The sequence below is a fragment of the Mus musculus genome, chromosome 11 (assembly GCF_000001635.26).
Source record: "Mus musculus strain C57BL/6J chromosome 11, GRCm38.p6 C57BL/6J".
NCBI lineage: Eukaryota > Metazoa > Chordata > Mammalia > Rodentia > Muridae > Mus > Mus musculus.
The window spans coordinates 114,404,197-114,476,285 of NC_000077.6; the positions used below are offsets into that span (position 1 = coordinate 114,404,197).

The window sequence follows — 72,089 nt, forward strand, 5'->3', positions numbered from 1 at the left end:
TCCAGAACTCTCTAGAATGTTCCAGAAATCTACAGGCTTGTATAGTAACACAGCAGTGCTATACCAGTGCTATGGTTGGAGCATGGCTGTCTGACTAGATAAACTTGGCACTCTGTTTTATGGAGTCTGGGACCTCAGAAAAGGCTGATCTTCTTGTTGGTCTTCCCTAGAGGGTTCCCAGATAAACACGAAGTTCAAGGACTTCTAGAGGTACCTATAATCTAGGACATCCCAGCCTCCAGATTCCATGAGTCCAGACAAGTCTCTTTTCACTATGCATTCACCAGTCTTATCTATTCTCTAATAGCCACAGGAGATGGTCCAGGGCACATTGCCTGTGCCCTCCTCCACCCTTCTGAGAGTGGTGTGGTCCAGGAGAGCTACAGATCCACATTCCAGCATTTCCTGCCATCTGTTGAGGCTCCTGTGTGCTGTCTGAGCAGCAGAGGGGCCGGCCCATCTGTCTCTATCTGGCGCTGTGCAGGGTCACCTTACATGTGGAGCGATGATGAAGCCGGCTGGTGATGCCTCCTGATGGAAGCAAATTTGACTCCTATAATGGCCTGAGAAAAGGTCATGGCCTGAGACTCTGTATTACTCTGTCACAGAAATTAAAGAAAGAGTTTGGCACAATAAAAGGCTGTCTGTTTGGTGGCCTGCTCACCCTGGCCAGCTTCTTCCTGCTCTCTTTGCTGATAATGCGGATAAGGATCTTCTCAGAGTGGCAGGCAGGATAAATTGGCTCTCCAGCCTCACGGGCAAGCCTTGGAAGGCAGGTGTCCCTCCAACCTCCACACGGAACAGCTTGGGATGAAAATAGCTACAGGGCACGGAGGTCTTGGGGAAGAGTGTCTGTCCACCAACTTTCTCCCTGTACTTTCTCCAGAGTCACCCCACTCTAACCCCAAGGGACAAAAATAGAAAATATCTCCGGGGCTAACAGTATGCTAAGTGATTCCCAGAGTAGGGAAGAGATGTGTGGTGATCAGATGCGCAGGTGCAAGTTCTGTGGGTTGTTTTCTAATTCACCCCCTCTCCCCAGCTCTGCAGTTACTATCCTCCTTCCCATCCCACCCAACTTGAGATTTCTTATTTGTCTCTTACCCCTCCTCCTCATCCCCTCCTCTTCCCCTCTTCTCCCTCCTCTTCCTCCTCCTCTTTCTTTTCCTCCTCCCCTCCTCCTCCTTTTCCCCTCCTCTTCCACCTCCTCTTCTTCTTCCTCCTCCTCTTCTCCTTTTCTTTCTCTTCCTCCTTCTCTTCATCTCCTTCTTTATCATCCCCTTCATCATTCTCTTCCTCCTCCTCCTCCTCATCATCATCATCAAGGGAAACTGACCCTCCCTCTCCCAGCAGCTGTCAAATACCAACGGCTCCTCAGCTAGTGCAGATTCTGTATCTACCCCCCCCACCCCCTCCCCCAGCCCCACCCTATGATGGTAAATTTTTTTGGTCTGGCTTCAGCTTGTACAGGTCCTGTGCATGCTGCCACAGTCTCTGTGAGTCCACGTGTGCATCTGTACTGTTGTGTCCTCCATGTTACCAGCCACCTCTGGCTCTTAAAATCTTTCCACTTCTTCCATAAAGATACCCGAGTCTTGGGGGAAGGGGTAAGATATGAATGTCTCCTTTAGCTCTGAGCACTCCACAGTTCTCTGCACACCGGCCCATTTGGGGGAAGGGGGGGTGCCATCCAGTGCAAAAAGTTACTCTACTGGCAGCTGAGAGATGCTCTGATCTATGGGTACGGCGATAAGCCATTGGGAGTCACTTTGATAATTTGCGCATGTACTTGAAAGTTGCTTCTATATGTTTTGTTTTTGTATTTATTTTCTCAGGGAAAACAGGGAGGAGGAGGAGGAGGAGGAGGAGGAGGAGGAGGAGGAGGAGGAGGAGGAAGAGGAGGAGAACACAAAATTAAGCCCATTCCCAAGGGGTGAGGTCATCCTGTGTTGAAAAACCTTACTCTCATCTTAGTGCAGGCTGACATGCAGGCAGGACAGAAAGCATGCTGCTGAAGTACAGACGGAGGTGGGACCGAGCTACAGAAAGATTTGAGCCAAGGCAGCCAAAGACTTGAAAGACTGGGATGATCTCCCAGCGTCACTTAAGCCCATACTGGATGGAGTTCACTGGGTTACAGGCAGAATATCTCTTGGCAGCATCTCAAGTCTCTCCTGTCATTCTTTACTTAGGATGCAGGGTTGGTTTTTACCCTGAAAGAGTTTGCAGGGCACTCTTGGTCTCTGTGCATATATTTGAATTTCATAAAGAAGCCTGCAGCGTGAAGAAGGCATTGCTACACTGCTACATCACACTGTGCCCTTCCTCTGCCCCGTTGAGGGACTCCTGGGGTGACCTGGTGGGGGTTACTGTCTTGTGGGAAGGAAATAAAAATCTTTCCATCCCCAGTGGTGGCTGTTGAGTAAAGCAGAGAGAATGAATGATGTAGGAAAAGAGTCCAGCTAAGGCAATATCCTGGGGATGGAAGGCCATACTTCTTATCCAGTCCACGCCAATGGGAACACACTCAAGACCAGGGAAGCATGGACCAGAAAGCAGCTGCCTCCTGGATTCTGCAGCCCAGCTCCCAGCTGCACTCCCACCCTTGACTGCTCCCAGCATCAAGGATAGAGATGGGCTCTGCTGAAAACAGGTGGGTCACCTTGAGGAAGTAACCATTCTAAACTGTCAGAGGCCGCCTGTAAAAAACTGTCATAGCCTTCACATCCCCAGTACCTGTGAATCTTAGCTCTGAGTGGCAGCTAAGCCCAGGGCTGTGCCATTTTCAGACGAGTCTTGGCAAGATGCCTCCGGATATTACAGTCCTTGCAGGAGTATACAAATGGCCAAGGAGGCAAGAAGAAAGCCAGCATGAGTGGCTTTGGGTCTTCATTCAGGCAAGATGCTTCTCTGATTGTTTCCAAGGCTGTGAGCCAATGTATGTAGAATTTCCCCCCACTTTTTTTAATTGTAAGAAATGACTTAGGTGCACAAGTCAACAGAGAGCATGATAACCCCCCCACTGTGTACTTGTCATGTGACCCCCCACAGTTACATCATTCTTCCTCCCGGTGGACACCCTTGCACTTCATTTCTTTGTAGCTTTAGACAAAGTGTATTGGGCACTGGGGTCCACAAATCTTCATGCTCCCGTTTTGACAGATAAATAGGTTCATATCAACCAAGCCTTTATTACAATATAGCGTATCTCCACTGTCTGCAGTGTCGCTTCCCAGAAAAGCACCTCCTTACAATAGGTAACCCTTACTCTTTGTATGTGAGTTATATTTAGTGTGTGTTATATATTATATATGAGTTATATATGTGTGTATATATTATATGAGTTATACATGTATATATATTATATTTGAGTTATATATGTGTATGTGTTATGTGTTATATATTCTGTTAAAAATGAGTCTGTTATACATGACAGGCTCATTTCTACTCATTGTCTAATAAACAGAACCACACAGCACACACCCTTTCACCACAGGATTCCTTCTGCTCACCTTGGAGTAATCCAATGAGGTCATCCGTCATTACACATGCCTCCAGTCCCCTCGTCATTCCTCAGTAGTTTTCCACGGTGTGGCTACGCTTTGCTTTGTGTGATGGCTGATACTGCCGACTTGACAGGGTGTAGAATATCCTAGAAGACACAGCTCTGATTGTGCCTGTGAGGGAATTCCCAGAGAGGATGGACTGGGGAAGGAAGAGGATCCTTCTGAGTGGGCAGCACCATCCGATGGACACTGCAGATATAAAGAGCTCCAACTTAAAACACTGCACGCCTGCCGGCCTTTGCCTCTTTTTGGGACACCTTGTCTGTTGCTACTGGTGCTAGCCTCTACTTATACCAGATGTAGCTTCTTTGTACTTCCAACTTTAAGTCAATGGTGCTGCCTTCCCGGGAACCCCTCCGACCTCCAGGCCTTTGGTACCAGGTTGGGATACCTGGCGCATCTGTCCTTGTAGGATAGACCCTATTGGGTTCTCAACCTCTCCAGCATGGGGCTGGCCACTGGTAGACTACCCAGTTCCTATAAATCTTTTATTTAATTATGCATATGACTATGAATAGGTATATGCAAGTGAGTGGAGATGCCTATGGAAGCCAGAAGCATCAGATTCTCTGCAGCTGGAGCCACACGTGGTTAGGAGCTTGCTGACCCAGATGTTGGGAACTGAGCGTAGGTCCTCTGCAAGAGCAGCATGAGCTCTTAGCCTCTGAGCCTTCTCTCCAGCCCTCTAATTAGAATATACACGCATTCTGTCTGTCATTTTCCTCTAGATAATTCTACCTAATGCACTTCTGTGTCTACCCTTCTGTTTATGGACATGTGTTTTCTTTACAGTTCAGGCGAGTATGACCAGAACAGCAGTGAATAATCGTACACAAAATTTTGTTTTTATTACTCTTTAAAACCACCTAGTGATGTGCTCACTGAAACAAATGATAAGCATACAAATAACTTTCGGAGACATGGTGACAATGTTTTTAGAAATTGGGCTAGGGCAGATGCTCTGTGGATAAGGTATCTGACACACAAACATGAAGACAAGAGTGTAAATGTCACTTTTATTTCCTCCGATGAAGTGATGAGATGAGAGCCAGGCTGTGCACACACATGGCTTGGGCTGAGCCCAGAGCATTTCCTTCTCTGCTCTAACTATCCCTAGGCCTAGGCCTGGAAGCTTCCAGCCTCCCTACAATCTAATCTTCCAAGCTGACTGATTCAATCCCGCTTCTCTCGGCTTCTGACTGAATTGCTCTGCCTGGCCTCATACTAACGGCAGCAATCTGTTCTAATCTTCTGGCTCCTTCTCATTCTCTGGCTCATTCTGTCTTCACCTGTGTCTAGCTTGTTCTCTCTGTAACCTGTCTCTGTAAAAATTGCCCAGGTAAAATCGCTACACACACACACACACACACACACACACACACACACACACACACCCCACCATCTTTTTTCCTCTCTCCCTGTTCTTAAGTAGCCGCTCTTCCTCTGCTGTTCTCACATGTGTTGTATGCTTTCTATCTCTAACTCATTTTATCAAATCTTTCTCTGATTCTTTACTTTGTCTGCCCCTCAGTTAGACATCATTTTCAAACATGACTGCTTCCTTCTACAAACTAACCTTATCTCCATGGTTAGGAACTAAAGGTGTGGGCTAAGGGTGTGTCTGTATTCCAGCTAGATCATACTATAATTCAGGGCATGTCTACAGAGATGGATCATATCTTTGGATGTGGTCCCTTGCCAGAGCAGCCATATTGCTGGATTAAAATTCCTCTATGGCGAAGTTCAAATCTCCAGTAGTCACATAAAAGCTGGATAGATATGCCAGCTGCCTATAAAGTCAGAAAGCAAAGATAGTAGATCCCAGGGCAGGCTGGCTAGCTAAACTAGGCAGAATTGGTCAGTTCTGAGTTCAGCCAGAGATTCTGCCTCAACAACTAAAGTAACAAGCCATCAAAGAAGACACCTAACATCAGCTTCAGGCCTCCACATACTTATGTGCACATACACCCACAGACAAGCGATCATGCAAACTCACACATATACATGTGAATAAAAAGAATAAAAAAATTTAGAAATTGACTGTAACATTTTATGCTCACAGGAGTAATGCATGCTTCTTTGGTTTGCTCCATATCTTTGCCAACATGTGGCATTACCAGTTTTTCCATCTTAGCCCTTCTAGTGGCTATGGCTGTGTGGTATTGCATTATGAATTCTAATTTACTGTGATGGCTTATATATGCTCAGCCCAGGGAGTGCCACTATTAGAAAGTGTGGCCTTGTTGGGGTAGGTGTGTCACTGTTTGTGGGCTTTAATACCCTAGCTCTAGCTGCTTGGAAGCTAGTATTCTGCTAGCAGCCTTCAGATGAAGATGTAGAACTCTCAGCTCCTCCTGAACTATGCCTGCTTGGGTGCTGCCATGCTCCTGTCTTGATGATAGTAGTCTGAACCTCTGAACCTGTAAGTCAGCCCCAATTAAATGTTGTCCTTATAAGAGTTGCCTTGGTCATGGTGTCTGTTCACAACAGTAAAACCCTAACTAAGACAGAAGTTAGTACCAGGGTCTGGGGTATTGCTGTGGTAGGCTTGACCATGCTTTTGTTTGAAAGAACGTGGATTTTGGGACTTTGGATTTGAAAAGCCATGGAATGTTTAAGTGGGGCTTAATGAGCCATCCTAGTAGGAATATGGAAGACTTTGCTGCTGTGATTTGAACTATGCTGACCTGGCCCCAGATGTTTCAGAGGAGAGGAATTTCAGTATGTGGTGTAGAGACTGTTTTTGTGGTATTTTGGTAAAGAGTATGACTGCTTTTTGCCCTTGTCTGAAGAGTCTACCTGAGGCTAAGGTAAAGAGATTTATAATAATTGCATTGACAAAGGAGGTCTCAAAAAGCCCAGCAGAGACTTTGTTTTTGGTTAAGTCTCATGAAGAGCATTTGAACAAGCATAGCAAGCTTAGGAAGGAAAAATATAAAGTATGTGGTTCAAGGATTAAAGGGGCACCAGGAAGTGAAATGGAGCCAAATCTTGTGTTCTAGGAGATAACAGAAAAAGGGAGTGGGACTTTGGGGCAAGATCCCACCCAGCTAAATTTAGATCCAGGCATGGTGGTACATGGCTTTCATCCCAGGAGACAGGCATTCAGATCTCTGAGTTCAAGGTCAATCTACAAATCAAGATCCAGGAGAGCCAAGCTTAGGCAGTGAATGAGTTGGAAAACTAGCTAGTGATAATGTAATAGAACAAGGGGTGGGGCATGTTCCAGCTCCTGCAAGCAGCAGAACTCAGCAGCTTCTGCCATGTGGCTCTGGCTTTAGAGTGAAAAATACAAGGGACTACTTGGACAATTGACACTGGTTAGCAGAATGGTTTGTATATGTTCAGGCCAGGGAGTGGCACTATTAGAAGGTGTGGTCTTGATGACTCCATCAAGGTGTGTCACTCTTTGGTGGGCTTTGATACCCTAGCTCTAGCTGCCTGGAAGCTAGTATTCTGCTAGCAGCTTCAGATGAAGATGTAGAATTCTCAGCTCCTCCTGTATCATGCCTGCCTGGGTACTGCCATGTTCCTGTCTTGATGATAATGGACTGAACTTCTGAACCTGTAAGTCAGCCCCAATTAAATGTTATCCTTATAAGAGTTGCCTTGGTCATGGTGTCTGTTCACAGCAGTAAAACCCTAACTAAGACATTTACATTTATCCAATAACTATAAAGTGTGGATTTGCATGTATATACTGGCCATTCACAAAATCTCTCTTTGTATGATGTGTCTTAGAATCTGTTTTCTCCCTACATTCTCAGTCTCATTATCATGTCGTAGACAACCACTGCACATTCCAAACGCAAGTCCCCCATCAGACAGGCATTCTGCTCCAATTTCCTCCCAGTTCGTGGTTTGCTACTTCATTCTCCTAATCATATTGTTGGATGTGTTTTTAATTTTGAAGTCTAATTTATAATTGTTTTATTTTACAGTTATTACTTTTTTGGTTCCTGTCTAGGAAAATCCTCACTCTCCTTAAATTGCAAAGCCTCTTTCTTTTATTTCCCTAAAAGCTTTTTAACGTTAGTTTTTAGTGCCTGAGTCCACCGTGTATCCCATATTAATTTCCACGTGCTGTGTGGGGCAGGCAGCGCAGCTCCTGCTCCATTCCCATGTGGACATCGCTGGTTCCAACATCATTTGTTAAGATTTTTCCTTTTCTTGTTCAAATGTTTTGGTGATATTGTCAAAACCTGATATGGTAGAAATGTGGATCTATTTTGGGCCTCACTGTTCTGTCTCAGAGAACAATTAGTCCGCTATGATGGTGACGCCTCACTGCTTCAGTGACGTTACTGGATGGCAAGTCCTAAGATGAGGTACAGTGACATCATGGCAAGTCCTAAGGTTAGGTACAGTGACATCACAGTGAGTCCTGGGGTTAGGCACAGTGACATCATGGCAAGTCCTGAGGTTAGGCACAGTGACCTCACAGTGAGTCCTGAGGTTAGGCACAGTGACATCATGGCAAGTCCTGAGGTTAGGCACAGTGACCTCACAGTGAGTCCTGAGGTTAGGCACAGTGACATCATGGCGAGTCCTGAGGTTAGGCACAGTGACATCACAGTGAGTCCTAAGGTTAGGCACAGTGACATCATGGCGAGTCCTGAGGTTAGGTACAGTGACATCACAGTGAGTCCTGAGGTTAGGCACAGTGACATCACAGTGAGTCCTAAGGTTAGGCACAGTGACATCACGGCGAGTCCTAAGGTTAGGCACAGTGACATCATGGCGAGTCCTGAGGTTAGGTACAGTGACATCACAGTGAGTCCTGAGGTTAGGCACAGTGACATCATGTCGAGTCCTAAGGTTAGGCACAGTGACATCATGGCGAGTCCTGAGGTTAGGTACAGTGACATCACAGTGAGTCCTAAGGTTAGGCACAGTGACATCACGGCGAGTCCTAAGGTTAGGCACAGTGACATCATGGCGAGTCCTGAGGTTAGGTACAGTGACATCACAGTGAGTCCTGAGGTTAGGCACAGTGACATCATGGCGAGTCCTAAGGTTAGGCACAGTGACATCATGGCGAGTCCTGAGGTTAGGCACAGTGACATCATGGCGAGTCCTAAGGTTAGGAAGCTCATCTTTTCAGATTCTCCCTGGATTGGTTGGTCACTGTAACCACAAGCACTTTGGTTTTCCACACTTAATTGTTTTTGCTTTTTAAGACACAGAGCCTAGGCTTGTCTTCACCTGCCAGTCCTACTGCCTCAACTTCCTGAGAGAGATTATAAAAGTGTAGGTAGTCACCTATAAGCCAAAAAGCAGACTCTCACTAGAACCCAGTCATGTCTGGCTCCATACAGATCTGAGAAGCATATTTCCCAAATTTTTTAAAAAAATCATCTTTAAAATTATTTTAAATGTTTTTATTATATTTATTTGAGTGTCTGTGTGTGTGTGTGTGTGTGTGTGTGTGTGTGTGTGTGTGTGTGTGCATGCACAGACACACATGTGCACAGCACATAAATCATGGTACATGTGTAGAGTCAATTATTTTCCTCACCATGTGGGGTTCCGGGAATTAAACTGAGAACATCAGGCTTCGCAACTGATACCTCTATCCACTGAGCCACCTCAGTGGCCCCAATTTCTTCTTTTCTTTTCTCTTCTTTTCTTTTCTTTTCTTTCCTTTTCTTTTCTTTTCTTTTCTTTTCTTTTCTCTTCTTTCTTTCTTTCTTTTTTTAAGTCTAAGAGAATTTTGATTAGGACTGAATTGAAACTATGGTGAAAGGGTCATTTATATCTTTGTAATTTTGGAGTCATGCAATCCTTGAACATGATTTAGCTCCTCACTTACTTATTTATGAAATAATAATTACCAGAATCATAAAATACACAGCAAAGAATATTACCGAATCTGCATTTCTCTCAAAGTGCATTCAAAGGTTTATTTACAGGAGCTGTTGTAGCTTATGAAATGCCCTCTGTAGGTCCTTGGGTTTGAACTCTTGGTCCCAGAGCAGCTGTTTTAGAAGGTTGTGCAGAGCCTCACGGGAGGCCATGGGCCTTGCCCAGTGGGGCGGGAGCTAGTCCAGCCCCACTTCCTTCACTCTCTCTGCTTCTGAACTGGGGATGCATGTGACCACAGCCACATCATGCTGCTGTCACATGCTTCCCCCCTCCCCCACTGTGATGGACTGTATCCAAAGGATCTGCAAGTCAAAATAAACCCTTCCTCCTTTAAGATGCTTTTTGTGAGCTCTCTTGTCATAGTAAAAACAAACAAACAAAAATAACACAACAGAACCCCTCACTAATAAAAGGCCTTACTGATATTTAGTTCCTAATATGGATGTGCCATAAGCCATCAGAGCTTAAACCCTAAACCCAGATGTCATGTGACTGAACTTGGACACAGGGCTTTGAAGAGGGAATGAAGGTTAAGAAAGATCCTAATCTAACAAGAGGTATGGCTACAGAAGAGGGACTCTCTCCCCACCACACCTACACATGAGCACAAAGCACAAAAGAAGGAAAAGTCTAGAGAAGGAGAATTGAAAAGGCAGCCCACCCACAAGCCAGGGAACAAGCCCTCACTAGAACACAACCATTCCAGCACCCTGACCTTAGACTTCCAGATTCCAGATCAATGAAAAATAAACCTGTTTCTTGACCTACACAATCTATTGTATTTTGTTATAACATCACAAGAAGATCAATATTTTGTAGTTACTTGCTTTTAAATATTCTTAAATATCTTTCAGTTATCTGATGTATGTGTCTGTGTCTGGGTATGTGCATCTAAGTGCAATTTCTCAGAGTCCAAAAGACAGAGCTGGAGTTATAGGCAGCTGTGAGGGACCCAGTGTGGCTACTGGGATCCAAATGCACTCTGCAAGAACAGCAAACACTCTTACGAGCTAAGGCATCTCTCCAGCCTCTCCATTTATTTTTTGAGGAATAGTTTAACTGGGTATAGAATTCTGGGTGGCAGACACTGACTTTTCTTTTCAATACTTCATGAAACTTTGTTTCAATGTCTTCCAGCCCCCTTCTTCCCAGATGGGAACTCTGAATACTGATGAAGTTTCTCTCTATTTTTTGGACCTTTGCCTCTTTGATTGTGATGGAACCACATGTGGATCTCTCTATGTCTATCCCTCTCTTCTCCATCTAGAACCCTCCAAGATGTTCTCTGCCTTGGCTTGATTTTATCCTGCTGACTTAGGAGGCTGTGTTCAATTTTCATTATCTTTTCTCTATTCCTCTTGGTGTATAATTTATATTGAGCTATCTTCAAATTAACTGTCTTTTCTTCTTCTGGCTCCAATCTATCAGCAAGCAATTCAAGGAATTGCTTTCATTTCTTCATTTGGGTTATGTACAGTTCCAATGTCAAACCACACCACCTAATACAATAATCATGTTCTATGAATTTTAACTCACTCAGATGAGATAAAATTAACTTGTGGTTCATTTCTAGTGCTCAACAACCATGTGCTACCAGTGACTATAGTGCTGGAAACACAGTGCAGAGAGAGAATATTCTCATTCATAATCAGGTGGCAAGGGTCCTTTTGTTCTATTTAGATAGAAACTGTGGGTTAGCAAGGAGAAGACCGTCAAGTGCTGATGTTGGCAAAACTTTTACATTCCTGGTATTTAACCACAGTGGGCAACAGTAGGCAGTCAGGATCAGGAATGGGTGACGGCCTCTAGTGTTAAAGTTCTTGTTGTAGGCTTGGGATAACAAGACCGTTAACTATCACTAAACAAGTGTTCCCGCTCTTGTGTAGGTGCAGGAAGTCAAGATTCCTTTGTCCTTGGCATCAGTTGGTATTGCATCTTCCAAGCCCACCCACACATCAGGATTCCCCAGCACCTGACATCAAACTATTATGAAATCCTCCAAGCCTGGGAAGCCCAAGATCCTTGCCCCTAAAAGCTTGGCAGCACACAGGGATCTTGAAGCAACCCAGGCCTGCACATTCTCTTCTTGGGCTCTCTAGAGCCTTCTATCTTCCTCCAGCCTCAGCTCTTCATCTTCTCTATTTCTGCCACCATCCTTGGTCCAACCCCAGTCACTCTCCAACAATGGTTTCTCTGGTGCTTCTTTACTTGTCAATCATCCAGGCCTTGCCACCTAGGCTACTCAGCTATCACCTAGGCTATGGTTACACTGTGTTTGCCATCACTGTCACTCTGCTGGTGCCACTGCACCATTCTTCATTATCAGATCAGTCACACAACTAAAAGTAGGCAGGAAAAGACCATCCCAGAGTTCTCACTGGCCTTCATGTCACAAACTGGGAGAGGCACCATGGGATTGGGGGATGGTTAGGAGGAGTTGGTATCCATCTTAAGTGAGCCAAATGATGTGTTTACATAGCCAGAAATGGTTAGTCTGCACCAATGACAGAAAACATTGTATGCAAATGAGGGTTTGGATTTGCACCAATCACAGCACTGTGTCTTCAGTATCAGCCACAGCAGTCCTCCTAAGCCACTGAAAGAAACGCCTTCCACTCAGGTCTAAGAGGAAATGACTGCAGGGTCACGCAGAGTTCACTGTGGCTTGCATTACCGAAGTGTCCGATGCACACTGCAGGAAGTGATCGTGACTGAGGCTTCACCTAAAGGAGTAAGAGTAATTAGCTGCAATTGTTCTCTGATTCTCTTGAGTATCTGTGGAGCATTTGGAAGGACAGTCCTGGCATAAGGATAGTTCAGCTGGCTGGCTGCCTGACAAGTCCTTCAGCTCAAGGAAGAAGCCCAGGCAGGAAGAGAGCCTAGTAGCTGCCAATTAAGGAGTCAGATCGCCCCAGTCCCCCAGCATCTTTGCTTATCTGTCTGAAAATGAGCAGAAAGCTTGCTTTCACTAAAAAGCGTAACTCATTAACACCAATAATGAGTTTAGCAGTGTCTTCCATAGCTAATACCTGCTCAGTGCTTCAGAGAAAGGAAGTGGCTTAGTTACTTCCCTGTTGCTGTGAAAACCATAAGCAAGGCAACTTAAAAGAGACCGGATTTTTAATTGGGCTCACCGTTTCGGAGGATTAGAGTCCACGAGGGCAGAGCAAAGGTACGGCAGCAGGAGCACAGAGACTCACATCAGCATCCACAAACAGAAGACATGAGTCTCTTGAAAACTCAGAACCCACCTCCACGGACAGACTTTCTCCAGCAAGGTCACACCCTAATCTTCCCCCAAACAGCCACCTTTCTGGAGACACGTGTATGAGTCTAAGTCAAACCCCCACAGGAAAGTCCCTCATCTGTCTCACCATTCCTGTAAAAGGGGTTGTTTTTGTGTGGGTATGGTATAGATGTGCACATGTGTGTATAATGCATGTGCATATATGTGTAGGAGCATCCATACATGTGAGTATGGCTATGCCCCTGCCAGTGTGCACGTCAAGGTCAGAGGACAACCTCACGTGCCAATCCTCACTTTCCACCTTCTCTGAGACAGCTTGTGCTCAACTTTTCATATCCCAGGCTGGCTGGCCGGTGAGCCTCACCCTTGTTGGTCTCTCTCTCTCTCTCTCTCTCTCTCTCTCTCTCTCTCTCTCTCTCTCTCTGTGTGTGTGTGTGTGTGTGTGTGTGTGTGTGTGTGTGTGTATGTGTGTGTATGTGTGCTGCCTGTGGATCCATTCCCTCCCCAACACCATGTCTGCCAGAAGGCCACCATGCTCCCTACCATGATAATAATGGACTAAACCTCTGAACTGTTAGCCAGCTCCAACGAGATGTCTTGCTTTATAAAAGTTGCCATGGTCATGGTGTCTCTCCATAGCAATAGAAACCCTAACTAAGACAGACACCTAAGATTACAGATGCGTGCTACCTCACCCAACCTTTCATGAGGTTCTGGGATTCAAGCTCAGATCTTCACGCTTGTGTAGAGAGTGCTCTTATCCACTGACCCGTCTTCCTAGCCCCATGCTCCCCTCCTTAAAAGTCTCTGCTTCTTTAACAGGATTCCCTACTTTGCTTACATTTCCTGTTTGCATACAATTTCCCACCCCCCAAAAAATGTACAACACTCTTATAAGGATGCTGAGTCCCTTAATTATCAGTTACAACACCCAGATCACTGGAGTTGGTTTCTATTGATTCACATACACACACACACACACACACACACACACACACACACACACACACCATCTCTTGACTATAAGCAACCATTTCTGCTTTTTCAGCTGCCTGGTGGTTTTTGACTGGATACCAGACATTTTGATGATAGATTGCGGAGACTCTGAAGCCTGCTTTGTTCTTTCATCTGTTTCTCCCATCAGATAATTAAATCGACTGTCTCATCTCCGAAAATCCGGCTCCCCTTTCAATCGCAGCAGCCAAAGCCTTCACTCACTTCCTTCATCTTCTAGATGTTGCTCCATTCTCCTGGGACATGCTGGGTTATTTTTCTCCCCTGAACACACATATCTAAGATGTGCCAGGAACTTATGAGAATCTCATATAGATTTCTGGACTTCCATTTCCAATTCTATCCTGCCCTGGATAAGAATCATAACTTTTCACTGTGTCCATAGCGAATCTACCCACCCATGATTCACTAAGGAGCCTCTAGGCTACCAGATGCACCGTCTCAGTACTGCCATGTATGTGTCCACGTTTAACACCTGATCAGTGATGCTGTCCTTTGGGATACATTAGGAGGCATAAAGAGGTACCTCCCTCAACTAAAACAATGGAAGTTCCTGACTCAAGAAAGACATCACACACTGAGGTTTCTGGGCTGAACAAACGTACGATACTAACAAAGGAAGAAAAAGAAACGAATGCTAGTTTGAATGCTGTATGCCGAGACTTAAAAAGTTATGACCACAGCTTGGGACAGGACTTGGTTAAAATAGAGAAGGTACAGAACTGGGATGTGCGATACAGATGCACGTCATGATGTTTGACTGACGACGGTGCACATAAACAGTGACAGTCCCATGACATGGTAATAGAGCTGAACAAGTTCTACTTAGTGATGTCACAGCCATGGTTACATAGCAGAAAGAGACTTTATTCCCATGGGTGAAGTGATGTTGCTATAAATAAACACTATGCTTCCGATAAAAGCTATACTGTGGGGTCTGGCTCAGTCATTAAGAACACTTGTTCTTGCAGAGAAGCCAGTTTCAATTCCCAGCACCCATATGGTGGCTCAGAACAATCTGCAACTCCAGTTCCAGGAGGATCCAAATCCCTCTTCTGGCTTCTGGAGGCACCACAGACAAGAGTGGACACGTATGCAAGCGAGCACTCGTAAAATCAAAATAAATACACTTTTCAAATATATTTATATTTGTGTATACACATATGTGTATAGTGTGTGTGTGTGTGTGTGTGTGTGTGTGTGTTTAGCTACTTGTTGTATATAGCCATAACAAATAATTCTGTTACTAATTTTTGTGCTCATTGTATTTCCAATGGGTATACCATGAGAGTGCAGTACCCAAGGAGGCCAGAAGAGGGCATCAGATTCACTGGCGATGAAGTTACAGGACACTGAATCACCTGGCAAGGGTATTGAGAACCGGACTCTGATCCTCCCGAAGAGCAGGATCCGATGAGCTCTCCCACCCATGCGTTAGTCATCATCATCCTAACGTACACCCCTACTTCTGCCTTTTAAGGATCCTGTAAAGGGGCGTGGTAGGCTACATCATTCAGAGCCTTCCATGTTTTATGTCTGTGACTTCTCAGTTACGACGAGGCCACTTCTAGTGGCAGATCAAGATAATGGAGGTGCTGGGAAGGCACAATGCAATCATCTCGCAGTGTGTTTTCCTGAAATCATCTGTGACACAAAATTGTATGGGGTTAGCCATGGTTTATGTAGGGTGCAGTAGTAGCTGCTATTTCAGCTTCTACTTGGGGTCTTGGGATGCATCTTCATGGACCAATGGGGAGTGAATATATGCAATTCACCCACTGTGATGGTTAGTATTGATCGTCAATTTATCAAGATCTAAAATCACCTCAGAGACAAGTGGCCACACTTAATGAGGGGTTATCTAAATTAGATTAGCCTCCGGCTGTGCCTGTGAAAAATCACCTTGACTAGGTTCATTGAGGTGGCAAACCCCACTCCTAATGGTTGGTGGCACTATTCCCTAGGCTGGGGTCCTTGACAGCACAGAATGGGGAAAGTAACCTGAGCACAAGCAATCATTCTTTTTTCTGGTTGCAGATGCAATATTATCACCAACTCAAGTTTAAGCTGCCATGATTTCCCCGCCCACGGTGGACTGGCTGAACCCTTGAACTGTGGACCGAAACAAACCCTTCTTGAAGTTGCTTTTGTGCAAGTATTTTGTCATAGCAATTAGGAATAGCTGAGATGCATAATTTATACGCAGGAATGTCAACATGGGATACCTGGCCTCAAAGGGAGAAGCTCTCATCTCTGCTGCCTAGAGACGACACAGAGGTGGTGAGCGGCATGGCTTCCTTTGAGGAGACATGAATAAAACACCTACTAACCCCAGACAGAACACCAACAGCAGACCAAAGCAACAGTTCTACTCGGGTCCAACTCAGCAAACTGATGATTTTCTTGGTGTCATGGACAGAAAGAAGCATTGAATAGGGGGTTAAGTCAACTGCATCATTGAAAAGCCTGTCCCAGTAATTCAGACAAGCTGTATCCCTGGAGCTCCCGGATAGAGGCAGCACATCTGCCTGGAGAATCTCCTTGGCAGCTGTTACCACTTGCATATCCTCTTTGTGAGTCCTGTAAGATCCAGGAACTTCCTGATACCTGTGAGCCACTTACTTCCTGAGCCTTGTACATTTCCTTTTTATCTTTCTGGGTCTTCAGGAGCCTGCCCTTAGGATGGGCTGTTTCAATCCAGGAAACATTGCTGCATGACAGGGTCTCATACCTGTAGCTATGGGTCCCCAGTCACAAGAGCCTCAGAGCTTCAGTTGTCAGTGACTCAAAGGAACACAGAATGTATTCAGCGAAACCAGAACAGTCCCTCCTGGGCTCATGTTTTTTTTTCAATCCTTCTAAAAACCCGAAATTCTTAGAACCAAGCACAAACAGAAAGAAAAATAACAAATAAAAATTAGAAAAATGATCTTGGATATTTTTTTTCTCCAAGAGAAGAAATTGCAGAGCAGAAACATCTAATCAAACACCCACCCCAAAGAATTGGCCTTGAGCCGCGTACTCACACCTCCAGGTCCCACACCTACGGACGCCAACAACACAGCGGTGATTTGACATAAGTTGTACGTGTAGGTACCAAGAAGGCACGTGGCACAAACTCAAAGCCCAATCCTGTCACTTTTCACCTGCGTGGGCTTAGAAAAATAAAGCCGGAACCTCTGAAATCCACAGTTTAGTCAGCTATGAAGTTAAGATAATAGCAGCTATCTTAGAAAGCCGTAGAGAAAGCTAAATGTTAAATGCAGGACAGCCCATCAGGACACAGCCAAAGACTGCCAAAAGTTCCTCTCCTGCCTCTTCCTGTCCGTCTCCTTACAGCTCAGCAGAGGTCCCTCCAACCAGCCTCATGGAGTTTCAGTCGAGGGAATGAGAAATGACTACTTCCCCAAACCTACCTGAAGCTAACTGTGGGTAATGATTCTCCAGACACCTGCCCCTGGCCCAGGGTGCTGGCTGGTGTTTTGTCAGCTTGACACAAGCTAAGGCATCTAGGGAAGAAGAGACCTCAGTGGAGAAAATGCCTCCGTCTGGTTGACCTGTGGGCACATCTGTAGGGCATTTTCTTTATTGATGATGGCTATTGTGGGAGGGTCTAACCCATTCTGAGAGGTGCTGACCCTGGCAGGTGGACTTGGGTGGTAAAAGAGAGCAAGTTGAAAGAGCTGAGGGGAGGAAGCCGGTGAGCAACATCCCTTTGTCGCCTCTGTTTCAGTTCCTGCCCTGACTCTTCTCCACGGTAAACTACAACTGCAAGCTGAAATACACCCTTTCCTCCCTGTATTGGCTAGTTTTGTGTCAACTTGACACAGCTGGAGTTATCACAGAGAAAGGAGCTTCAGTTGAGGAAATGCCTCCATGAGATACAACTGTCAGGCATTTTCTCAATTAGTGATCAAGGGGAAAGGCCCCTTGTGGGTGGGACCATCTCTGGGCTGGTAATCTTGGTTCTATAAGAGAGCAGGCTGAGCAAGCCAGGTGAAGCAAGCCAGTAAGGAACATCCCTCCATGGCATCTGCATCAGCTCCTGCTTCCTGACCTGCTTGAGTTCCAGTCCTGACTTCCTTCAGTGATGAACAGCAGTGTGGAAATGTAAGCTGAATAAACCCTTTCCTCCCCAACTTGCTTCGTGGTCATGATGTTTTGTCCAGGAATAGAAACCCTGACTAAGACACTCCCCAAGCTGCTTTTGGACCGGGTGCGTATCACAGCAAGGGAGTGCAGACTAGAACCCCCTGGGGGGGGATCCTGAACACATCATGGTCTAGTCCAAATTCAGAGGGCTCCTTCAGCTCCCCACAGTTTCATGGGAAATTCCCTACCTAGAATGGCCAGCACGAGACCACACCTTCATAAAGTCCTCCAACTTGAGGGACTGTCTAAGGACCGAGTCCCTTTAAAGCGTTTGGTGGCGAGATGAAAGAGGACGGTCATTCTTGTGACGCTTTCGCCATTATCTCCTGTGATGGTTAGCAACAATTATCAGCCTGACAGGACTTGAATTACCACGGACACAATGGTCTGGCCATGTCCAAGGAGGCTTTCTAGATTGGGTTAAGTGAGGTGGGAAGAGCTACCCTAACTAACTGAGGACTGAGGGTGACCACCTTCCATTGGCCAGAGTCCTGGACTGAAATGAAAAGGTGAAAGCGAGTTGAGTACCAGCATGCATTGCTCTCCACTTCCTGACGACAGGTGCCTCAACATCCGGTCGCCACCGTACCTTTGTGAGAAACAAATTGTTACCGTTCCTCTTCAACATGAGCGGCTGCTAATCTTGCGACTCTGGAAGTTACAAGTGTTCTGCTGCGAGGCTGAGCCCAAGGTCAGAAAGAGGGGCCAGTTCTAAGCCCCAAATTGTTCATTGGTTGAGGCTTTGGAAGCCAGGCTAATGAGATGAGGAGCTTGGGGGTGGATGCAATTCCTGGCCTATAGGAAAAAGGGGCGGGGATTTCTCAACTCTGGAGGGATTTTAAATCCCTTGTCTTGAGCCAAACCATTACTTTGGCCATTTTTACCTTTTTTTTTTTTTTTTAAAATCTGTGCTGAATCCTTTCCTATAGAACTTTATATTCAAAACGGCCTTTCCCCCTACTCGAATTTGTTATTAGCTTATTTCCAGCACTCCCTGGCCATGACAGACTGCTCTCCCTCTAACACAAGGCAAAGTAACCTTTTCTTCCTTAAGTCGCTTTGCCGGGGATGCAAAGGCTGTGGTTTTTGTTCCAGCAGTAACTAATAACTAAGCCTATTACATCGAAGCTGCTGCCACGTGCCCCTTTCTAAGATGAAACTCATTCACACCTCACTGCACTGCTACCCCCCAAACACCCCGAACTGCAAAGAACCATCCGGCTTTCCCAAAGCTTCCCAGTCCTTTCAAGTGTATCTCTTCCATAAAAGGCCAGCATCGCTGAGCTACTTTAGCGCCTACTGAAAAAGGTCTTCCGTGGCGTCGGACCCACCAGTGAGGCGGCGCCTCTCAGAATGTCAAGCAGTTATTGACGCCTCGGTTTGTGTTAGCCTTGGCTGTGTTCTGTTTCTCATCCGCTGTGTGCTTCCCCTGGAGCGGAACCACAGTTCTGCTCAAAAGGAGAGGCAGCCCGGAGGCTCCAATTACTCACCGTCCAAGAACGTGTCATCACAGGAAGGAACAAAGTGCCAAAGAGCCTCAGCTGTGTCTTCATAGGAACGGGGCTGCGATGCACCCAATAGGTTCCCGCCTGGCCCTACAGACTGTCCCTGTCATCGGAGTCTGCCGGAGGATTCATTTCTGAGCCTTCCCCTTCATTCCTTCCGCTGTGCTTTGAATGAAATGCCACTCGGCTCAGGCTCACGAGTTCGAACACTCAGTCCTCAGCTCCCGGCAAAGTTTGGGAAGGTTATGGAACCTGTGGAAGGGAAGATAAAGCTACAGCAAGTGAGTCGCTGGGTAAGTGAGTCGCTGAGTGGGTGGACATTGACGCTTATGGACTGACTCTGCCTTCCGTGTCTTTGCTGCTTGTGGTCCACGGAGATGTGAATGAACAGCCTCACACTCCCTCCATTGTGCCTTCACCACCACAATGGATGGGGCCATCAAAATGTGAGCCAAAATGAACTCGTCAGTCCTTTGAATTGCTGCTTGGTTACAGCAACGATGAACATGAGTTCACATTCAAGGTCAGTGGTTAGAACTAGTTCTAATATTTACCCGTGCATGTGGGCATGCAGAAAGGACTGTGTTGTCCTAAAAACTTCCCTGACTTTGATACACAAGGCCGAGACATCTCTGTGGTGACATACATCTCTAACACATTATTCTTTTTTTTTTAAAGATTTATTTATTTATTTATTTATTCATGTGAGTACACTATCACTGTCTTCAGACACACCAGAAGAGGGCATCAGATCCTGTTACAGATGGTTGTGGCCATCATGTGGTTGCTGGGAATTGAACTCAGGACCTTTGGAAGAGCAGTCAGTGTTCTTAACCACTGAGCCATCTCTCCCGCTCAATGTATTATTCTTTCTGTGCATCCTTGAGCATCTTCCTTCAGGAAGACAGCAGAGAACTGACTTTGATCCTGCCTTGGGGAGCTTAGGTTCTAGTGGGGTGAGACAGATAATAAATATATGGGTAAATCTAACATTTATCCTGGAGCATGCTGGGAGAATAGAGACTGATAGAGCCATGGCATTATTTACTGCAAAGTGCTTGGGGAATCCCTTTCCAGTACAATGATGGTTGAACAAAGATCCAAAAAGTTACAGAGACACCCAGGGAAAGTGTTAGGTATAAATGTCTGAGAAGGAAGCATCCATGGTGATGGAGAGGGTGAGACAGGAACAGAGTAACCAGACATCCACAATCAAGAGCCAAGAGAAACAAATGCACCCATGCTGTGTGCTGTGTGGCTATCTTAACTCATGTATACATCTCAGGGCCCAGCCTAGGGAATGGTGCTGCCCACCGTGGGCTGGGTCTCCCTATATCAATTAATAATCAAAAACATACCCCCCACAGACATATCCACAGGTCTACCTGCTCTAGATAATATCTCACTAAGACTCTCTTCGTGGGTGACAGTTCAAAATAACCAGCTCACCAGTGTCCAGTCTCATTGCCCTTAAATCCAGCCCTACTAAAATAAGCACCTTAATGTGACCAGATCTTTCCTACACGGCACCTTCCCAATCCCCCTGGTCCAAGGGGCCAAGCTGTCACTTCTAAGGGTGACCACAGATCTGGCCACATCTATGATTCAGTTGTCTCTCCTATTAAGCAATTAGCTCTGGCATCTGTGCCACAAGGATTAGACACGTTCACTCCTGGGATGGCTTCCCACAGTAGCCAGGGAGTATGAAGGGCTAATAAAGGTTATCAAGAAATTGCGAGATCACACAAAAGCCCTTCCCTTTGCCAGTTTGGGGACATGAGAACACCATGCCTAGGTACCAGAGAACCCAGGGGTCGCTGTCAGGAGGATTAGAATTGAGGAGGAAGAGGAGGAGGAGGCCCACCCCTCAAGGATGCCTTTGTTGAACGCCTGCTTCTTCTTGGTTTCCCTTCCTGCCCACTCATTTTTTACATTCGGAGATGGCCACTGAGGTCATCTCTAGATGAGTTCATGTCTCCGTCGCCGCACACTCCAAGTCCCGGACCTGAGAGCCCTCACTCATCTGAGCAGAGCCGCACAGCAGCCTGGCGGGTTTTATCACCGTAATAACTCTCTGGAATAGCAGCCGTTACACCAAAGCTACTAGTGCAGGGCTGCTGCTGTGCCATCCATGGCTCTAGGGCAATAAATTTCCAAGGCATTTATTTAGTGCCTACTGTGTGTGCGCGCCAATGCTTACTGAATGGCCCACATCACAACCACTACCACCATTATTTCTGCCTCTAGCTACCTCCGCCATGCCACCCTATCCCCCAACGCAGTCCCCCACCGCAGTGAAAGCTGTGTCCTTTCCAAACTCACCTCACAGTGGGAGAGGGAAGAAGCCCCTCTGGCTCTAGCCCAGCTTTTCTGCCTTCCCATAGTCTTCAGAGTATCTGAATGTGAGCCCTAGAGGGGAGGGGACACACACACACACACACACACACACACACACACTAACCTCCTGCACCGTAAGCCGACTTTCCTCCAGTTATCTGTTCCATGCTTCAAGTCCTGCAGCCACCTTGGGTGCATCATGCTTTTGACTTTCCATTGGCTTGGGACACAGCTCACCGTTCTCATCACTGCCTACCTGACTTTTCAGTATCCTCTGAGTACTTTCTTCTCCCCAGTGTACACTCTCTCTCTCTCTCTCTCTCTCTCTCTCTCTCTCTCTCTCTCTCTCTCCCTGTGAGTGTGTGCTCATGAGTGCATGCCTGTGTAGTATAGTGTAGTGTATACATATAAGTAGGCGAGTACACATATCTGTGCACACAGAGCTCAAAAGGGGATATCAAGTGTCATGTTCTGTCACTCTCTGTTTCCACTCGATTCCCTTAAGACAAGATCTCTCTCTCTGAACCTGGAGCTAGGAGAGTGGCCAATAAGCTCCAGAGGTTGCTGTCTCTGCCCTCCATAGTGCTGGGGTTACAGCTATGTGCATACCTAGCCCCAGATTTTTTTTTTTAACATAGGTACTGCGAATTCAAACTTGGGTCCTTGTACTTACACAGTCAGGATTCCTATCCACTGAGCCATGCCCCAGCTCGACACTTCTCTTCAGTCCTCCATTCATTCATTAATCTTGCCACGCTCCTCAAACCACCAATCCTCCTAACAACAAATACCTCCACACCCAGAACTCCAGCCTTCCATCGGTAGCAGCCCCGAGCCCTCTGTTTGGTGGCCTGGACACCCCATATTCTCGGCTACAGGTTCCCTCGTCACTTTCATCGACTTCAACCTCGAATCTTGGGACTCACAAAAGGAGAAGAAACCCGGAGCCTCACCTCTGTGACGGATGAATGTCACACTTTGCTCTGGGCTGGCATGAGGGCACAGCCCACACGGTCTGGATAGTCAGAGAGGACCATAAGCTACCCTGACTGCTTTCACATTGGCTTTGGTCGGTTTGCTTACTTTCTTCGCTCTCACCAAGGCTCTCACCAAGATGAGCTCTGGCGCACACAATAGTCAGGACAGCTCGTGCCCTAGTTCGCGCATGCGCGGCTGCGCACGTGGATGCCAGCAACCTCCCCACGTTTTCTTGATTTGTTTCCCCCACCCCACCCCCCACCCCCGTGGTATCGAGCTTCACAAAGAACACCTAAGTCAGCCAAGCCTTTGTTGTTATTCTTAGTTCCAAAGTGGTGAAGGGCCAAACAATCCAGTTTGTTCTGTCTCTCCAGTCCCAGAGACTTATTTTCAAACAAGAGCAACAAAAAAAATTTTGTCGTGAGGTGAAAGAACTCAAGAAAGACCAACCTCTCTCCTTTCTGTTTGTAGCTGAGTGCAGAGCTAAGGAGAAGCTTGGGTGCCCTCTCCTCTGTGCTGCCTCACTTGGCCTTGGAAGACTGAGCATCGCCGCCCTCTTACCTGCCTCAGGGGGCAGCGGAGAGCCTGGGCTCAACTGCGGGGGCACTATAGCACCAGGATGCCCTTGCTGGTTTCTGGGTAGGAAGGGTCCTTCCTCCTGAACTCCTCAAGAGGGACAACACTGGGCTGTGGAAATCACAAAAATGAGCTAAAAGTCACCATTTTCTTGTTCGCGCTACATGTCTGGAATCTAACTGCAGGCATCTAACTTCAGGCTCCGAGCCGGCAGCTCTGGAATCTATGGAGGTGCTGCTATCATGGAGATGGATGTCTTCGATCACGCTGGCCTACCTGCTCCTGGGGCTGGGGAGTGCCCACCCTGTGACCACGGATGGCAAAGAGTGCACTGGAGACCATCCTGCAGCAGTCAAGGTGGACCCTGACTACATCTGTCTCTGTCCTGAGGATTGTGGCTTCTAGGTTGACTCGCACTGGTAGTAAAAATGTCCTAAACAGTGCCCCAGGTAATGTAAGAGTGGAGGGGAATGAAAAGTGGAGTCACAAGATTAGTTAGAATAAGAAGAGAAATTTAGGAAAATGAAGAGGGGAGGGAGAGAGGGGAGAAGGGAGAGGAGGAGGGAAGGGAAGAAGGAAGGAGAGGAAGGAGGGGGAGGAGGGAGGGAGGGGAGGATGGAAAGGAGGACAGAGAAGAGAGAGGGGAGGAGGAAAGGGAAGAAGAAGGAAGGGGAGGAAGGAAGGGGAGGAGGGAAGGGAGGATGGAAGAAAAGGAGGAGGGAGGAGAGAAGGGAAAGAAAGGAGGGAGGGGAGGAGGGTGGGAGAGAAGGAGGGAGGGAGAGAAGAAAGGGGTAAGAAGAAAGAGGAAGGAGGAAAGAGACAGGAAAGGTGTCAAGATGCCAGTGATCCCATGGATATACTCCCCAGAGGTGGAATTGTGAGGTTATTCACATCTCATCCCCGCAGCTGCACAGAGCATGCCTTCCGTCATCTACCCACAGCCCACATCATCTACCTTAGCCCACCTGGGATCTTAGGTCCCAGCTGGGGTCACTTTGCCTGGTGTGGGATGCATGACCCTCATTTGCCTCTGTTTTCTGAGACTTTTCTAACCCAGGAAACCAGACTCGCTCCACTCTGCACCCTTCGCCTTTCCTCTATGCTCTCCCTCCCCCCATCCCCCACTCCCAGAAGGGGTTGCTCCTGCTGCAGCTGAGGGCACCCTGTGCATATAGCCTTGGCTTTGACCATTCCCACTCATGCCCCCAGCTACTAGCTGCAAATACCTAGCACTCAGCCAGAGAACTCTCTATAAACAAGAGTTTCTCCCTAGAGGTGTCCTGATCAAACCGCACAGCTCCTTACTCCTCGGATGGAAGAACCTAGAACCATGCACACACATCTCTGGCCCCCACCAGCTTCAAAAAGATGGAGGAGTAGAGACAGCTTGTGGACAGGCACAGAATGGGCTGGCTCTGCTTGCAGCCTCATCGGCCCCACCCCTTACCTGTGATTCCTGAAATCACCTCCCAGAAAAATCAGCTTCCATTGCAACCCAGCATGCAACACCCTGACTGCTACCACTACCTCCTGCCACTAGAGTTCCTTTCTGTTGATATGCTCCAGAATCTTTCAGTACCCACTGAAGCTCGCTTACTGATTGAGGCAGGATATAAAAGAGTGGGGAATACTGTCCTACATCCCTTTGGCCCGTGGAATGCCCTGAGTCTGTGGGAAAAGCCCAACTCATTGCCTCCCCACCCCCATACACACACACACAATGGAAAGTCTCCTGTCAGGTCCACTTTGTTCCTTTCTTCTTGGCTGTTCTGTTCAGGACTTGTGTGTGTGTGGAGCCATGGGGCATAGCATGAAAGACGAGCATTTATTCACACATGGTCCAACCCTGGCATCCAGACCCTGCTGAATCTCCTTTGCAAAACCTCTGCTGAGAGAGAGTTCAGCCACCTAGGAGGGGACTCCACCCCCACTCCAAAACCAGCTCTCCCAACCACATGCCCCTGTCCACCAGGCGCAGTCACAAAAGCTCAGGTCGCTAGCTTGTCAGGAACCAGGCCTGGCCCAGGAGCCCATGGAAGAATTGTACAGCTGGATGACTCCTTAAAGGTCAAGTCTGAAAAGGCACATTCTTAGAGAAAAGTCAGAGAATACTTGGGGCCATGACAATTCCAGAGAAAGGGCCTGGTGTTCTTGGAGCCCCAGAAGTGCAGGGGGAGGGGCAACGCTGTCTCCTCCCGGCTCCAGACAGACAGGCTGCCTGGGACACATGGGAAGGCACAGAAGAGTGGCCTGAGAGGTGGGACATTTGGTTTTCCTATCCCAGCTCTGCCCTGAGACAGTCTTGCAAATTGGGCTCTGGCTCATCATCTCCCTGAGCCTCAGTTTCCCCACCTGCAAGACAGTAGGGTCACCAGAGGATCTCCAGGGCCCCTTCCTGCTTAAGAGGGTTTTGGATTTATTGTTTTTTCTTTTCTTTCTTTCTTTCTTTTTTTTTTTTTAACATAGGGTCTCACTCTAGGTCCCAGGCAGCCTACAACTTGCAATCCTGCCTCAGCCTCCCACATATACATACACATACATATACACATATATATACATATAGATGAATATGTATGTGTGTATATATATACACACATATACACACACATATATACACATACACATATATATACACATATGCATATATATATGCATATATATATATATAGTATATGTGTATATGATAGGACATTCTAATCACCCAGCATGTTTGTGTGTGTGTGTGTGCATAATAAGATATTCTTATCATCCAGCATAGGTGTGTATGAGTGTGTGTATGTGAGTTTGTGTGTGTGAGAGATAGTGTATATGTAAGTGCATGTGTGATTGTGTGTGTATGTATGTGAGTGTGAGTGTGTGTGTGTGTGTGTGTGTGTGTGTGTGTGTGTGTGATGCAGTGGACATCAGAGAACAAGTAGGGAGTTGGTTCTCTCCCTCCACCATGTAGGTCCCAGGAATCAAACTCAGGTTGTCAGGCTTGGTGGCAGATACCATAATCATAACCATAACTAAGTCATGTCACCAGCCTCTCAACAGCGTTTTAATTTTAAAAACCCACCCCTTTGTGAAGAAAACTAAGGTAAAGTGTTCCCCTCCCTCTCCCTCCTCTCCCCACCCCTCACTGATTAAGCCAGACTGTCTGAATCCCCAGCAAGGCTCTGAGATCCTCCTGCCTGTGTCTCAGCAGCACCGGAATGGTAGGCGCATGCTGGCTTTTTCTATGGGTGCTGGGGATCTAAACTCTGGTCCTCACACTAGGACAGGAAGCTCTTGACCAACTGAGCTGTCTCTGATGTCTCGCAGGAAGCATTTGCTGTGAACCCAGACACAGCTTCCAGAGTCTCCAGGCTTTTTTACTGGTAACCTAGGAAAGTGAACTCAGAAGAGTTTCCCAGCCCGGAGATTCAAAGTCTTCAAGGGAGGGAGAGGGAAGAGCATTTTCTACCACTGGGACGCAGAAGTTAAAACCCAGGTGGCTAAGGAAAAGAGGTCATGGAATGAGAGCTGGCCATGGTGAAACTTTCACATAAACGAATAGATTAAAAACCACAGGTTACTTTGTCAGAGCCCAGAATCAAGCCCACGGATATTGATGCTGAAATGGATGGAGGTATTCATCCGGGAAGACCAGGGAAGCAGGAAGCTGCAAAACCACTAAGACCTGCTCAGAGCCACGTTGCACAGGACACCTCCGGAATGTGGCTCTTCCTAACGGAGCCTTCAGCTCAGCTTTCCAGTACCCCGGGTGGATGGTTAATACCATCTCAGGTAAGGAGCTCAGGGACACACTGTGGGTTGTAAGTAGTTTCTATCTGAGGATCTCCTGCCTTGGAAGATAGGTGGTAAGGACCATCAGTACTCACCAGTTCTCCCCTACCAGGTTCCAGCAGGTGAAACTCTCTACAGTGGAGATGCTGACACTCCACTACGTATGTACAGGGGCAGAATTCAGGGAAAGGTCTGATGGTCATTCTAACTCACTTGTTTTATATCATAGCATCAAAACTGGGAATCGGGGCTGAGGAGATGGCCAGTTGATATAGTGCTTGTCTTGCAAGCATGAGGACCTGAGTTCGATTCCCAGAACCCACTTAAAAGGCTGCCGTTGTAATCCCGGTGTTTGGGAAGCAGTAACAGGAGAACCCCTGGGGTTTGCTGGCCAGCCAGCCTGGTCTAATTGACAAACTCCAGGCCAGAGTGAGATCAAGTCTCAAAGTAGGACAGATGGCTTCTGACAAATGGTCTGAGATTGTCCTCTGGCCTCCTCACACACACACACACACACACACACACACGTGCACACGTGCAAAGTCAGGGCATCCATTTAGGTTGGGGTCTATAGGGAACTCCCGAGCAGCTCTCTTGATACCCCTAAGTGAGGAAGAAAGGAGAGTAGCTGGAAAGGGTATCTTTTCCTTTAGTGGTGTAGTGACTGTTGAGTTGCCCATGATCCAATAAACTCCACCTGTGCTGATGCAGGCCACTCTAACCCTAATTAAACTTGTGACTGTGATGCACCATACACAGACACTCACGTATATGTCAACACCAAAATGACATGAAACAGTAAAGGAACTTTGTAAGAAAATAGGGTTCAGTGGAGGGGAGGAAGAGGGGGATGGAACTAGGAGGAGGATGAAAGGAGGTAATAGGGAAGTGAGAGGTGATGGTGGGAGGGGCAAAAATGACCCAGCTACATTTATGCACATGTGTGAAATTGAACAGCTGACAATGAGCTGGCCAACGATAATGAATACACCTACAGTTCATCTACAATACAACCCTTACACTAGGGCTCACAGAACACTGGAAGAAAGGGCAGAAGGACTATAAGGGCGAGGGGATCAGACATGTACTGTGTGGCAGTGCTTGGTATATGTGACAGGAGAGCTCCACGCATGAAATCTTAATGATACAGTCATTTAACAAGCTGCAAAATGACACCACCAGGTGGCATGTCTACACAGGTGAGTGAAATCTTCCAAGGCCCTGCCCCTAGGCGAAGAGCTATGGGTGTCTAGAGAAGAAGAGTCAGTCCTCTATAGGGATGAGTGTCTTGGTTAGGGTTTTACTGCTGTGAACAGACACCATGACCAAGGCAACTCTTATAAGGACAACATTTAATTGGGGCTGGCTTCCAGGCTCAGAGGTTCAGTCCATTATCATCAAGGTGGGAGCATGGCAGCACCCAGGTAGGCATGGTGCAGGCAGAGCTGAGAGTTCACCATCTTTATCTGAAGGCTGCTAGCAGAGTCCTGACTTCCAGGCAGCTAGTTTGAGGGTCGAAAAGCCCACGCCTACAGTGACACACCTACTCCAACAAGACACACCTTCTAACAGTGCTACTCCCTGGGCCGAGCATATACAAACCACCACAGTGACTTACCCAAGATGGCAGCTTCTTTCTTCCCCTCACAGAAAGAAGTGAAAGGCTAAAACAAGCCCACGGAGACCAGTACTCAGATGCTATCTGTCGTTTTGCTTTGACTAGCCCAGCCTGAACTCCCATTGCGAAGTCCCAACTTGGTCTAAGAAGAATGCTGGACTACCTGCCATTTCCTTCCAAGCAGCAAGGAGGAAGACATTGGGGAGGGTATCTAAGAAGCACAGTATGCCTCCTAGCAGTGCCTGTTGTCCTGGGAGCTACCTGCCCAGCCATTCTCTGGACATGGCCTTCCACATCCCATGAGTGGACATGGTTATAGATTGCTGCTTAAAAAGCCAGAAAGAAAGGTGTCTTAGCAGGTTTCGTTGCCTCCAGAGTACAGTAAAGATTCTCCTCAGAAGGAAGATTAGCGGGGGCTTCTAGGACAGAAGGACTTTCCAGCCTACCCCTCCCCTTCAGGTCCTCTCTGTGCTTCGGCTCCCCCCTCAAACCTCCATTCCCTATGTTTGTGAAATGAATAACCTTGGGTCAGGCCGGGCATCCTCCCTCTGAGAGAAGATATGATAGAGATTATTAAAATGAAAAGAAAAGGAGAGAAAGAATTATCTTTAACTCCTAGGAAGGAAAACAAGCTGGTGTTGCGGGCAGGAGAGGAGGGGACACTGCCCAGCAATGTCAGGGCTCCAGGGGAGCAGGCTAATTGTGGGCTCCCTGCCATGGAGCCTTTTGAAACAGAAGAATTCTTTTGAAATGTGGTTAATTACCCCCTACCTGGGTTTAAGAAGACACTTTTTGCATTTGAGGCTTTTTCCAAATGAGCCTGGCCTGGATTCCTGCTTCTTCCCCGGGTGACTAATGGAGCTGGAGGTAAGGGCTGGCAGGGGGCAGGAGGCAGAGGAAGAGCAGTTGACTTCAGGGTGGCTCCCTTCAGCCTCCTGGGATACAGAATGCCAGCATGCAGGGACAGGGCGACAAGCCACGTGGTCTGAGGAACTAAGGGGGACTGTCACTTACAATGAAAGGCTCTTTCTTCCTTCTTCCAGCAGAGGTTGCAGAGGATGGCTAAGAGCTTGTGGCTGGGGTGGAGGAGAGCGGAGGCTAAGAGGCCGGAGAAGAGGAAAGGGCCAGGCTCTGGTCTATAGAGGCAGAGCCAGCCACCACAGCCAGCACTCCACAGAGAACTGACCTGACTGCAGGCTGCTCTCAGCCCTGCTTCTCTGCAAAGCCCAGGATCAAGACAGACCTGGTCAACGTGACGACAGAAGACAGGAATGCACCTTAGTATGGAGGAGATGCAGGGAAGGCTGAGGAGACGCTTGCCACAGAATCTTGAGGAACTTGAGTTTGATCCCCAGAACCCAGGCGAAAGAGAGAAAGAAAGAAAAAAAGAAAGAAAGAAAGAAAGAAAGAAAGAGAGAGAGAGAGGGAGAGAGGGGGGAGGGAGGGAGGGAGAAAGAGAGAGAGGGAGAGAGAGAGGGAGGAAGGGAGGGAGAGAGAGAGGGAGGAAGGGAGGGAGAGAGAGAGAGAAAGGAAGGAAGGAAGAAAGAAAGAAAGAGAGAGAGAGAGGGAGGGAGGGAGGGAGAGAGGGAGAGAGGGAGAGAGGGAGAGAGGGAGAGGGAGAGGGAGAGAGAGAGAGAGAGAGAGAGAGAGAGAGAAAGAAAGAAAGAAAGACTTAATGATGCATACTTGTAATGCTGGAGAGAGGAGGATGCCCGGGGCTCGCTGACCAGCCAGACTAACGGAACTGTATTTGGGGCCAAGTGAGAGGCCTTGTCTCAAAAACAGGTGGATGGTATCCTGAGAAACAGCACCAGAGGTTGTCCTGTGGCATCCACAGGCATGCGTGCGAATGCCCACGCACAGGCACACAGGCGCACACGCACACACCATTTTTCCTAGGCTCACATTTCCATTGAGCACAGTGAGATGGAGAGAATGTGAATTCCACGGCACATGGTAAAGAACTTCTTGCCTAGAGTAGCCTCTCCGAGGAGGAGAGAAGGGAAGAGGTTTTGCAGGATGGGTAGGCGCTCACTGGGTGGACCCGGAAGGAAACGCACCAGTCACGGGCAACAGCATGTGTGTAAAGAGCAGAGGTGTGACAGTCACGGGCAACAGAGGTTGAGGCGCAGAGGTGTGAAGTAGTGAGGAATGTTGAGGGAAGAGTAGGCTGGTTGGGCCTTGATGAATATGGGTGTGCATTAAGGACGGTAACCTGGACTAATGAGAGAGAAACGCCTCGTCCTGACTCCTGGGAAACTTCTGAATCATCCCAGGAACTGGAGCGGTCACCAGAGGTTCTGTGGAGTCACTGATGGTGTTAGCAGGGAAGCACACAACTGCAAGCACATCTGAGAGTGTGCATTCTGCTTGTGGACAGGGAAGGAGACCAGGGACAAAGCTTTGCACAGGCAAGCAGAGTTCCGAGAAGGTGATAGGCTCGGGAGTCACAGTGATTGTCCAGGAGCACAGGATGGAAGGGCTAAGCAGAAGAGTGCTGCCAGGACTTGGGGATGGAGACACTGAGGGGGTGTCCTGACATGGTGGGAGGGCTGCTGGTGGTGATATCAGCTGGGTAGAAGGAAGAAGGCTGGCAGAGAAGTGACACGTTTGTATTTTGACATTTCAGTTTCGAAATGACCGGGGGATTTATCTAGGAAGGCACTCGGGTACATTTGTGCTGGTGCTGACCCGAGCTGGTGTGGGTCACCTGGTACAAGGGATTCTGTGGTATCGTTGGATATTTACATCACAGCCTGTTGTGTTTCTCGGGCCTCTAGGAATCGAGCCATAGTAGCTTAAGCAAGCCATTTGACAGGCTGGACTCTGGACTCTTCATTTGGAGAGGGATCCCTAGATCCATGGGGTATGCTCAACATGAAATATAAACTTCTTCACTGAACTGCTCACACAGGAAGCTGGCATGGCGGTGAGAAGCTGAAAGTATCCCAGAAGCAGAGAGTATAGGGAACAGGTCCCTATCTGAGTGGCCTCCAGCCCATGTTTTGCTACAGTAATTAAAGAAAGTACAGAACCATAAATGACACAAAGAACCTGTCTTTGGCTACTTTGTGAGTTCTTTCTTCTTCCACCCTTCTACACCCCCCTTCCTACCCTTCCAGCCCCTAACAGTAGATAAGAGGGAAAAAACGATAGAGGGCAAAGGGGGTGATGTTATCATTGGACTGCTTCCTGCTGATTAGGGACATCAAATTTCTTGGGATGTTTGATCCTTGCTGTCAGGATGTTTCATTTCTTCTTCCTTCTCTGTGCACAACTACTTAGCAAACCACAAATGACAGCAACCAACTAAAAACCCAACAACAACCCCATCTTTTGGGGACCTAGCTTTCATATACCTCTCAAGAGTCCCCAGAATTACAAATGTCACACAATTGCAGAAACTATCTGTGGCTGGCAAAATTGCGCCCCTGCTAGAGCAGGAGGCAAATCATAGTCAGCTGCTGCGGACAATCTGAAACAGCTCCATATCCCACACCCAGGATTAAAACAAAAACATGTTCTTATAATATTTCTGTGTGTGTGTGTGTGTGTGTGTGTGTGTGTGTGTGTGTGTGTGTGTGTGTTTTAAAGAAACCGAAGCTACAAAATTGTCACTACAGTAGAGAAAGACCAAGATGGAGTGGTGGCAAGTGCATCAGTGCTAAGGACTCAAGGACAACAGAGATGACTAGAAACAGGGCGAGGAGGAGATGGGACTTAAACTTGGGGCCCAGAAACGATAGATCAATGGCCAAATAACTCATAGGCAGAATGAAGCAATGGATGAATGGCTCAAGAGCAGGATGGACCAGTGGATGAATGGCTTCAGCACAGGCTAAAACAAAGGACAAATGATCCAAGAACAGGCTAGACCAGTGGGTGAATGATCTAAGGATAGACTAGACCAATGAACAAATGATCCAAGGATAGGCAGGACCAATGAACAAATGACACAGTGAATAACAGGCTAGGCCAATTACTGAATTGCTCAAAGACAGACTGGGCCAATGGATGAGTTACTTGCGGATATGTTAGACCACAGGATGAATGATCCAAGGACAAGCTAGACCAATAGATGGATGGCACAAGGCTAGACTAGGCCAAAGACTGAATGATCTAAGGAAAAGCTAGATCAATATATAAATTATCCAAGGATAGGCTGGACCAGTACACAAGCGAGTCAAGGTCAGGCTAGACCAATGAATGATGTATCCAAGAACAGGCTAGAGCTAGGTGGTTCTCAAGCTGTGGGTCAAGACCTCATTAGGGGTCACCTAAGACCATGGGAAAACACAAATATTTACATTACTATTCAGAACAGTAGAGAAATTACAGTTATAAAGTAGCAACAAAAAATAGTTTTTTGCTTGAGGATTATCACAATCTGAGAAGCTGTATTAAAGGGTCACAGCATTAGGAAGGTTGAAGACCACTGAGTTATAGCAATGGATAAGAAATTGAATCCTCCAGAATAGCCCTGTCATATCCTTGGGCCACAGGGACCAGCTGCCTGCTCCTTCTGCTAACAGACCTCCATTACCATCTGAAATTCCCCTCTGGTGATATCTCTGACGCTGTGCAGGTGGCCCTGGCAGGACAGGTCACTCCTTCCTCTCAGGTGGTCAGTCAAGACTGAATTAATCTCATCACATCCATTGCCTGACACCCCTAGAAATGGCAAAGCTATTTATTCCCCCTCTCCAGCTGGAATCCCAAGTCCAAATGCTAAGCCCACTTCAAGGGACACTGCCAAAGTCAAGAGGTTCCTGTGTGGCCCAGGTGTACAGCCCAGGGAACAGACTGTGCTTGCAAAAGAGGTAATGGCCAACTATCAGTCTGGAGTGACCCATTTGGGAAGGGGATGGATGATATCTAAGCCAGGACAGGGGAGGGAGTTCGGGCTGCTTGAAGCCTTCCAGAATGAGCGTATATCTGCGTGAAAGGCTCTACTGGGGAAGAAAAGAGGCTACAGGGACAAAGGATGCTGTGATGGGAAAGGGAAGGCCCCTTCTCAATTGGCAGCCTCCCCTGCCATGGCAGAGACCGTGGACCAATTATTCCATCAAGTTAGATATTAGAGAATCCAACTTCATTAGGGCTTCGAGGCGCATGAAACGTTAATCATGGAAACCTTGATATTCTGCAGGAGAGACTCACTCGGGGAAGAAAAAAAACACACTTTCATTTTCCTTTGAGGTTAATAGAAGGCTAATTTGAAAGCACTCGGTTAATGAGAAAGCTAAAAATATACCTGCTGGAGGATCACATGTCTCAGCCCAGGCCCGGTGGCTGCAGCCTCCCCCGAGCACACACAGCATATGAAGTCTGGAAGGAGCAGCCCCATGCACATAGAGGACCAATGCCTGTGGCCCTGGTGTGTCAGGGACTATCTTTTCCTCAGCTACTACTTAGGTGGAGAGAAGAAGAAAGGAGGTTCAGGCTTGACCTAGAGAGGCCACTGTGTGCTCACCATGAAGAACCCAGGACTGGAGGAGGAGGACTGGGATGCTGGACCATGTTCTCCCTCCTCCCTCCATGACTCATATACAAGAACTCAGAGAAATGTTGGCTAATCTATGCAACCAGCCACTGTGAAACCAGGGACAACTCTGACAACTCACTGTCCCACCCACCCACCGGGGGACAGAGATGGGGATTGGCTAGAATGTGATGGTTAATCTTGACAGTCAACCTGACAGGATTTAGGTCCTTGAAGGGACAAGCCTCTAGGCATGTCTGTAAGGCAGTTTCTAGATGAGTTGAGATGGGAGAATCTGCCATGGATTCGGGTGGCACTGCTCCATGGGCAGGAATCTTGGACTGAATGAAAAGGAAAGAGTGGGCTGAACTAGCATCATCTCTCTCTGCTTCCTGGCTGAGGGAGGGTTACAACCAGCTGAGTCAAGCCTCTGCCACCATGGCTTTCCAGCCATGATGAGCCTTGATGTACCTTCCTGTCCTAAGTTTTTTGTTGTTGTTGTTGACCATTGTGTTGTAGCAACAAGAAAGCAGCCAATAACTTGGGGAGACAGCCAGGGCCAGGATGGAGATTATGGCTTACAAGTCATGATAAGAACATCTCACCTCTTCCAGGGATGCACAGAGGACACTCAGAGGGGGAAAACCTGGAGTCACCGCAGGTGATGCTAGGCTGCTAGAGGAGGAGGGGAGGAGAGGAAGAGATGGAGCAGAGAACAAAGGACATACAAGTTGTTTGTGGTAAGGGCGACTGGGGGCGGGGGGAGTTAAATGACCCTAAGAGCACACACTTCGGCCCTCTGGCGCCCTGTTTATCCTGTGTCTTTCATGAAGTAAGGAAAGGCATCTGGGGGAGGAGCTAGAACAGATGGTTTGCTGGGAATGGTGGCCCCCAAGTATCACTCAGCTGCCTCAAGCCCATCAAGGGAGGCTTCTGAGGCCTCTAGGTTTGCCCTTCCCTTGGGGGCCACATGCCCACTGATCCCTGGAACCCTACCCTCCTGGGGAATAGGTCATGATACAGAACATAACTCTGTAATGTGCAGCTAATGTTCTGTGCCCAGTTGTACAGTGGCATCCCCACGGGCAGCAGAGGACAGATCCTATCCCCTGCCCCTCCCAGAAATGAGATAAGAACCCTGGGGCACCTGGAAAGGGCCCATGCTTTCTGGGAACCAGACAGGGAAGCAGGCAGTCAGACTAGGCATCCTGGGCCAGCAGCCAACAAACACTCCGGGATTGGATCCCATTCTGCCTCTCTCCTAGTGGCTTGCATGTTCAACCTCCAGACCGCATCTTGTTCACCCTTCAAAAGATCCTACCGGGGTCTTAGTTAGGGCTCCCATTGCTGTGAAAAGACACCATGACCAAGGCAACTCTTATGAAGGCAAACATTTAACTGGGGCTGGCTTACAGGTTCAGAGGTTTAGTCCACGATCATCAAGGTGGGAAGCATAGCAGCATCCAGGCAGACATGGTGCTGGAGAAGGAGCTGAGAGTTCTCCATCTTGATCCGAAGTTAGCCAGGAGTGGAGACTGTCTTCCAGGCAGCCAGAAGGAGGGTCTCAAAGCTCACCTCCACAGTGACACACTTCCTCCAACAAGACCACACCTACTCCAACAAGGCCATACTTCCTAATAGTGACACTCCCCGGGCCAAGTGTATTCAAACCACCACAAGGGGTTTAAGGATTTCTTCAAAGAGTGAAGAAAAGTTGTCTCTCTGAGATGCCACACTTCCTAGATGGGAACGAACACTCTCCTGACTCATTCCAGGCTTTCTACCTCTCTGCCAAGACGATGAGCAAAGTCAGTCCAGCTCTGGGAACTCCTGTGTCCTCCTCTGGGAGAAACGAAGGCAGTTCCTGTTTCCCAGGGAGGTATGGGATTCCCACACAGGCAGAAGGCCCATTACCGTGCTTCAGCATGGCTGTGCTCCACTGGGGCTCAGCAAGAGGATGTGACTCCCTCTGGGTATGCTCACAGAGATTGTTCCAAGGGACTGGCTCACAACACTTGGAGGGAAGAGCTGGCAGACTGGAGATGAGGAAAATGCAGCTCCAATGCAAAGGCCCTGGATGGGGAAATTGTTCCTTGCTCTGGGGAGGCCAGTCTTAGCCCCAGCTTTCTTCTGATTGCACAAGGCTCACCTCTTTGTTAAGTCAAAAGCAGGGGATGGTGCAGACCTCCCACCCCACCCTAAGACCTGAATAGCCCAGGCTAAAACTGATTGGCAGGGGACATGAATGCTCCGAGTTTTACAGAGGCAGAAGGTTTTCTGAGATTTATCTCCTTTAAGAGGAGGAGAAGAGGAAGAAAGTAAAGAAGAGAAAAGGGGGGAAGGGAAGGGAGGAGGGGAGGAGAGAAGAGGGGAGAGGGGAGGGGAGGGGAGGGGAGGGGAGGGGAGAGACATCTAGAGCTGGAGAGATGGCTCAGAGGTTAAAAACAGCAGCTGCTCTTGCAAAGAACCTGGCTTTGCTTCCTAGCACCCATATGGCAGCTCAGAACCATTTACTGCACAGTTACGAGAGGACCAGAGTTTAAATTCTGCAGAACAAGCCAGGCATCTCACAGACACCTGAAACACCAGCTCCAAGGGATGCAACAACCTCTCTGGTCTCCACTTGTGTACACACACACACACACACACACACACACACACACACACACACAAATAAATAAATCTTTTTAAATCCTCCACATAAACATCCAGAATAATATGTGACCAAAACTCTAGACACTGGTCCAACCAAGATGGCAGATAATATTAACCACCAGAGTGTCAGATACTACCCCACATCCTACCATGATCACCCATGAGTCTTTGCCATGGGAGGAGGGGGGTGCCTATAGTTAGTGTGTGAGTGTGCATGGTGAGAATACAGGAGAGCAGATGACATATAATTAGATGTCAAGGAACTAATGGTCCAAGATGTCCATAGTGGGGAGAGCCAACCTGGGACCAGAGGTGCCACTTTGTACACTCATCAGAAACCAGAGTAGAGAAAGAGAAGCCGCTGGATTCAAATCATGACCGTAGGAGATGACTTAGAAAGAGCAGTATTTTTCCTGAGAGTCGGGAGACTGACTGGCCACAGAGCCATACGCAGCTGCTGGAGAAAGAAATACGTTGTTGGCTGTGGGGTACCCAGTCAGGTTCAGTCAGCCAGCCTGAGCTGCCCTTCCCCTCCCAACCTTACCGACACGACTCAGGGAGCACGTCCGATGTGGAGGAGAAACTTAATTAGGATTGGAAAAATGTGAATTCCAAGGCTTATTAAATTCATGATATTTTTACTTACCATGTACCCAGAAATATATTTAGCAAAGCAATTTACACCATCGCTGGCTGATGGATTGTGGTTTTTCTAAGCTGGGTTTTAAGATGTAAATGGGCTCTAATCTGAGCTGGACTGGAAGGCAGGAAATTTCCCCTATACAGACTGGTCCTTCTCTCCTCCCACCCTCAGCCTCTCTGGAGATCCTCTGTGGGCTCCCACCTCTGCTGAGGCTCTTTGGGAATACCTGGTGGAAAGAGGGGTGGGGCAGGAAGCCCAGAGGCGACATAACTTATGCTGACCACCATCTATCAAGGGCTTGCCTCTACTGAGCTGAAACAGAGCCTCCATCTCCTCAAAGAAGGCTCCCATCAGGACTGAGCTAAGGATTCTCCGGCGCTCTGCCCATCAGTACTGATGCCTTCTTGAGTTCTTTCTGTCCTGCTCTGGGCCTCAGTACCCTCTTCTGTATAACAGAGATAATGGCTCCTACCCGCAAGATGCTAACTGCAAGAACTAAGTTTAAAGTTAGATTACCAGTGAGGCAATGAAAAAGCAAATTAGCTGCCCAGGCTCCAATAGCTAATGTCGGGATTCCATAGCGGGAAGGGACACTAATATTCTTAACATCAGGCGGGGTAGACCTGGCCTCTTCAGAGGCTTCTTCTGCTTCTATGGCCTTCTTTGTTTAAGCATGGTGGAGAGGCAGTCCATGGGCTTTTGTTAGACTCTCTCACGTCATAGACCCTGAGAGAGCCCAGGCGAGTACCAAACAGCAGAGACTCCATCAGGTCCTAGCATCCTCCAGGCAGGCCAGCAGCACTCCCCAGCCCATCTCCTGCCTTCTGGCTTCTGTTTGTGTCTGGCTCCCCACTGGGGTGCCCCTGTCTGAAACAAAGGCTCACTGGAGAGAGGCAAGCTGCCTGGCTGGAAATTTTATTTACTGAAATAACTTGCCTGTAAGCTAGATTTCAAATGCAAAGCTGAACACAGGCCCTGCCCAGAGGAAACTACCCAAATTCCAACCTCCTGAGCAGAGCTAGGTTGGTGTGTTCTGGAGCCTCCAGCATGGGAATTGCTACTACCCAGGAAAGAACAGACACGATGGAACATGGCAGAACCAACAGGCCAGCTTCCTCCATCATTGAACCTCCACCTACCCCTAGCACAACCTCATAGCCAGGTCACCCACAGCTCATGCTTTGGGACCTGACAGCAGCATCCAAGTGGGAGCAAGGAAACAGCTCCCTAAGAAAGGCTACCTACTGTCCTGGAATGTCCTTAGAGACCCCATCCGTAGCTGCACAAGGCCTAAGAAGGAACCCACAAGCATTATATAGACCTAGAATTAAGGACCTGGAAGCGATGTCTATCTCATCTCCCAGTGACAAAGGGACGATTTCACCAAAGTTCTCTCTAGTGAACCAGTGAGTTTATTGTGCTCCCTCACAAGGCATAGGTAAGGGGTTCAGGGCACAGGGACGTGGGTGCTCCTCACAGGCATGTGAGTGCTCCTCCTTCCCAATATGCCACACCTAGAAAACCTTTATGCCCAGGAGCAATGAGAATGCACTCTAGTTGCATAGATGGAGCCCCCGCCCTAATTATACACACACACACACACACACACACACACACACACACACACATATCCAAGGCCACGAGCAGTTAGAGCAGAGCTGGATACAACCAATGGAAGGGAGAGGCTAGATACTCGGGTAAAGAGTTTGAGACCCTCCTCAACCTTCCATGAAGGGTCATCAACAGTGCCCAGGCCCATCTGGGGTGATCCCTTTGCAAAAGGGGTGCAGCTGAACCTGCCAAGTGGTTGCTTACATCAGAGGACAGTCACTCACAACACCTAGCCACAGACTGGAGGACCAAACTCAGTAGTTCCCTAGTGAGAGCCACCTACGGGGAGGACTAGGGAAGAGGTTTTCCTCACACAGCCTACATCTGACTCCCTGAGCTGCCCTGCTTGGGCACCGTGGAGAGATTATGAAACACTGTCACAGCTTTGGTTTCCCCAGGTGGCCCAATGCCAGCCACGACTCGGGTGGAGCTTGAGTAATACTTCAACCTTAAGCTTCCTCCTTGCTCTGGCCTCCTCCTCTATTGCTGCTCACAGGGCCTCTCACTGAACCTAAGGTTCTTCACTTCAAGTTCCTCACTGGCAAGTGGCCAGCAGCCCCCCAGCATCCGCCTGTTTGTACCCCTAGTGTGGGGGATACAGACACACTCAGTCACACCTGGCATATCACAAGGGTGCTGGGGATTTGAACTCAGGTCCTCAGGGTTACATAGCAAGCACTCATACCCACAGAATCAGCCCCCTCTCCCCCAGGTCCTAACACAACCTTCTAAATCTTCGTTAGCACAGCTAAAGTTGCCCGGTCTTTCTTGCCTCACCTATTTGTGTTTGCTTTAAGAGTTGAAGTCTGACCACCCGCACCCCTTACCCAGGAGAGTACCCAGCTCGGGAGGGAAAGAAAGATAAACACACACATCACAGAGTTAACAACTTAGAGTACTCAGGACACCGGGGGATTAATTACATCTGAAGGCATCTGAAGGCTGAAGGACATAAATCCATCACCAATGACAAGCTCCTAATTTTGAATAAGCGAGGTCACCTCCTGTGTCCTCCCAGGAAGCCCACCTGGCCCAGGACTGTGACATTCTACAGTGTGGGCTGTCAGAATCCCACAGTAGCCTGTGTCTCTTCCACATCAGACCCTTCGCCCTCTGCCATATGGATCCCTTAATCAGCTCGTCAACATGCTTTAGCACACCCCAGGAGTCGACAGACCGGCAGGCTAACGCAGGACAGAACACGCCAAGGTCAAGGGCTGGAGGCCAGAGGAGGGAGCCTTGGAAGCAAGTCTTGCATTCAAAAGAAGGGGGACCTATCAGGGCCAACTTATCCCCCACCCGTGTCCCTTTGTATGGAGACTTTTTTGTAACGCCTGGGGGGAGTGGGTGCTACCAGCATGTGAGGGAGGGCAAAGCTGTCACTCAGCATCCCACAGTCACAAAGTGATGCCATCACGAGAAGGACCAGGCCACAGGGCTGGCAGCTTAAATCTCGATTATTTGGTTACAGTAGCACACATAGACCCTCCCAGACACACCATGCCTATTCTTGAGGATCCTACAGAACCAGGATCAAAAGAATCCAGTGGGCGGAACTTGGGAGGGGCAGGGACTTGGGGCATGGGTGGAGTGGTGTCAATTTGGTATAGAATAATACTTCACGCATGATCTATGGAGAGTGGCTTTAAAACACACACACATCATCCCCTCCCCCAACACATACACACACACACACACACACACACACACACATACACGTGCACATTTTTCTTGTGATTTCAAGAATTAATGAGGAAGCTCTTCACAGGCTAGCTCACCTCTCCTCTTCCCCTCTGCTAGGCTGAAGCTAAAGAGCAATAGAAGGACTGTCATTTTTTTGTTGTTGTTCTGTTTCTGTGAGCAGAAGCTGGGCTTTCTGCTGACAATTAGACAGCTCTGGCTTTCAGAAGCCAACAGATCTGGACATAACACACACACACACTCACACACACACACTCACACACACTCTCACATACACACTCACTCTCACTCACACACACTCATACACACACACTCACACACTCTCACACACACATAGGTACTCATACACACTCATACACACAAATGCACACACACACATGCACACAATCACACACACACCCCTACACACACTAAGAAAATCTGGGTCCTAGGCTTTCCTTACCTATTCCCAGGCAAGCTTTCAGAGCCTTTCTTTTCATTTTAAAAAGTAGGAGTTCAGGTAAGAGAAAATCGACCTCAAAAGCAAGGATATTTCTCAGGATGCCCAGATTGCTCCTGTGCCACACTGGGAAGTAGACAGAGGCAATTTAGAGTCATGTTCAACAGGAGTCATCTCAGTGGTAAATCTCAGAGGACCTGAGTCTTTGCCACAGCTGTGAAGTTCTGCAGACCTGCTCCAAAGATGCATGAATGTGCATAGCTGTGTTACAATAAAACTTTATTTGTGGGGCTGGAGAGATGGCTCAGTAGTTAAGGGCACTGACTGCTCTTCCAAAGGTCCTGAGTTCAATTTCCAGCAACCATATGGTAACTCACAACCATCTGTAACGAGATCTGGCGCTCTCTTCTGGAGGACGTCTGCTCCCTGAGCCAAAAAGTTTAGATGAAGGAATAATATTCTGGCTTCCTGGGAGCTTTCTGAGGTGGCTTGCCCTCCCAGAGTCTGAACACCAATGGAGTGGGTAACCAGAGGTCAAAGGACCCATCCAGTGCCCCTGCCACAGGGCTCCTACAGCTAGAGGATAGTAACATCAAAGAAGTTTTGTGTAAGCAACATTTCTGCCTGCACCCTCTCTCCTGCAGAGAGCTGGAGAAGCCAGGTATCACAGAGATCCCCGCTAAGCAGGAGGCTGAGCGCTCGGTGAGTGGCTTTGGATTCATGCTTTGTAAATTTAACTCAGAGGCAAAGAGGGTTTACCTTTCATACTGTGGCAGAGGCAAATGAGGAGCCCCAGGAACTAAGACAAAAGGAATTCTAAGAGAATGACAGAGCCGCCTAAGGTCTGGGAAAGTGTAAATATCTAAGCAATATGCACAGACAGCTGGCGGGGCGCAGTTATCAGCTCCCCTGCCTGTTTGAATATGCAGGCTCCAGAAACCCAAGAAATCGGCAGAGGCCCTGGGGCTTAGAGAAGACTTGGCTGGACCTAAAAAGAAGTCAGCCTGTGGGGATGACAACTTTGGAATAACCTGGAAACACACGGGCACGGGCTCACAGACACACTTTCATTCATTCATCAAATATTTATGTCCTGCTTATTATGTTCCAAGTACAAGGCTAGACACTGAGAGAATGGAGTTGCAAGGAGCCCCAGGAGAGAAGAAAGCTGGCAGATACAGGATCGAAAGCTATCCTGGGAGTGAGAGTCGTCAGGGCAGGGGTGAAATTAGAATGGGAGTGCCAGACACAATAACTGTACACTTTTGCAGAAGCCTGGCTCTCTGGTGCCTGCCTGGGTCCTGAGTAAACCTGTCTGGCACCTACTGAGTCGAGAAAGATACTCAGTTGCCCCACCTCCAATCAAGCCCCGCCCCGCCCCGCCCCCCCCCCCCCGCCCCCGAAAGAGGCTGTCCTGGAAACACTCAAAACTTCACCCAGAGCTTCTACCTCCTTTCTGATTGGAAGTGTCCTCCGGTCCTACCCTGGAGGACCACTGCTGAGGGGAGGTAGCGGCCACTGGGCAGGACTGGAGTGGGGTTGAGTGCGGAGGGGGCAGGGAGTAGAGCGGGAAAGCAGATCACAGTTACAGCCGCTTTACTCTCTCTGCCCAGGCAGCGCCTAGTCCCTGGCACATGACGGTTTCATGTTTCCGAAGAGGAAGAGAACAAACGCAGAAGATAATTGTAGTGGAACGGCTGATAAGTAACGTTTGGTCTCCTTTTTACAACCATTCCCTAGGGCCCCATTATGGTAATTTTTCTTCTATAACTGGCAAATTGTATAACGAGTCAGATGATAAACCAGCAAGCAAGGCAGAAATTTGCATTTTAATACATCTGATGGTGCCATCCCCCACTTCAGTCTCTGAGGGGTCAGCACCCCTCTGATCCTGGGTCCCCTGGCACCATGCCCTCCCAACCCTCCCCTTGCTCTCAGTGAGCGACGCCAGAGCACTCAATAAATATAACATTTCAAGTGGAAGCCGGGAATCTGCTTTCTCAGATATTATGGAAAGTAAACGTAAGGCTGGGCCCTCGCACTGGCCAGCCAGGCCCTCCCCAGCTCCATTGCTTATTGAAGGCTATGCTCATCCAGGAACCTAAGCTGTGCCTCAGTTTCCTTTTCTGTCAAGTGTATTATTTTAATACCTATAGTAGGTTTTGCATTTACCTTTTCATTTCTCCCTTCGAAGTGCTAGAGAGGTGGCTCAGCAATTAAGAGTGCTTACTGCTTTCTTGGAGGACCCAGGCTCGGTTTCAAACACCCATATCAGGCAGTTCACCACCATCTCTAACTCCTGCTGCAGGAATCTCTTGCCCTCTAGCTTCCATGGGTACCCACATGTACACAGTGCACATAAATTTGTCCGAGTACACACACAGGCACATACAATTTTTTAAAATTGATAATGTCTTAAGACTTTCTTCTGTGTGTGTACAAAGTGTACATGTTCATACGTAAGTGCGTGCTTGTGTATATGTGTGTGGTGTGTGTGTCCAAACACACACACTCTTGCACACACATGTGTGCATGTTTTGTGAAGGCCAGGCCAATGCTGGGAGTCTTTCTCAATCATTCTCCAGCTTATATTATGTTTAGAGGCAGGGTCTCTCATTGAACCTGACGCTCATCACTTCAGCCAGCTTGGCTGGCTCTCAGCACTAGGGATCCTCTTGTCTCTGCCTCCCCAGTGCTAATGTGCAGCTGCTCACCACACCACCAGCCTTTTGATTCGGGTGTTGAGGATTTGAACTGAGCCTGAGCCCTCTCCCCAAACCTTATACTAGGCTCGTTAATGCCTGGTGGATAGCATTTGTGATAACTATTCATTATTATAATAAATATTATACCATTAATATTTATTGATAAATTGACAAGCATTTCTACATCTTATTAATGGAGATTAATATTAATAAATATTAATGCTATTAATTGTTGGTAAATATTAATGATCTAGCTGTGGTGGTGATGGCTATAACTACTACTGATAAATAATTAATATCATAGATAATACATGGCAGTGGTGCTAAGAATGGTGGGAAGACTCCTGGGTCTATGGTGCTGTGATTCTAGTCAAGACTTGTAATGGTGTCTGTCCCTGCTTCTCACACATCCGACTGCATTGATGCCACCACTTTCCCTTCAGACCCCAGGACTCCTGGAAGGGACTGGGGAACACGGTAAGCCAGGACACACACACACACACACACACACCCCAGTACTGTCCCAACACTGCCCTATTCACCCCCTGGAAAAATCCAGTTTCAGTAGTTCTAGAACCTTCCACCCACTTGACCTGGTAGAAAGGGTACCAACCTGAATCACGGGCTTGACCTTGAAGCTTTGTGGTATCTCCTGTCCCTGTCATATCAGGAAAGAGAGTTCACTTCCCATCTTCGGTGGGGAGCAGAATGGTGTTCACTCTTCAGGGCGGGCGGTGAAAGGGTTAACAGAGGCTGTGCCTGGCGCCCCACAGACACCAGTTGAACTTGCCAGTTGCTGACTGCAGAGGATAGCACTTGCAGCCCAGCCAGCTTCTCCAAGGTGGTTCCATTTGGCAGGGGCGGCCTGTCCTTTCATGCAAGAGAAGCTGAGTGCGATCCAGGAATGCCTGCCAAAACCCTGGGATTATTATCTTAGCCCCAGGAGTGAAGTCTCTGGGGATTGGCATGCCCTGTTGTTTGAATTTATTAGGCCCGGGCCCCTCCATCGGGCAGGTCAGAGGGGGAGAAACGTGTTGTCACAGTGAGGCTTTGTGGGAGTTATTTTTAGAACATCTCCAACTCTTCGGGCTCATCAGAGGTTCCAAATCAGTGCAGGAAATTGGTTTGTTTTCCAACGTGATGAGGTTTTTCAGTCCATCTCCCCGAGCTAGGATAGTGGCTGCTTTTCCCACACAAAATGAATCACAACTCATGATGTGGACGTGGGTAGTGGGATCAGATTTAGACCATTCAAGGAATGCACACTGACCACCTGTTATGTGCCAGATCTGATCTAGACACAACTTTCCACTTGTGCGGAACTTATGATGTTCCAATGTGGGAGACACAGGGGAGTGGAAACTGAAGAAGCAGGTAGGTGACAGGTTGAAGATGGGTGTTGGGAGAACACAGCGGGATTGGGGTGGGGGTGGGGTCCTGTTAAATCACCAGTGGGGGATATGCAGAGTAGATTGTAGGTCTCTGTTTTCCAGATCTTTCCTTTAACAGAGAATGGGACGTCCTGGCTCTTGGTAATGCCTCTCCCCTCACTCCACATGGCTCATTTGGGCTAATAGTATATGCGGCTCCATGATGCAGTGAAGACTGCCTGTGTTCTTGAGGCTGGAAGTGGCCTTGAACCTCTGACACTGACCACATGTCTTAATTACTTTTCTATTGCTATGACAAAACACCACAGCCAAGGAAATGTATTTTTTAAAAAAAATTAATTTGGGGGTTCATGGGTCACCATGAACAGGGAAGGTCACCATGGCAGGGAGCACAAAAGAAGCAGGCAGGCAGGCATGGCAGAGGAGCAGTGGGTGAGCACTTCCGTCTGACAAACAAGCACCAGGCAGAGGGAGAGCTATCGGGGAATGGTGTGGGCTTTTGAAACCTTTTCCAACAAGGTTGTTCACATCTTTTAATCCTTCCCAAACAATTTCACAAACTGGGAACCAAGCACTTGAATATAGGAGCCTTTGGGAACCATTCATATTCAAACCACAACACCAGGTATGCAAACATGCAAGAGTAGAGTAGACATAACTAATGTGCCATCCTGTAATACAGCCTGAACCAACCCAGGCCAGCCAGTTTGGGCCACCTCCAAATTGAAAAGCACAGCTATGACCTAAGACACCGTATAGAGACTCCATAGCAGGTCTACTTTAGCTCCAGATTTCAGAAAGATAAAATCAAGCCGTCTTACTAATCGGCCTTTTACTGGATGCCGTGTGGTGAATCTGCTTTCCCCTCATTCAAGTCCCTGGCTAGTTTGGCTTCCTTGTGTTTCTGGGACTAAAGTTCTCGTTCCTGACTGGTCACTGGGTAGGGTTTGCTCTGGGAAGCTAGGACTTCTGTGCTATTTGGATGTGGCCCTTATATCTCTGAAGCGGCAACAGAACATAGAAACCTCTCATATGTGAACGCTGACTCTCTGCCTTTGTTTCTGAGGGCCTTGTGCGATCACTCTGGTCTGCCTAGACAAGCTGCCTATTTTAAGGCCCGCTGATTACACCAGCCTAGGCAGCCCTTTTGCAATAATACCTAGGTCGAAGTTGGATTAGAAAACAAAAGGATGGGGGTCTTGGGAAACATTTTTAGAATTCTGTCTCTGGCAGCCCGCAAGCTGTAGTTGTGGGGATTGTTGGACGTGTATTCTGACAGCAGACATGGCATGTCAGGACAGGACTGAGGGAGAAAATGACCCCCGAGCAAGGATACAAGGATACTCTCCTTGCTCTCTCTCTTTTCAACCAGGTTGACTTGAGATACTCTCCATAGCTTTCCATAACTGCCATAATAAATTCCTACAAATCCAGTAGCTATAGACACACACACACACACACAGAGTCTTAGTTAGGGTTTTACTACTGTGAACAGACACCATGACCAAGGCAACTCTTATAAGGACACTATTTAATTGGGGCTGGCTTACGGGTTCAGAGGTTCAGTCCATCATCATCAAGGTGGGAGCATGGCAGCATCCAAGCAGACATTGTGCAGGCAGAGCTGAGAGTTCTACATCTTCATCTGAAGGTGGGAGACTGACTTCCAGGCAGCTAGGCTGAAGGTCTTAAAGCCCATGTTCACAGTGACACATCAACAAGGTCACACCTCCCAATAGTGCCACTTCCTGGGCCAAGCATATTCAAACCATCACACACACACACACACACACACATCTGAGCAAGGATACTCCTCTTGCTCTCTCTTTTCTACCAAGTTGACTTGAGCTTCTTCATTCGGCTCTAGCTAGGTCTTTGAACACAGTGCCTAGGACAGGGCAGAACAACGTGGTAGAAGCACTTGGTCTCCAAGGAGACACAATAAACAGAGAGACTTCAGTGCTCAAGACAACCACCCCACAAGCATTGGGTAGGAGAGAAAGGCACTTAGTTATTTAAACCACTGAAGTGGGGCTCCCACAACTGCACTGTAGTGGCATAGTCTTTTATCCTAAGACAAAGAATGTACTACAAAGTGAATAGCTGATGAATGCAGGATCCACCTTCCCCTGAAGTGTGTGGAAACTCTCAAGCAGTCAGTTTTACCAAATAAATCCTGAAACATTGCTTGGAAGAGACATGTGGCCCTAACTTCTGATGTTTGTAAATATTAAAGTTGGTTGTGTGACACAGAGAGCAGAGGATGAGCTGAGCAGTAGAAAACTAAGCAACAATGAATGGAAAGAGATGTGTTTGACTAAGGGCAGTCTGACTAAGAGCAGGACAGTGAGGAAGGAAGTCTGTAAAGGTCGAGAAAGGTGCAGGACAATGGATTGTAAGATCCAAGATGGCTGCAGCATAGGATTCTTGGACAGTTTGGCTGAATTGTAGAGCGGGGAGTTTTCAGTTCACTAGGAAGGATCTGCGAGGTGGTAAGACACATCTGGTTGGTCCCTGACCTCCATGTTGCCTCCTTGGTACCTAACAGCATCACACAGTAACTGACCTGGAAAGGCTGTTGATGGATTGATAACTCAGAAGACAGAATTTCTTCTCTTTGCCACTCCCCAAAAGATGCTCCCAACTTCAACAGCAAGGCAAAGACGAACGACCTTCGAAGGATGACATGAATCCCCCAAATGTCACCAAGTTGGGTTTCTTATCATTCAGTCAACATTCACAGCGCTGGGTGCGGTGCGACCATAAAGGCGAGTGAGCTATGACTCCTGTCGTTAAGGAGCTTGCCAAGTCGGAGATGATATAAGGGATGCAGGTGGGAAAACAGGATGAGGAAGGGAAATTGATGGGGACCATGATGGAGTAGAGAAAGCGTTCCGAGAATCCCAAGGAGAGAGATTACTTGTTTGGGGCGGGGAGGGGCAGTGCAAAAGGCGGGGTAGGGGTGATTCAGGGAAGAAGATGGACCGGCAATGTGGAGGGTGTGTCTTTTGAGCTGACTCTTGGAAAAGATGGAATATAGAGACCCTCTGGCTGGCTCTGGAGAAGGCTCCGCACCCGGCCAGGATGGGGTGGTGGTGGGTTGGAGTGACAAAGGGAAATAGGGATGATAAGTTACAGAACGGGGATATATTCAGTACATGCATACCACCATGGAAATTCCCCGGCTTGCTCTGAAAGACAAACAATAGAATTCTTCATTGAGAAATTTCCAGAAGTGGAGACTATGAGAAGAGCCTCTTCATTGTTCCTTATCTCAAGAAACCAAAGCATTGGGACTGGCAGAGACTTCTGGGATAATCCCCTTCTCACCCGAACAGCATCTATGACTTCATTCCCAACAGTGGTGAGAGCGGGTGTCTTAGTGCCACATATCCCTCTACCTGCTTCTGCTCTTTGAGTCCAGTGTGTCTGATCCCAGCCTGTTGGGGATACAGTCACTGTCGCGCCCGCTCTCGACCAGCAAGAACGACGCGACCACCAGTCCTTCTAACAGCAGTTTACTCAGTCCTGATTCTTCTTGTTTATATCTCCCCCGAACCCTGGGCCTCTCACTCCTTTTATACTCTCTCTCATCCACGCTCGCAGGCCACGCCCCCTCGCCAGTCACGAGGCTTCAGCTAATCAGGGCAGCAGGGGCAAATCTCCACCAAATTGGATTCACCTGTATCCTGGTACACCTGCGCAGCACTCAAGATGTTTGTGTCTTATATGAGGAAGTCAGGTGTAAGTCATATGACTTAGCTGCAGTCCCTGGCGCCTTTGGGACTGCTGCCACACCCGCTCCCCACAAGTCACAGGCATACCTGTGGACTCCTAGGGTCAAACTGGATGGATGCAGATAGCTGTGGGTACCTGCCCATTTGTTGTAAAGACATCTCCCCATCTTCCACACCACTCCCCACCCTCCAGTCCCACCCAGGCCTCTCCACATGCACCCAAGACAGCCTTCTTTATAGCATCACTCCTATGCCCCTACCTCTCTCAGCTCAGAAAGCCAGAAATACAACAAACTGTCTAGCACCGAATGTCCAGGGTATAGGAATCCTCGGGGAATAGCCAGGGTCTCTCAAGTTCATGACCCTGGGAGGGTACTCAGGGCATAAGAAGATTCCTCACTTTCTCCTTCACAGTGGGAAGAACTGGAGGCTGGGAGGGAGTGACCTTGGCCAAACCCTGAGCTCCAATGGACCCTGTGGATATGGGGGCGGAAGGGAGACACCTCTCAAACACCCTTCTCAAAATGAGACAAACTATTATCTCCAAAAATCCAACCAGGGAGATGTTAATAACAGCCCCTCCTGGGGTGAGGTTGGGGTGGGGGACACTAAATAATTGACATTCTTGAGATCTTGTGCGGAGAGACACGATGTTCTTTGCTGTGTGTAGGGAAGGTTAGTGAACACTGGTGACATTGAGCAGCTACCCGAGGACTTGCAGGGAGTGGGGACACTTCCTAGAAGGATACCTAGCTTGGCTTTGTGCCCATGGCCAGTGCACCTTGTGGGATTATCTCTTCCTGGTTCTGCCCCATAGATTACTAGCTCCAGGGTCTACACCAGGGACAACTGAGGACATGAATGACCTAAGTTAGAAGGCGGGGTGGTCGTCCAGTCCCCCACCACACACACACCTAGGCCACCTTAAAGAGGGAACCCAGCCTCTCTCTGGTTTTCCTTAAAGGGCAGAAAAAGAAGAGCCAGGCCCTGAGTCCTTGGCCCCAGCTATGTGTGTGCTCCACAGAGGAGTGGGGTGAGGTAAATCTAGGGCTGACCATCCTGTTGTGAGAATTCCTTCCCTGGGGAGACTTACACAGTATCTAACCCCTCCTCATAAGGCCTCCGTGCCAAACCAAAGTATGATTCAACCAAAGTTTCCCTCCCCTGGGGAACCAATGACTTTATTGGGCTTACTTACAGAGTATGGGAGAGGAGCTACTGGCTGAAACATGAGGGACCCCCCCCCAAAAAAACCAACCACACTGGAAAGTCTTCACCCAGCATGGGCAATGGCTTCCCCCATAGCTAGCTATATAAATGGAGTCTTTCTCAATTAATCTCCACGAGTCTAAATATGCTGGCACCTCCCTGGATCCTGAGGCTATGTGGAATTAGGGTAGAATTACATGCAAATGCCTGAAAGGTGCAGCTAGTGTCTTAGGGGAGGACCCAGTGACCCTTCTCACCCCCTCCATCCTGAAAGAATGCCAATAGTCAACAAGCCAGGCCATGATGACCTTTGGCAGGCACAGCTGATCTGAGAAAGGTGCGTTTTGCTTGATAAAGGCCACTTTCTACAACACCTGCCCTCTGCCGTGACCCACTGAACACTGAAAGACCTGGAGAGATGGCGCCGGAAGCGGCCACTATCAGTCAAAGATACCAGGAATAAGCTTGGGCATACACAGGCCTGTACCAAAATGTCCTCTGTAGCAGGGAGAGGCAGCACCGAGCTGACAGAGGCCGCCTAGAGAACTCGAATTCTCCCAAGTGCATCTCATCTCCCCCCCCCCCGTTCCCCCCCACTCCACAGCCTGTCTTCAAGCCCAAACAGTGCCTGTGGCAGCCTAGTGCTGCCCCACGCCCAGCACTGCCAGCTCTTGGCAACCAAACCCCAGGATGTCTCTGGATGCTGCCGGATACTTTGATCTCCCCAGTAAATGTCTGGTGGCAGCAGTTTACTATCTAAATGCCACATCCGGAATCTGACAGGGAAACAAGAGCTTGGGTGACACCCAAACGCAGCATCAACACAGACACTCTGGCATTTCCATCTGCCCCTCTATCCCAAGAGGCCCCACGTGCCACAGGCAGAGAAAGTAGGTCGCCCTGCTCTCGAATGGAGTGTATGCGAGTAGCTACCAGCTCAGAGTCTCAGTGTACTGGGGGTGTGAGGAGTAAGGGCAAGGCCAGTCCTTAACCCAGCTTCCCATTGTCAATGGGAGAATGCTGATATGTTTGAGTCGAGGTCAGTGATGCTCAACCATCTTGGGAGGTGCTTCATTGGGGTGGGGGTGGGGGAGCATGGTGGGACATCTGGCATCCCCACACTTGGGAGACTGAGGCAGAAAAAGTACCACTTCAAGGCCAGTTAGGAATCAAAGCACTATCTCAAAAAGTGGAGGGCTGAGAGTGTGGCTGGGGGGCAGGGCAAAGTGCTTGCCCAGTATGTACATGGGCCTAGGCTCAACTCTCCACACTGCATAAAGAGAAAGAAGAAAGCTACCGTCTGAGCCCCACCTCAAGCCAATTAAATGAGGCCTCTGCAGGCACTTCCCCGGTATTGTGAGAACTTGCATTCTTTTCTGGCAGAAGATGGGCATTCCTTCCCTTTGTAATCCTCCAAGGGGAGGAAGGACTGGGAAGAAGACAGTTTGATCTCACTATTCTTGTCTTTGTCAACTTTAGCAGCCTGGGAAGTCTAGTTTTTATTTCAATTTGACACAAGCTAGAGTCATTTTGGAAGCAGAAACCCCAATTGAGAAAATGACCCCACAAGATTGGCCTGTGGGCAAGCCTATGGTGCAGGACCTTGATGGATGATTGAGGTGGGAGGGTCCAGCTCACTGGGAATACCCATGGTTGGTGGCTCTCAGTACTGTAACGAAGCAAGCTGAATAAGCCATTAGGAGAAAGCCAGTAAGCATCACACACACACACACTCACAAACATACACACACATACTTACACATCACACATATGCATACACATATATACACACACATGAATGCACACAGAGACACACACACATACAGATACACACGTATACACACAGATACACACATACACACACATACACACACAGATACACAGATACACACAGAGATATACACATACACGTTGTAGTGGCTATTCCTGGTTGTCAACTTGACAATATTTGGAATGAACTACAATCCAGAATTGGAAGGCTCACCAGTGACCCTTATCTGGAGGCTTGGAGATCCTTATCTGGATCTTGGTTTGAAGATCTTGAGCCATAGTGGCTATGGATTCCAGAAGATTGAATCTCCGAGTTTAAGGAACACACCTTTAATCTGGGCTACGCCTTTCATCTGGGATTAAAGGTGTGGTGGAACACACCTTTAATCTGGGCTCCACCTTCTGCTGGAGACAATATAAGGACATTGGAAGAAGGGAGTCTAGCTCTAGCTCTTGCTCTTGCTCCTTCGCCTGCTTGCCGTGTGAGACTGAGTAACTGCTAGATCCTTGGATTTCCATTCACAGCTGCGACTGAACAATTGTAAGGAATTGGGCTGCCGACTGTAAGTTATCAATAAATTCCTTTACTAACTAGAGACTATCCGTAAGTTCTGTGACTCTAGAGAACCCTGACTAATACAGAAGTTGGTACCAGGAGTGGGGTCTAGAGTAACAGAAGTACAAGGATGAATCTTTTAAAATTCTGGAATTGGCTTGTTGATCCACCAGCACTTTCAACTATTGAAACCTCTCCAGATTCTCTCCCTCCTGGGAGCTCAGAGAATTTTGAAGACCCATGGTTGAAACTATATTCCGAACTTAAAGAAGCTAATGCCCTTGATTTTCTTAATGAATTAGGTGATTCAGTGCACAAAGCTTTCTACAAGATGGGGAAAAAATCGAAAAATGATTTTACTGGCTGGCTGCTCTTAGTATCTGTGGAAAAAATGATGAATGAAAGGAAGGAGTTGTGTGATAAAATCGAAAGGCTCCAGACACAAGTAAACGATCTAAAAGTTGCTAAGTGTGTCCTTGAGGAGAATCTTCTCTCTTGTAGCAATAGAGCTCAAGTTGCAGAAAATCAAACAGAAACTCTCATTGTAAGGTTGGCTGAACTACAGAGAAAATTCAAGTCTCAGCCTCAGAGTGTGTCGACAGTTAAAGTAAGGGCTCTAATTGGCAAAGAATGGGATCCTACAACATGGGACGGGGATGTGTGGGAAGACCATGTTGAAGCTGAGAATTTTGAATCCTCAGATTCTCAAGGGTTTGCCCCACCTGAGGAAGTAGTACCCTCAGCCCCACCTCTTGAAATAATGCCTTCCCCACATGAGGAAATTAATTTTGCAGAGTCTGCTCACGGCCCACCAATAGTTTCTTCTAGACCTGTAACCAGACTCAAAGCAAAACAGGCTCCTAGAGGGGAGGTAGAAAGTATAGTCCATGAGGAAATTCGCTACACTACTAAGGAGCTTAATGAGTTTGCTAATTCATTCAAGCAGAAACCTGGTGAATATGTGTGGGAATGGATTTTAAGGGTGTGGGATAAGGGTGGAAGGAACATAAAACTAGAGCAGGCTGAGTTTATTGACATGGGTCCTCTGAGTAGAGATTCTAGGTTTAATACGGAAGCTCGCATAGTTAAAAAAGGTGTCAAAAGTTTGTTTGAATGGTTGGCTGAGGTGTTTATCAAAAGATGGCCTACTGGAAATGACTTGGAGATGCCTGATATTCCATGGCTTAGTGTTGATGAAGGGATTTTAAGACTTAGGGAAATTGCAATGCTAGAGTGGATATATTGTGTAAAGCATAATTGTCCACAATGGGAAGGTCCAGAAGATATGCCTTTCACCAGCTCTATAAGACGCAAATTGGTGAGAGGGGCACCAGCACATTTGAAGGGTTTTGTTCTTTCCCTTTTCCTTGTGCCAGATCTTAGCATTGGAGATGCTTCTGCTCAATTAGATGAATTAAATTCACTGGGTTTAGTTGGATCCCGAGGTAACAAGGGCCAGGTGGCAGCATTGAATCACCGGAGACAAGGTGATCCTAGTTATTATAATGGACAGCGTAGACAAAAGAATGTTTATAATAACATACCCAGTAATGGTCAGCACAGGAGAGGTGAAATTTATAATGGCATGACTCGGTTGGACCTTTGGTACTGGCTAATCAATCATGGTGTTTCCAGGAATGAAATACATAGGAAGCCTACTGCATATTTGTTTGATCTGTATAAGCAGAAAAATTCTCAAACAAATGAAAGAAAGGCTACATTAGATCATGGTAAACAGCAATCTCGGCCAGTGAATCAATTTCCAGACTTGAGACAGTTTGCAGATCCAGAACCCCTTGAATGAAGGGGTGGCCAGGTTCCGCTGAGGAAGGATCTTGATAAGACACTCAAAGGTTTTGCTGTTACCCTTTCTCCAGTTCTTCCCCAGAGGGACCTACGGCCTTTTACAAGGGTAACTGTACACTGGGGAAAAGGAAATAATCAGACTTTTAGGGGTCTGCTGGATACTGGTTCTGAGTTGACACTGATCCCAGGGGATCCCAAGAAACATTGTGGCCCTCCAGTTAAAGTAGGGGCTTATGGAGGGCAGGTGATTAATGGAGTTTTGACTGATGTCCGACTCACAGTAGGTCCAGTAGGTCCCCGGACACATCCTGTGGTGATTTCCCCAGTTCCAGAATGTATAATTGGGATAGATATACTCAGAAATTGGCAGAATTCTCATATTGGTTCCCTGAACTGTAGAGTGAGGGCTATTATGGTTGGAAAGGCCAAATGGAAGCCTTTAGAGTTGCCTCTGCCAAAGAAAATAGTGAATCAAAAACAGTATCGTATTCCTGGAGGAATTGCTGAAATTACTGCCACTATCAAGGACTTGAAAGATGCAGGGGTGGTGGTTCCCACCACATCTCCGTTTAACTCTCCTATCTGGCCAGTGCAGAAAACAGATGGATCATGGAGAATGACAGTTGATTATCGAAAACTAAATCAGGTAGTAACTCCAATTGCAGCTGCTGTACCAGATGTAGTTTCGTTACTTGAGCAAATTAACACATCTCCGGGCACCTGGTATGCGGCTATTGATCTGGCAAATGCCTTCTTCTCAGTACCTGTCCATAAGGACCACCAGAAGCAATTTGCTTTCAGTTGGCAAGGCCAACAGTATACCTTCACAGTTTTGCCTCAAGGATATATTAACTCTCCTGCCCTGTGTCATAATTTAGTTAGAAGGGATCTTGATCGTTTGGATCTTCCACAAAATATTACATTGGTGCACTATATTGATGACATTATGCTGATTGGACTAAGTGAGCAGGAAGTAGCAACCACTTTGGACTCATTGGTAACACATATGCGTATCAGAGGATGGGAAATAAATCCAACCAAAATTCAAGGACCATCTACTTCAGTGAAATTCTTAGGAGTCCAGTGGTGTGGGGCATGCAGAGATATTCCTTCTAAGGTAAAAGATAAGTTATTGCACCTGGCCCCTCCTACAACCAAGAAAGAAGCACAACGTTTAGTGGGTCTATTTGGATTCTGGAGACAACACATCCCTCACTTGGGTGTGTTACTTAGGCCTATTTACCAAGTGACTCGGAAAGCTGCTAGCTTTGTGTGGGGCCTGGAACAGGAGAAGGCCCTTCAACAGGTCCAGGCTGCTGTGCAGGCTGCTCTACCACTTGGACCATATGACCCAGCAGATCCGATGGTACTTGAGGTGTCTGTGGCTGATAGAGATGCTGTTTGGAGCCTCTGGCAGGCCCCTGTAGGTGAATCACAGAAAAGGCCTTTGGGATTTTGGAGCAAAGCTCTACCATCATCTGCAGACAACTATTCTCCCTTTGAAAAACAGCTCTTGGCCTGCTATTGGGCCTTAGTGGAAACTGAACGTCTGACAATAGGACACCAAGTCACTATGCGACCTGAACTACCCATCATGAGCTGGGTACTATCAGACCCTGCAAGTCATAAAGTGGGACGTGCACAGCAGCAGTCTATTATCAAATGGAAGTGGTATATACGTGATCGGGCCAGAGCAGGTCCTGAAGGCACAAGTAAGTTACATGAAGAAGTTGCTCAAATGCCTATGGTTTCTACTCCTGTTACAATGCCATCTGCTGCCAAACATGCGCCTATAGCCTCATGGGGTGTTCCCTATGATCAACTGACCGAAGAGGAGAAGACTAGAGCCTGGTTTACTGATGGCTCTGCACGTTATGCAGGCACCACCCAGAAGTGGACAGCTGCAGCATTACAACCCCTTTCTGGGACAACCTTGAAAGACACAGGTGAAGGGAAATCTTCACAGTGGGCAGAACTTCGGGCAGTACACATGGTATTACAGTTTGTTTGCAAGAAGAAATGGCCAGATGTACGATTATTCACCGACTCATGGGCTGTAGCCAATGGATTGGCTGGATGGTCAGGGACTTGGAAAGATCACAATTGGAAAATTGGTGAGAAAGACATCTGGGGAAGAAGTATGTGGATAGATCTCTACAAATGGGCAAAGGATGTGAAGATATTTGTGTCCCATGTAAATGCTCACCAAAAGGTGACTTCAGCCGAGGAGGAGTTCAATAATCAAGTGGATAAGATGACCCGTTCTGTGGACAGTCAGCCTCTCTCCCCAGCCATCCCTGTCATTGCTCAATGGGCACATGAACAAAGTGGCCATGGTGGTCGAGATGGAGGTTATGCTTGGGCTCAGCAACACGGGCTTCCACTCACCAAAGCTGACCTGGCTACAGCTGCTGCTGATTGCCAGATCTGCCAACAGCAGAAACCAACACTGAGCCCCAGATATGGCACCATTCCTCGAGGTGACCAGCCAGCAACCTGGTGGCAGGTTGACTACATTGGACCACTTCCTTCGTGGAAAGGACAGCGTTTTGTTCTTACTGGAGTAGATACTTATTCTGGTTATGGATTTGCCTTTCCTGCACGTAATGCCTCTGCTAAAACCACCATTCACGGACTGACAGAATGCCTCATCTATCGTCATGGTATTCCACACAGTATTGCTTCTGACCAAGGAACTCATTTCACAGCCAGAGAAGTACGACAGTGGGCTCACGATCATGGAATTCACTGGTCTTACCACATTCCCCATCATCCTGAAGCAGCTGGGCTGATAGAAAGATGGAATGGCCTTTTGAAGACGCAGTTACAGCGCCAATTAGGTGGTAACAGCTTGGAAGGCTGGGGCAGAGTTCTTCAGAAGGCAGTATATGCTTTGAATCAGCGCTCGATATATGGTACAGTTTCACCCATAGCCAGGATTCATGGGTCCAGGAATCAAGGGGTGGAAAACGGAATAGTTCCACTTACTATCACTCCTAGTGACCCTCTAGGAAAATTTTTGCTTCCTGTCCCCATAACTCTAGGTTCTGCTGGCTTAGAAGTTTTGGCTCCAGAGAGGGGAGTGCTCCTACCAGGAGCTACAACAAACATTTCATTGAACTGGAAGCTCAGACTTCCCCCTGGTCATTTTGGGCTTCTAATGCCCTTAAACCAACAGGCTAAAAAAGGAATAACAGTGTTAGGAGGGGTGATAGATCCAGATTACCATGGGGAAATTGGATTACCTCTTCACAATGGTGGTAAGCAAGATTATGTCTGGAGTGCAGGAGATCCCTTAGGGCGTCTCTTAGTACTACCATGTCCTGTGATTAAAGTCAATGGGAAACTACAACAGCCTAATCCAAGCAGGATGACAAAGGACGCAGACCCATCAGGAATGAAGGTATGGGTCAATCCTCCAGGAAAAGAGCCAAGACCTGCTGAGGTGCTGGCTGAAGGTGAAGGAAATACAGAATGGGTAGTAGAGGAAGGTAGTTATAAATACCAATTAAGGCCACGTAACCAGTTGCAGAAACGAGGATTATAAAGTAATATGAATGCCCATTGTAAATTTACTAATGCGTTTGCGATTACGAGGGATAGTTATATCATGTTAGGCGTATTTACAACCTTGTTATTGTTTCATGTGAACATGAGATATTATTTGTGTCAAGTTGACAAGGGGTGGATTGTAGTGGCTATTCCTGGTTGTCAACTTGACAATATTTGGAATGAACTACAATCCAGAATTGGAAGGCTCACCAGTGACCCTTATCTGGAGGCTTGGAGATCCTTATCTGGATCTTGGTTTGAAGATCTTGAGCCATAGTGGCTATGGATTCCAGAAGATTGAATCTCCGAGTTTAAGGAACACACCTTTAATCTGGGCTACGCCTTTCATCTGGGATTAAAGGTGTGGTGGAACACACCTTTAATCTGGGCTCCACCTTCTGCTGGAGACAATATAAGGACATTGGAAGAAGGGAGTCTAGCTCTAGCTCTTGCTCTTGCTCCTTCGCCTGCTTGCCGTGTGAGACTGAGTAACTGCTAGATCCTTGGATTTCCATTCACAGCTGCGACTGAACAATTGTAAGGAATTGGGCTGCCGACTGTAAGTTATCAATAAATTCCTTTACTAACTAGAGACTATCCGTAAGTTCTGTGACTCTAGAGAACCCTGACTAATACACACGTAGACACACACACAGACACACACAGACACATGCACTTACACACACACTTACACATTTATACACACACAACACACACACCATGGCCTATGCATCAATAGGTTCCTGCCCTCTTTGAGATCCTCTCCTGACTTCCCTCAGCAACAGAGTGTGGCCTGACAGCTCTAAGCTGAGATAAGCCTTCTCCATCCCCAACTTGCTTTTGGTCAGTGTTTTATCACAACAGTAGAAACTCTAAGCCACAGCCTTACCCAGAAAGGTCCCCCATCTGGGACACCCCTTCCTCTCCAGGAATCTGCATCTGACTCAGATCTTCCAAGCTTTCAGCTTCATTTCCTCCTGCTCTGGTCCCCGAAGCACGCCTAGAGCCCCTGCATGCCAAAAGGCTCTGTTGCAGCCAGTCCTGCTTATCTGGCCTGCTTCCTGTGTCCAACTCAAAGCGTCTTTAAAGCCAGTGTCAGTGCTGTGGACTAGCTATCCTCAAGGCGCCACCTCCAGGTAGGCATTAGCACCTGCAAGCATGCGCTCCCTGCAAGGTCCCATCCCATCCCACACCTACCAAGTCAGAGATTGTCCTCCGAGCAACACAGCTGTGGTCTTCATCAAATGAGCTGCTCCTGCTTGCAAGAGTCAATCATGGTTGGGCCTGTAGTGTGTTGACTACATAGGAAAAGGGGGTGAAGAGAATCACTGGCCCTTAACCTAAGAAAGTCCAGAGGCTCCTCCCAGCCATTTGCACGCAATTCTGCCTTAAATGCTCGGAGATTTGAGATCCAGAAAGGTGGAAGGCACCAAAATATGTAGGCTATATATGTTAACTGAAAGGGGGTTTATCTATGTAGGCATGGGGGGGGGGCGATTATCCAGGCTAGATGCAGACCTTCCAGTGTGGCTACTTTGGAATCCCCAGTGGTCTTACCCATAATCCCTCACTCACGTTTATTTATTAAGTAAACTTAAAAAAACTCGTTGGTTTCCTAGGACAAACTGTGGTGGAACAGTTCCTGGGTTTGTCACTAGGACCTTGCGAGGAGGGTTAGATTCTGTTTACGTCTCACCAGGAAAGAGAGCCTCACGTCAGAAGCCCTGCGGGAAAGACTGACAGACAGTCTGGGGTCTCACAATCCCTCTGGGTGATGATGTCCAGAGCTGTAGTTCCAAGATCTCTACTCTCAACTGTTGACCCCAGATACTCACAATGTGCCCTCCGTTCCTCGACCTCACCCGGGAAGGGTAGAGATGCACAGAACCTCCGGCAACAATCTTACTCTTCATTCCCACAGACATCAGTACAGACCGGACGCTCTGAGAAGGACTGTCCGGGGGAGAGCATGCTGACTGTCTGTGAGACAGGAAGGGCTGGAAAGCGTTGGCACCTCTTACCTTGAGGATGACACCCCAGCTATGTGACAGAGGCTCTCAGCGGTTGCCACCAGCTGCAGGTTCAGAGAGGTCTGCGTGGTTAACTTAAACCCTGAGGAAAGATGAGTGGACAGATGTGACTCTGAGGCCATTTTGACTGGCTGTTGTGATATCAGAAATTTGGGGTGCCTTTGAGCCTAATGGAGGTCTTCTTTTAACCTCGATTAGACGTAGTCTCCAGAAAATCAACAGCCACCAAAGTCGCTCCTAATCGGTGGCTTTTAGGGTTTTTGTATCCAGGACTGGAAGAATGACATTCTCAGGAGCTGGAGAGATGGCTCAGCAGTTACAAGGGCTTGCTGCTCTTGTGGGAGACCTTTCAGTTCCCAGCACCACATAAGGTGTTTCACAACTGCCTGTAACTTCAGAGGATATGAAGTTACATATGAAATTCTGACCTCCTTGGGTATCTGCATGCCCATATATACACTCATACATGGACACATAAGTAATAAAACCCTTATATAACTCATATACCAAAGAGCATGAGTTTTAGAGAGGTGGGCGTGTGCTATATACCCATAGATGGATGCTTAAGAGAGACAAGGCAGGGGTCCCACGGAGCATCATGGGTCTCAAGCTACCTGTCTGGGGCTTTTTGAGAGATGGGGAAGGTGATGAGCTAGTCTGTCCAGTCTGCCCACCATGAGGTGTCCTGAGCTTCAGTCATCCTTCTTTGGGTCCTTATATCCTCACATGCTTCTTTTGGTCCCTGCCCTGTCTGCCCAGTTTCTGCTAACATCACCAGCTACATCTGAGTTCTGTCCTCCAAGGTGAGGCAGGAACTCAACTAACCCTCTTGAGAATGTTCAGAGCATGCATGCGTTCAGACTCCTCCACTCCTGAGAAGCAGCGGGCTGAATTCCACAAGGATGTCATCAAAGCCGACGGAAACCTCAGCTCACCGATTCCGTCTCCTGCAGATCTGTCCTTCTTGTCCTTCCCCAAGTATGATTCCCCAGAACGTGAGCTGGAGACAGATGGCATTGTGGGTACCTTGGTCTAAGGAGTGGGGCTCAAACCATGGGCAGAGATAGAGAGGCAGGAAGGATCCAGGGGGCTCTCCCTGACACAGTGTTCTCGGGGTCCCTTAGGTTCGGTTTGTTTCCACAGGTACATGATCACCTAGCACGTGTGCCAATCTGAACATCCCCTCTCCCCCTTCTGACCTGTCACATTAAAGGTTATTAAAAATTGATTCAATATGAGTTTGATAGTCAAATGCCAGCCTCTCCTGACAGGTTATAAATAGCTGCTCTGAGTCCAATTTGAGGTTTGGATTTAAAAAAGAAAAAGAAAAAAAAAAAGAAAAAAGAAAGGAAAAGAAAGTAAGCTATCAGCCATCCATCTGTGATTGAGCTGAGCCTCGTCCCCGCCCTGCCCCCCCCCCCCCACAGGCCCATCATCAGAAGCCATTAGTATTTCTCCCTACTCACAGAATAGTGTGTATGAAGCTTTAATGCCCCCTGGGGAAGTGAGACCATTACAGAGGGTTCGGGAGACATACTTCCATTTCTGTTCCAACATGCACAACCTAATTAAGATTTTATAAACATTCACCCGGCAGGAAAGAGGCACGTACACACTCATACACACCTAAATTAGCAAGGCAAATAGAATCTGGATTAAGGGATTTTCTTGCTGCTTTCTGTCCATTGTTAATTAGGTGTCTGGTGTGGGGAGGTGTCACACAATGGAATGATGTCACATTGGTTCCCTATGTCTGAGTCACTGGGCATCTACTCCTTTTCTTGGGAGTCTCGGCTCTGTCTCCTCCCTGTTTGCTTCCCCAAAGCATCTCAGCTCTTGACCACTCTTCTGGCCCTGAGAGTTAGGAAGGACCTTGCTCCAATAGAACCCATCTCTCTGGCTTCCACTCCTAACCTCTTGCAGGATGCCAGCCGTAACGGACTTGGCTCTGGCACAACCCTACCTGTGCCATTGCCTAGCTGGTTGCACCAGGGTCCTGCCCCCATACTAGATACCCCAGGCACTGGCAACAGAGAGCACAGGCTGCCCGTGGTCCCTGGTTGGTTCCTGGAGTGGCAGGGATGCAGTCTCCTGGACCTCAGGACCTTAGCATGCGGTGCAAGGGGCCGCTCATCCCCTGCTGATTTCTGCTTTTCCTGTTGAGGAAAAAAGCTGCAGCTAATTAGCTTCCTCCCTCTTTGTGTGTCCCTGGGGCTGCTGGGGAAAAAATTTTTTTCTTCCACGGATAGAAAATTAAATCGGCTGTTTTTGAGGAGTGGAGGAGGAAGGAGTTGAGGAGGGGATGTGATGACCGAGGGGACAGGAAGCCAAGCAAAGAAAGGACAAGAGCCCACCGGACTTAGACAGGTAGCCCTGGTTCCCCTGCTCTGCTGGGGAGAAGCTCCCTCCAGGAGCGAAGTTTCAAGAGCCAGGTGAAACCTAGCAAAACCTAAAACAGGCCTCAGGTGCAGGAAGGACAAAGCTGAGGTACAGAAAAGGTGGGCACACAGTATGTCTGAGTGTGTCCCAGTTTACCACCAAGGCTATCCCGCCCCCCTCAGATGGACCCAGCACCCTGCAGCTTTTGTCTGTCCCAAGGGTGGTGTTGTGGTCACCCTGTACCATGCCTCTCTTTGCATGGGGGCCAGGGAGGGGCCATTGGATCGTCATCCAGACTGATGAGTCCATTTGAAAGAGGGTAAACTGAGGCTTAGAATGATGTACGTAAGGTCTTCCAAAGCCAGGGAAATAGACAGTAAAGAGGGCAGAAAGGCAGCTGGCCAGACATGAAGCTGCTGCTGGCTTCCTTTAATTCAATGGTAACTGTGAGGCTTAACGCTACTGGCTGATGAAGCCATGGGAGCCTGCGACAAGGAAGGTTAAGACTCCTGCGAGAGTCCCTGAGTCTCCAAGCCCATAACCAACTCCCCAGATGCCCGTTCCCAGGAGAATCACGAATGCTGGTCTCACTTTCTCCAGGGGAGTTTATAGAGCACAGGTTGATGGACAGACTCCTAGACATCAGGCTACAGGTGGTGACACGCGTCCCCACCTATAAAATGGACACCTCTTAACTACATGTCTTCCTCCTCACCCACATAGTCAGAGTCACACATTCCTTCCCTAGAATTCCCTCTCTTCTTCCTACCACCCAGGAATTGGGGATATAACACGACTGTAGGCTCCTGCTGTGGCTCACAAACCAACCACATGACATGAAACCTCCACCCTCCATAAGAAGGAGGCCCCACCCCCACCCCCCGAAATGCCTCCTGAGCCTGGGAGCTCCTAAGAGCTTCTGCCATGCTGCTGTCTGTCTGTCCTGTCTGCCTGTCTATGACAGTGCTTCTAACCCTGTGGGTCATGACCCCTTTGGCAAGCCTCCATCACCAAAAGCATTCATATTACTGTTCATAGCAGCAGCAAAGTTACAGTTGTGAGGTAGTAATGAAAGTCATTTTATGGTTGGGGGTCACCACCATATGAGGGACTGTATAAAGGGTGGTAGTGTTAGGAAAGTTGAGAACCAATGCTCTATGGTGTTATTTGCAATTCTAATAAATCTCTTACACTCATATGACAGCCTGCCTCAGTCTCTCCCTTAAACCCCAAACCCCAAAGCCTTCCAATAACTTCTTGAGTATCTCCCCTAACATGGAGGAGTCTGGAGAGGATTGCCCACTTAGGGAACAGTGATGGGCACACAGCTGGACTGAGGTTGGCAGCAGCTCCAAGACGGGTCCGTGAAGTCTGGCTGGCATCCAGAACTTTGTAGTGGGATGCTAATCCCTCTGGCTAGTGCAGATAGCCACCTGCACACCCTGGGGTCCTCAGGGGCCACCACTCCACTTCCCCAACTCTAGCAGAGGAAAGCACAAAGCAGCCGCCTGGAGAATTAGCTCAAGTGACACTCACTTTGTATACACATGTTTACAACCAGGGCCAGATGGCGAAGTGTTGGATCCGTTTCAACTCCACTCGAGTGAGCTTAGCTGAGCCCAGCTTTGCATGCAGCCCAGGGCAGCAGCATAGGAGAGGGCAATCCCTCCCTCCAACGCCCACCCTCAACCGGCTCCTGATCTGAGAGGGGATGGATGTACGAGACCTCACTGAAAGCTGCCTCGGCTTGCCAGCTGTCAGAACTTCTTATCAAACATCCTGAAATTCTTCAGACAGAAGAAAGACACAGAACCCACTCTGATATGTTGTTTCTTTCTTTTTTCTTTCTTTCTTTGTTTCTTTTTTTTTTTTTAAACATAAGTAAATAAATAAAGAAATCTCACTTGATGGGAAGGAGTTTGTGAACAATCACGAACAACGGTGTTTGTGCTGCCAAATGATTTGTACTGGCAGGAAGAGAGGGTGGCAGATCACACAGAGCGATTGTTTCCCAAACTCTGGAGGCGGCCTCCAGTGACAGAGTGACTGGGAGGAGGAAGGGGCTGGCAGAGTGCCGGGGAGCGAGAGCCTAGGGGGAGGGGCAACAGTCTTCTTCCCCTAGTGGAATGATTGCCCCCCCCCCGGGGGGGTGTAGTCTACCAGAAGGCCAAGAGGAACAGGACTGCCCAGCTCTGAGGAGCCTGAGCTGAACTGACAGGACAGCGTGGGAGACTGTGAAGTAGTGAGGGCAAGCAAGAGCTTACTCCCCAAATCACACCCCCTAAACCAAATTTATTGGGTAAAATAAAGCCTATGGAAGCCAGGTACAACAACACCAAAAGAAGAGAGAGACAGAGACACAGAGAGAGACAGACAGAGACAGAGAGGAGCAACCAAGGGAAGGGGGAGAAAGAGAACGGAAAGGGGGAGAGAAGAAGGGAGGGAAAAAGAAGGAAGGGAGGGAAAAAGAGAAGGAAGGGAGGAAAAAGGAAAAAGTAAGGAAAAGAAGGAAGGAGGGTGGAAAAAAGAAGGGAGGGGAAGAAGGTGGGAGGGAAGGAAAGGAGGAAAAACAAAAAACAATCCCCAGGTTTTGCGATCTTAGGACCCCTCAGTCCAAAGTAGCTCTGACTATCCACCCATCTCCCCAACCAACACCTCTCCTCTGTATGGGGAGAGGTGGCTCTGTTTCTGACAAAATGTTTCCTTTGCTTTGTTTTGTCATTGACTTCCCAAGGTATTGCTGAGTCTCACCTATAGGATGGTTCCTGACCTAGGGACTCCATCAGCATTTGCGGAAGGAAGGAAGGAAGGAAGGAAGGAAGGAAGGAAGGAAGGAAGGAAGGAAGGAAGGAAGGAATTGCCCATACCTCTATGCTGCTCATGATGGTGCTAACAGGAGTGCCTAGCCACACTCTCCTGGCTAGCCCTCCTCTTCCTCCTCCTCCTTCTTTTCCTCTTCCTCCTTTTCCTCCTCCTCCTCCTTTTCCTCTTCCTCCTTTTCCTCCTCCTCCTCCTTTTCCTCTTCCTCCTTTTCCTCCTCCTCCTCCTTTTCCTCTTCCTCCTTTTCCTCCTCCTCCTCCTTTCCCTCCTCCTCCTTTTCCTCCTCCTCCTCCTTTCCCTCCTCCTTCCCCTCTTCCTTCTCCACCCTCCCCCTCTTCCTCCTCCCTCCTCCCCCTCCTCCCCATCTTCCTCCTTTTCCTCCTCTTCGTCCTTTTCCTCCTTTTCCTCTTCCTCCTCCTCCTCCTCCAGTTCCTGGGACCAACCCCAGAGTAGGGTGTACAGGGTGAGGGAGAGACAGACAGCTCATAGTAATTGCCAAGCTAATGAGCTGGGACTAAGAAGCAAAATGCAAGGACTATGGGATGGAGGGCGAGGCTGGAGACTCTTCCAGCCATGGTTATTTAGAAGACTCTGAAATTGAGAATAAGCTGGGTTTCATTACTGGATAATGAGCCCGAATCATAGAAGAAAGGGCTGGCTGGCTGGCTGGCTGGAACAGGAAAAGAGCCTCTCTCACCCTCCTGCCTCAGACAAGAGCCAAGGAAATCAGGTGTCTCAGAAGAGACGGGCTCCAGGCCCAGAGACAGGCTCCCAAGCCAATCTGATGGAGATAATGAAGAGGTGAAGGTCCAGATGAACATCTCTACCTTTCTCCAAAGACAGTAGAAGCAGCCGTACCTCAGGCCAAGCTAGCTTCAGCTCATGGCTGCAGCCACCGTTGAGACCCCTGAAGACAACTTGAACATCCGATATCTTTGGTGATCTCTAGGCATGGCCTTCCCTGCACCCTGCAGCCTGCAATCTGAGCATCTATGTCCCAAGTGCAGACAAAGGCTGATAGCTCCTGACACCTACTGGAACCACCTTTACTGTCCTCAAACAAAGGGTATGACCTGAAGGAGGAAGGAGGAGCCATGCCCCACCCCAGTATATCACACGCCTGCAGATTGTAGACAACATCACTTAGGTGTGGTGCTTTGAAAGAAAACGCTCCCCATAGGCCCATAGGGAGTACACTGTTAAGAGAAGTGGCCTCATTGGAGTGGGTGTGGCCTCATTGGAGGAAGTGTATCTCTGTAGGGATGGGCTTTGAGGTCTCCTATGCTCAAGCTATGCCCAGTATGGCTCACAGTCTCCTTCTGCTGCCTGCAGATGTGGATGTAGAGCTCTCAGCTCCTTCTCTATCACCACCCCTGCCTGCACACTGCCAGGCTTCTCACCGAGATGATAAAGGACTAAACCTCTGAAACCACAAGCCAGCCCTGATTAAATGCGTGCCTTTATAACAGTCACTGTGGTCATGGTGTCTCTTCACAGCAATAAAACCCTAACTAAGGGCTGGAGAGATGGCTCAGAGGTTAAGAACACTGTCTGCTCTTTCAGAGGTCCTGAGTTCAATTCTGAGCAACCACATGGTGGTGGCCTGTAACCATCTATAATGAGATCTAGTGCCCTCTTCTGGCCTGCAGGTATACATGCAGGCAAGATGCTGTATATATAATAAATAAGTAAATCTTTTAAAAACAAAACAACCCTGACTAAGACACTGGGGGTGCTACAATTTGTGCACATGTGCTTGAACCCAGTTCCTAGATGATGGAGCCATTTGGGGAGGTTGGACCCTTTTTAATAAGTGGCCTAGCAGGCAGACACAGGCCCATAGAGGCAGGGGAAATGAATATGGTCAGTTAGATTCCAGGTCAACCATCCTGATTCCTGGTCAGCATTGTGTAGCACCATGTCAGTTGCCACAAGCTCCTATTACCAGAGTGCCATTCTCTACCAGGCACCTGATGGATGGGTGGATCGTATCCCCTCAAACCACGAGCCCAGATAGACCCTTCCCCCCTACATGCCACCTCTCCAGTATTTTGTCTCAGCAATAAGAAAATTCAGTGCTACGCAAGAACACTGGCTGTGGCCATTTAGACAGAGCAATCTAGCCGACCTGGCTGGACACAGGACTTTTTCTAGAAGTTACAAATCAAAATGAGCATCTCAAAACAAACAAAACAAAACAAAACAAAACAAAACAAAACAAAACAAAAACTGGATTTCTAAGACAAGTATCTTGTTTAACATAAGTATATCCCAATGGGACACACTAATGAAAATTATTCATTGTCTGAAATTCCAATTAAACTTGGCGTTCTGTGTTCTTAGCTGGCCACCCTGGGATGACTCCCCACTGAGGTCCACCCTCCCTGACATCCTTAGAGGGAGATGGGTCAGGAAGATACTGAAGTGTCTGTGTGCCACCCTCCAAGGGGTCCAAATGTAGACGAAATCCTTTACCAGTGCTGGGAATCAAACTACTCCCAAACTTGGTGGCTTAAAGTGGCCGTTTGGTTATACTTGGAGTGTTCTGGTTTGGTTTCTCTGCTGCTCTGAGAAACACCGTGACCAAAAGCAGCTTTGCAAGGACTGTGTTTACTTGACTTACACTGCTGCCCTACAGCCCCTCACTGAGGGGAGTGAGGGCAGGAACCTGGAGGCAGGAACTGAAGCAGAGACTTCAAGAACACTGTTCGATGGCTGGCTCTGGGCTCACACTCAACTATATATTTTTATACTACCCAGGAGCTCAGCAGTGGCCCCACCTTTAATGGACTTGGCTCTGCCATGTGTTATCATCAATCCAGAAAATGCCCTCACGGGTGTGCCAACTGTGAGCCCAAAGAAGCCGCTCCTCCCTCACCTCTGCCAGGTGTTTTGTCCCAGCAACACAGAAAGACACCCATCTGCTCAGTGGCATAGACCCTGTGGATGTGTTTGTAACCATTGGCAGTAAAGGAGAAAAGTACTAGAAGGAGCTAGGCTTAGGGTACAGGCTCGCCCTGAGGTTATGGAGGTGACAATGAAGGGGCCCTGGAGGAGGCCCTGTTGAAGCTCAGAGAGCAAAGGTAGATTCAACATGAGTCCTAGATGTGAGGATGGGCAGAGCTCAGCCAAAGGTCCCCTACATATTCAGGGCTTAGTTCTGAAGGATTCCGCGACTCCTGGTGAGAGGAAACAGCGAGGGGTGGGAGCGCTCAGAAGCCATCGGAAATGCTCCGGGCTGTGGAAGGTTTGCATCGTGCTTCATCAAAATTGTCTGCCGCCGCCACCGCAATTGCGTGTGACTGGCACCATCTGCGTTGATCCGGCTCACAGTCCCCCAGGCTCCCTCTCCACTCCCACCCATCTGCACAACAGCATCCTGGCATGCCCCATCTCCACTGGAGAACAATAACATCTGCCTACAGCGAAGCCCCGCCTCCTAGTGCTGCCAAAACAGGATTTGGGACGGAGTTCACAAACCCCAAAATGGCCTTGATTTGAGGCCAGAGGGTACACGTGGGAACCTCTAGAGAGTCCAGATTGTGGTCAAAGTAGAGGGGAGGGGAAGAGGAGGAGCCAAAGGGCGGTGGAAGGTCCCCAGCTGTATAGGGCGCATCCCATTCTCTCTGGTCCTACCTCTACTTTGATAGAAATGGATCAACCTTGACTCTGGGCCTTTTTGCCTGGGGTGGGGGTGGGGCCCTTGGGATGCTCCTCCCCTACACCTGCCTGTGGGAAGCCAGCAGGCCAGCAAGCCCCGCTGTTGTTTGCTGCGGTGAGAGGCAGGAGCCGCATGAAGAGCATGCCTTTTGAAGCTGCAGTTAATTGGATTTTACCGCATTTCTCTCTTCTGCCCTGTCCTTAATAAATGGCAGGAAGGAGAGGAGGCAAGAGACAGCTGATCACAGCTGGGAAGGAAGGTTATGACGGTGGCCTCTTTGGGCAAAGTAATCAATGCTGAGCCTCCCCGAACGTTCAGACTGCCCTGTAAGGGCTCAAACAACACTGAGCCCTCAAAGAGGGCACTGACAGGCTAGCTGCCTCTATTACTAGGGTTTTTTTTTTTTTTATTCCTGGAAAGATGTCATCTCACCATTGCCTACACAACCGTGTGTGCGTGTGTGTGTGTGTGTGTGTGTGTGTGTGTGATGTGTGCACACACATCCACAGGCATTCACACCTGGGATGCTCTATGCTCTATGCAGGCCTACTACCTGCCCACAGTCCTGGGTGTGCAGGACTCAATCTGCCATCTTTGTTCTGGTTTGGATGGAGTTCTACCCCCAGCAGCCGCGCCCCACGAGGTCATGGATAGCACCTGACTGTCTTGCCATGGTTTGAATCGGAAATGTCCCTCTCATGAGCTTGGTGCCAATGCTTTGGGGGCTGTGGGATTTCTGGGGATAAGGCCTGGCTGACAGACATAGGTCACTAAGGGTGGGCCAGCCCTAGTTCTGGTCTAATCTCTGCTTCCTGGTTAGCTGAGATATGAAAAGCCCATAACTCACTTTCCTGAGGCCACAGGTAGTTTGTGTCTCCTTCTCCCCCCCCCCCATCCCTCCCCATGATGGACTGAGCCCCTTTGAAACTGTGAGCCAAAATTAATCTTTCCCCAATTAAATTGCATTATTCAGGCACTTTGTCACAGTAACACAAAAGTAGGTCGCAAGCCCTTAAGGGGGGTCTATTGTTGTTTTACTAAGCGGACCTGTCAAATTTACTAAACAGTTCCTGTCACATTACCTTCTAAATATTTGTGGGTGTGCTGGTAACTCCATTCTGCCTTCTGCCTCGGTCAGAGAGGCTGCCTTCTGCAGTGGGTGGTTTGGTGACTACTGAGACTCAAAACTAGTCAAAAGTGTTGACAAGAAGTAACTGTTGAGTGTTTAGCCGGAGTGACACATGGATACCACCCCCTCCTGAGTTCAGGAAATACTGCAGAAGCAAGAATAAAAAGAACAGAAAAGCCACAGTAAGGGGTGGAATGTTGGAGAATGCTAATTTCTGAGCCTAACGTGGCAGATACAACTCTTGAATCTTAGGCAGCCAAGGCTATCTGCACAAGACAGACATAAGTTTGAGACCATCAACATTGGAGGGAAAGGGGGACCTCATGAGTCCTTGTACCTCACTGAGGGTCTATGTAGACAGTTAATGTTGGCTGGGGAAAGTTTGTTCAGTGATGTAGCCACCTGGAAAAGGAGATACTTTGTTCGGTGATGTAGCCATTGGGGAAAGGAGATACTTTGTTCTGAGATGTAGCCACTGGTCAGGCGTCCATGCTCCTGTAAGAAATCTCACCCTCATAGGTAAGTAACCCTACTTAAGACCATTAGCTCATCAAAACAAGACACAAAGGAACTATTACATCTGATCTGTGTCTGTCCGTGCAATCTCACTGTTCTAGGCCCTAGAAAGAGGTGGCTTGTTGCAGGCGAGGCTGGCAAAATAGGTTCCATATTGGAGGTTTAAGTTTCTATGGTTTCTTAGCAGAGATGAGCAGTTGCGCATCTGTGCCTTCCCCTGGCCCCAGTGGGCAGGTGACCTCAGGTGACCTTAGAATGTAGCCGTCAATGACATCTGACCAGATACAATGCACCAAAGGCCTTTTGAGAGCTCACGTGGCTGGCCTGGCCTTCAGAGGCCAATGACGCCCCTAAGAACGTACCCTGATAGATTACCAGCCTGAGGCCGATGAGGTTCAGCAGGGGACCTGATTGCAGCCACAGCATGGTCAGACAAAGTGAACTAGACCCGGCTGACCCATAAGGAATGAGGCTGTGTGTGCGAGAGATTTACGGGAATGCCTTGCTGGGTTCATGGGCCTGTTTCCACCCGACTCCACAGCAGCCATGACTAAATATGACACACCTCACCCTGCGTGCAGAAAAGCATCCCAGATGAATTTAAAACTAGGTAAAGAAATCAAAGCCTGCGTAAATAGATTTTAAAAGGGCTCAAAGGCAACAACAGAAAGTGACGAAGACAGAGAACAGGTGGATACAGACCCACAGAACTGTTAAATGGTTCCGAGTGATGAAGCAGGTGATAAGCAAACGCAAACAGAGCCAGAACACCTGTTAAAGATTAAACTTGAGCTTTGGTCCCCTTTCTTTACAGCAATGAAGCTAATGCCCACAGAAGGTTGAGTTAGCGTTTCAAGCAGCAGTCTCCCTCAGAAGGTATAGGGGGAGGAAGTTTTTAACAAGATATCACTTAAAAAAAAACAAGTCAGAAAAGAAGGAAACAGCTTCCAAAACTCTGGGGTCATGCGGGGGGGGGGGGGGGCGCAGAGAAGGGCAGGGGAGGAGGAGAGGCACAAGGTGGTCCAGATTTCAGCTGGCCGTGTGAGTTCACCCTCAACTGAGGGTAACAGGTCCAGCCCCAAACTACAGCAAGGATATCATTCATACACCTAGAAGCTGTTTCTCCAAAACCTATTTCCATACTTTGGTCCAGGCTTTTATTTCTCCAAAACCTATTTCCATACTTTGGTCCAGGCTTTTAAACGTTCCTCAAAGGCTGCTAAGGGTAATCAGGAGCCATGGTCGTCAGCCTTGGCTGGCTGCAGAGTCAGACCCAGCAGGAGCTGAGCCACCAATTTATGGGAGCCTGCACCACTAAGACCTCTGACAGGCTCATGGCTGGTTGTCATGGCAAACTGTCTGGCCTCTAGCTGAGATGCTTCTGTACCCCCCCCCCCCAAGCACCCTAAACGTCCCACTAGACACCAAGATACTGACTGGGCAACATGCCTCCTCATGATCTCCAGGACTGGAATTAGGACTTAAGAGAGCCCTGAGCTGTGGACAAAAGAACTCTCTCTCTCTCTCTCTCTCTCTCTCTCTCACACACACACACACACACACACACACACACACACACACACACACGTAGGAATAAAGACTGAACATCCTCATTAGGCAAGGGAAATGAGGATTAGAGAAAGGAAGGTCACGCAGCAGGTCTGTCTAGAA

The 72,089-nt window shown here is 48.2% G+C and overlaps 2 long non-coding RNA genes across 12 annotated transcripts; one reads left to right on the top strand and one right to left on the bottom strand.

The window, feature by feature from the left end:
* Positions 1 to 9,208: 9,208 nt before the first annotated feature.
* On the bottom strand, positions 9,209 to 44,664 carry 4932435O22Rik (RIKEN cDNA 4932435O22 gene). The gene is made up of 3 exons (NR_027643.2): positions 44,476 to 44,664; positions 19,335 to 19,601; positions 9,209 to 12,154 (listed from the first exon to the last, which is right to left on the bottom strand). It is a non-coding gene; the product is annotated as an RIKEN cDNA 4932435O22 gene (long non-coding RNA).
* Positions 18,295 to 29,993, top strand: Gm31399. Of its 11 annotated transcripts, none has more exons than XR_003949623.1 (4): positions 18,295 to 19,642; positions 23,440 to 23,689; positions 26,806 to 27,008; positions 28,732 to 29,993. It is a non-coding gene; the product is annotated as a predicted gene, 31399 (long non-coding RNA). The 11 variants fall into 11 exon arrangements; XR_880305.2 differs by having other exon boundaries at positions 19,436 to 19,630; positions 28,659 to 29,993; XR_880304.3 differs by having other exon boundaries at positions 19,453 to 19,872; positions 23,136 to 23,689; positions 28,659 to 29,993.
* Positions 44,665 to 72,089: the final 27,425 nt, after the last annotated feature.